Raw genomic sequence first — 72,089 nt, 5'->3', positions numbered from 1 at the left:
TGTCTTTTGTCGCAAACATAAACTAGGGAGACAATATTGAGGCCAAAACTAGTTAGAGGTTTGAGGGCAATTAGCACACACCCGAAGTGGATGTATTTATGTTTTTGTTTGAGCTTATCTATTATTTATTGAGAAAATATCTGAACATTCTCTGCATCTTATGAAATATTTTGTGTTAGTTTTACTGTCTTGATCACATAATCACAAGAGTATTTGATTGAAGAGTGATTATCTTCAAAAATGAACTCTTTTTGTGTTTTTGAAGGATATAGTTTGAATAATGTTTTCTTTCAAAGATTCATCTGGTTTTTTCTTTAACTTTTGTAAAAATTTATTTATCAGTTTTAGAGATCTTTGAAACTTTGTTTTAATTAGTGGCTGGCCAACAACTTACTGCTAGATTTACCTAACAAGAATTAGCCTTACTGTGCGACTAGGAAACCTCAGACGTAATTTTAAAAAGAGTTTGGAAAAAATACTAGAAAATTGGAAAATTTCTACCAAAGCTATTGAGAAAATCAGAAGATATTCTTTGCAAGCAAGCAGTTCAAATAGTGAGTGGTAAATTTGACTTTTGAATGGTGTTTTGTCTAATCAAAGAAAGAAACCATGAGGCTAGATGTCAGACTAACATATAGATAGTCGAAAAAATGCACAACTTCGGTCCTACAGTGAAGGATTCTTGTGTTCTCAATCTTTGACTGCACAAAGTATAGTAAATCATTGTGTGAGTGTGCGTATATAAAAGAAAAATTTATTTATTTGACTGACAATTTATACAATTATACCTTGCAAGACTTTGAACAAAACTTTGGATCCCTTGAGCTATATAGACACAATAATGAAGAAAAAGAAAGAAGTTGAAAGGGATGTGTAAAGATAATGTGAGAGTCTAGAAAAATGCACTAAAACTCTAGTTTATAGAAAAAAAATTTGAGTAGGGAGAAGCATGGAAGAATGCACACACGACATATTTATCCACTTTTTGATCCTTTCCAAGAAAATAAACTAAAGCCGAAACAATGCACCCTAGTTTGGTTCAGTCAAGATCGTAGGAGGAAGTGACGCATTGGAGGTGGATCAATCAGAATCGTTCGATCTCATGTAGGTCATCCCAAAAGTCAAAGCGGATTCAGTATTTAATGAAAAGGGATAATGTGGACACGGGATTTTGAATGTTTTTCAAACATCCCTCCACTTTGGGGTGTTTTGGAGTCGCCACCATTCAAATATGGAATTGGGTGTGAATGGTCACCCGATGTCTCATTTTTTGAAAATTAAATTATTTTTGATGTGATGACTCTCATAGGATAATGCACATGGTCCAACCTTTGATTCAAGGTAAGGGGGTCCATTTATGGAGTAGGGAAGGTGTTAGGCACCCTACTCCATCCACGTAACGTGGTAACCTCGGAATCGGTCATTTTTTAAAATAAAGAAAAATAGAATCGAAGGAAAGTTCGATGTGTGCCCTCAAGTGTGAGGGACTTTCAATGTTGGCTCCAATCATTAAGGGCACCCTTATGTAGAAGGGGCCCTTTGGTGATCTAGCCCATGGTGGTGGGTGCAAATGTGTAAGAAAGGGGAAAGTAGAAGAGGGGATGTGGAGGGGGTATTCCTTTTGTTGAACCCACCTTGTCCTCGAATTGATCTTCAAATGTGCTTCCCTTGAGTTGACTTGGACTTGCTTGAAGTTGTGGAAGATTGAGTGGAGTTGAGAGTAGAGTGTTGAGATGAGATGAGAGAGGGTTGAGTGTAGTGAAGAGAGTAAAGTAGAGAGTTGTAGTGTTTTGAGGATTTTTTTCTCAAATTCTCATTAGGTGTTGTATGGGGAGAATGGAGGGGTTTTTATAGAGATTGAGAGGTTTTTTTAAGGGTATAATGGGGTGAAGGATGAGAGTAGTGGTTAATGGCATGGGTTTGAGAGGAAAGGGTATGAAATTTGAGATGAAAATGAGGGTATTTTTGTAATGAGGGAAATGGGTTATGTTTTAACCCCAATGGTTTGGATCTTACCCAAATCCATTTGGGTAGAGTGTTAGGTGGGTGGATGAGTGATGGTTGATGGGTGTAAGAGAGTTGTTTGGAGAATGAGTGTAGAGATGGTTGAAGCGGTCAGGTGTTAGATTTGAGATGATGTGTAGTGTAAGAGGTTGATTGATTGGATTTTGGGAGAGGTGAAGGGATGAAGACATGTGGCAAATGGGGAGATGATGAGATTGGTTGATTGGTGATGGTGGTTAGATGATTAGAGAGAAGAGTATGGGAGGTATGGGTTGAGGTGATTTTATGGGAGTGTTTTAAGGGAAAGTGATGGATAGATATGGGTTATGATGTGGGTGGTTGATAGTGTTAGAGCCTGGGGAATAGGTTAGGGTATGTCGGGTATGGGTTGTGAGGTGGGTGGTTGATGATGAGAGGATGGGGAATAGGTTAGGTTAGGGTAGGTTATGGGGTGAGTTGTTGGTTGTTGATGATGCGCGGATGGGGATCGGTTAGGTTAGGGTAGGGTTATGGGTTATGATGTTGGTGGTTGATGCTGAGAGGATGGGGAATCGGTTAGGTTAGGGTCGGGTTATGGGTTGAGTTGATTAGATGAGGGAGGTGGAAGGGGCATGACATGTGTCATCTCTTGGTGATTGGTTTGATGTGATGATGGTGGGTTGGATTGGATTTGGGTAGTCCTTGGGCTTAGGTTAGGATTTGGGCTTAGATTGGGTTGGGTTAATGTTGGATAAAGTAGTTTGGGTTTGGGTGTGGGCTTGGATAGGGGATTGACTAGTGATGAGGCTGGCCTTGGGTTTAAAAGGAATGGTTGGGCTTGGGTAGCATAGTATTGGGTTGAGTTGACTGTGGATTGGACTTGGGTAATGAGTTAGGCTTAGGTTGGATTGAATATAGAATGAGGTGGTTTTGGATAGAATAAAGATGGGTTTGGGGCTTATATCGGGTTGGCTTTAAAGATGGGGTGTTTGGGTCCATGGCCCACGTGAGTGGCATTGGGAATGCATCGAGTTTTTGTAAGTTTGGACTTGGGGAGGGCCCATTCCAATTTTTTCGATTTTCGGGGTATTTTGCATCGAGGGCCCGCTCAAATTCGGGTGTCTACAGATAATATAGAGAGAAGAGGTATGATCAACTTCGAAATGGTGCATCTTATTGATAACATCCCAAAAGAATATAAACGGTTCTCCAGATGATGGCAAAAGCTCACATCTTCTTGGGTGGGGGATTTGTCTATGATAGAATTCAGACTAAATCCTAGCCCTACACGTGACAAGATTAATTAAGAGGGGTTGGAAAGATAAAAGGGATTGTAATACTACACAGTTCAATTATGAGGTACACGTGGGGCAGACCAACTCAGATTGGCTAAGCTGAGTTTGTTGCTTTTAGAGTAGAAGAGCAGATGGTTTAGATAAACTCAACTATGCTTTCAGTTTGATTGGGAAAGTATCTAAAATCTTGGCATGGTAAATCACATCGATCTTGTCATTTCCAAAATGGCTGACTTCCCATCTTACAAATGCTTTCCTTGAATTCCTCCAAATATGTAGGGAAGGATCAACTAGAATCCCCTTAGATAAGTAAAGGGGTGACATGTGGAAAAAAGGGGATTAAGGAAAGGGATTAGCTTATAAATAAAGGAGGAGACCATAAAGGAAAGGGACTTTTGCTTTTTTTTTTTTTTCTTCCGGAGGGGGAAGGTGGTTCAAGTCTATATCCATCACTTTCTGCAGCTTTGATTCTAAATTAAGTGTCGGAGGGTACTAAATAGGTACCACACTTTGACGGATGAAAGCAGATTCACTATTAAAAGTAATGTTGAGGTGTTCGAAGTGAGTTCAGGTAAATAAGTCTACATTACTGAAAAGTAATCTTTTACACTCCTTGAACAGCATGGACCAAACAAGCACTAAACCCTTGAGTCTTAGAATAATGTTGTGGAAATCCTCTTTATGTTTGAAAGCCCTTCGATTTTTCCCTTTCTAAAATTTCCAACAAATAGTCAAAGGAAATGAGCCCCATAAAAAATTCCCTTTCATTGAAAATGCCATAACATACATGCCAAATGTTACACATTGATTAATTAGTGTGCTAGCCAACAATGAAGAAACACATGATTTGCAGACTCAAAATTAAACTTACAAAGAAAGTAATAATCAAGCACAATCAACTTCCTAGCTATAAGATTATCAACAGTCAAATCTCTTCCATTTCAGACAATAATTCTTAAAATTAAAAATAAACATAAATAAATTAATAAATTCTTAATTTAGAATAAAATTTTATTTAATTTAATTTATTATTATTATTATTTTTAAAACTTTTAGGAACAATACAACATTTGGGGAAATATTATTGTGTGCTCTTTGTCGATAAAGAGAAGCATCCATCACTTTCATGACGTACAAGAAGAAAACAAATTAAGCCATATTTTGATAAAGCTAGGGTGATTTAGAAACATCTCTCCAAGTTTTGATGAATATTTGAGATGCCCCCTATATTTTTGAATTGAAGTTGACCTCAATCTTCTCTTATGGATTAATGAATGATGGCCTTAGTATCCAACTTCTTTGTTACCTTCAACCTCTATGGTAAATTATATTTGACCTACTCAACCTCACCTAAACTCTTTTTAGAAATCCATGATTTTTCTACTATCTTATTTTTGAGGTTTGTAGGTTGGAGAAAAAGTGAAAAAAAGATGTAAGAGATTAGTGATATATGACTTGACTTTTTGGAAAGAAAAAGTTAGGATTTTTTGTTATAGGTTGAATACGAGGTCATTTAAGTCATTTTTATTCATCTATTGGAGTAGACCAATGTCAAAGGGGGTGTAATCAAAATGAAAACATAAGGGAATATCCAAATATCCATAAAAATGCGGAAGGACATATTTTAATCACCTTAAGTCCTTAAAAAAATATTTTGACTTGTCGCTAACTCTCTATTATTAATGAGAAGGATAACGATGACTAGTACTTCAAGCAAAAACCAAGTGAGTTTGTACATTAGCTGATTCATTTGCGTGTGAGCAAGGGAAGAGAACGGGGGGGACCTAGTACAAGACAAATAGAGGTAGATATTTTCCTAACTCAGCTAGTTGACTCAAAACTTGCCAAATCAACTCCAAAAAATTGAATGGAAGAGTTGGTGAGTTGATTTGTTTCGAAAGGAGTTGAGTTACCGAGATTTTAAAACTATGATTGGTGGGGTGTGGTAGTGACCTTACGAGAACCATCTCACTAAGAACAACAGGGGAGTCCGATACTTGTTCGGTTAGAATGCCCCCTTAGTGTCAGTTTGTTAAGAAAATATTTTGTTAGAAAATTGTTTTCAATGATTCACATATATGTAAAAATAAGATCATCAGCGTTTCATTATACAAAAAAAAAAAAAAAAAAGAAAGATTCCAATAGAAAGTTGATCGAAATTGAGTGGTGGTCATATTAATGAATTGTTAAAATTTTAAAGTAATTTATTGAAGATGTATAAAGAAAATATATTTTCTTGGTAGAAAATGAAAGAAATTAAAATTTATTTTCTTTAGGATTACCTTAAATTCAATTTCCAACCGAAAATTAATTTTCTGGAAGGGAAACGGACACAATATTTTCTTCAAAATTATTCATTCTCTACATATTTTCCTGCAAATAACTATATCCTTCATCATCTAAGAAAGGGATATTGTCAAGTACATCAAACATATTATTCAGAAAAGAAAAGGCAATAAAATAGAACATTCCCCTAATTAGTTCGAGTAAAATTAACTGTCGATTTTTGTGAGTATTATCCTTTTTGTATATAAATAAAGGTAGTTTAAAAAATATATAAACATATTATATTAATAATACCAGAAGGTGGCATGGGCAAATGCACATGTATCGAAAGGGCTTATGTGTAATTTAAAATATGGATTAAAAAAAGGTACTTTTGTAATTTTGAAAACTAAGAAACATGATGGATTGTAATTTTCTTGGTTTTTTAACAAAATGATCTTGATTATATTAAAGTCAAATATAAAACTGGGGTCATGTATTGCATATATTAATTCTACTCAGTCTACAACCCAATTTCTGGTTATTGAAAGTTAATTCATATTTTGTTTCACGGTCTCCATCCACGTTCTTTTGGACCTCCATCTCAAATTTGTAGGACCTTCAACTTGAATAGTTTTTTTAAGAGTCATGATCTAGACCAATGTCTCATTACTAAAGCAAAACAAGCACATTGGGCTACGTGGCATATAGAAAAATGGCTTGGTTAGGACTTAGGAACCCAATGTGTCTCAAATTCCACCAAAACATGTCAAGTAGACACTGTTCTTGATCCTAACTCTTTATAATTAGGGTTTGAAGTGACTTTCATTGAATATGCTGAAACTTATTTCTTCAATGACTTTTTCTTCTTATAGGAATTCTTGCTTATTTTAAAATGTGTAATTTTTTCATGCTATCTTTTCCATTCTTTCTATTCATCAATCTTATAAGCCCAAATTTGGGAAAAAAAATGAAATCTAAAGCATAGAATGATTTGGTATCCATGTTACAACAAAATATCAAGAATTATAGGATAGTGGCATTGGGTGAGTAAATCGGTGCCAATAGTTTGAATATAAAAAATCAAGCCCATGAGACCCAACATTCCTCTAGATAGAAAACTAAGAATCTCAAGGAAAATGAAAATGCCTTGTGACACATCATCTAGGAGTACTTTTCTTTTTTGAAAGTTCAACAGGCTTAATGCAAATCGAGACCAGCTATAACCCTAGGGAGAGGAAACCTCTATCCTAAGCAATAAAAGAAACAAGATTACATGGCAAAGAACCATTTTTTAAAACAACATACCCCATATAAACTTGGAAGGATGCTAGATGATTAGCAAATCAGTTAGCTTGCTTAAAAACATGGGAAAATGAGACAACTGGGAACCTTGGCAAGAGCCTTTTGATAGCGAGAACAAGGTAAAGAACACTCCAAGGGGTACTCCAACGATTGTTTAACTCATTAACCACTATAATGGAGTTAGATAGGAAATGAATGGTGAGACATCCTTTGGCAATGCATAGCTTAAGCCCTTCATGAATAGCCCACATCTCATGAAAGAGGAAAGTGACGGGGTTGACATTGATTAGGGTCTAGAGAGTGGTTTCTAGAGCCCAAATTTCACAGACTTTATGGATAAAATCTATAGTAAATCCTTTAATTAGATATAATTCATTGGTAGTCCATAATAATTATTGATTTCACTCAAGTAATAAATTTTTGAACTAATCACAATTATTTTCGTGTAAAAGGAAAAAAGTTACAAATTTTCGAAAACAAATTAGAAGAATCTGAAGCATTTACTGTGATCAAGGATCCGAACCAAAGTCACTGGCCAAGGCCCATATCTAGTGGGCACACATGGACCGTGGTGTCCAGATTGGGTAAGGCAACACAGTGAATAGAGCAAGAAATTTCTCAAGATTTGTACAGTGTGTTGGCAGCTAAAAATAATCAGAATTAGGTTTAAAGAATTAGGGCTTTTATATATTTTTGTTCTTTTATTAAATTCGATTTTTGTAAGGAGACTCAGCCATATTCAATTTCAAGGTCAATAAAGATAAGTTTTATTTTCTCATCTATCTCCATTTTATTTTATTATGCTATTATTTTTTTTGCAATGTTTTAAGGCTAAACTTTCGTTAGAGAGGTCAATGATACCAAAGTAAAATATAGTGAATGAACTTGCTCCGAATCCATCTTGTTCAATATTCTTAGTGATTTACCTTTTGTTTCTAAGTGTTAAAAATCTATTTTAAATTATCAAGAATTCTGATGGTTTAATTTTAGATAAGGTCAAGTTAAATCATGCTTAGTTTCGATAGTTTGATTTTGATTTTGATATTTGTTTATTTAAAAAGGGAATCATACTTTTTAATTATTATATGTGATAAAACAAATATACTTTCCGATCTATGGGCATTATCTTTGTCTGAGTAGATTGAGACAAAACGATTCGAATCTGTTTCTTTATTATATTTGTTAGGGTGGATTTGACTAATCTAAACTTTTCTCTTATAGTTTTAATCTTTCCTTTCTATTAGTTTGATGGATAAATACTTTTAAATTAATTTTTAATTGGTTGCCCAAAATCCTTACTTGATTTGAGTTAGAAAGATTAGTGGATAGCGTTGTTTTTATGGATCAACTCTTGCTTGTCAAGGTTATTTAATTTTTGTTTTATTATTATTCTTATTGATTCATAATTACAGTAATGAATAAATTGGTGTTGCTGCCGAAGACAATGGTTTGATCTAATACCTTTTTAATAAAATTTCGCTTAGGATTTCTATGAATTGAAATTTTATTTTTTAGAAAAAATCGAATTTTTTTGTTTGATTTCTAAATCAAGTGCAAGCAAAACCCTAAAATCATTTTGATTTTTGTCAGAATTTTGCCGTAATGCCTTGGTAAACTTGGATGGCGTGGTCAAACCTTGAAATTCATATCTCGGATGTTGACAATAACTTTCTGCAGATTCTGAGAATTTAATGAACTATTATTCTTTTGGATTTTTGACTTTGATTTGTCTTCTGTTTTCAGTCGAAGGATTTGACGAAGAGCGATATGGTTGGAGAATTTATTCGACCATCTGAATCTGGTTCTTTGACAAAAAAACAACAACTTTTCTCTTATTTTGTTTTCTGCTTAGATTAAACTTGTAATAGGTTTTTTTTTTACAAAATTCAAAGTTAAGAATTTAAACTTTATTTTATTAATCCAAGAAGGCTCGAAGTGTAATAGATTTAAGGAAGGATGACAATGGAATGTAACTATCTCAGTCCCTCAAGTTCGTACAACGAGATTGGTGTCGGTGGCCCAAGTTGACTAAGCTAGTCCATCCCCCGTCTAGAATAGGAGGCAAGACTTGAACCCCCCACGTAACTCGTATAAGTGGATTTCTGTATTGCTTTTGGGTAAATTATCTACGCACTACGAATTTGCACTTAGTAAACATGATACCCTTACGAGGATGACACTATAAGATAAGAATTGGATTTCATCACCGATTTCTTATCTTATTAGAAAATAGAATTCACAATAAGTCAAAATTAATTAAAATAGATATTTCTAGTTTTCCTATAATACTATACGCAATAAATGATTGAATCTACATACGTAGTCTATAACAGAACATGTTAAACAATAAAGTTATAATCGTACCTCTTGTAACATTCTATAATCATTTGTCTCTTGTTGGATTCTGATTGTATTCCTTTCTTTAGACATTGATACGGGGGTTGTACTATTTCCATTTCCTCTCGAAGTATTCCATGTAGTGGGGGATTTACTTTTAGACCATTTTGGGATTTATTCTTAAAATGATGGTCAAACTTCTCTGATATCCACTCCAATCTCTTTGTCAATTGACCCATTATCATCATTTGAGCTTCAAACATTTCTGATTGTTTCTTTTCCAGACGGGCTGGTTCTGGGATATTTTGAAGATTGCTTCCATCAAAAGTTCTATTTCGATAAGTTTCCTCGACTCAGGTAAATCTCTCCCACAAGCATGACTCCTTATCATAGGTCATGATGAATTCCTATTTCCTTTCATTTCACCTAATCTACAAATTCAATAAGCCTCATAAGCTAATCGATCAAAATAGTCCCACAATTATTTAGGCAGTGCATTTATCCCATATTAAGATTTTCCACAAATGTATAATCTTTAAAAGTTCTACCCAATCTGATAACTTCTTAAGGGGGTAAATAATGAAAGTGTCTCATCGATATCTGCCATCTCATAAGATCTATAATTTAAATGATCCTTGTAAGTTCTCCAAAACCAAAATAAATTTCTTCAAAATCTAGGCAGAGTATTAATTATACTTCAAACATTCATGTAACCAAACGTATTTCATTTAATTCTACTTAATCAGTTAATTCCTCAAATGACCACAATCTCGTACTTAATATTCTTAAGAAATTTCCTATTACTCCTGATCCTATCTCCAATCTAGACTCTAACATACCTCTAGATACAGAAGAGCTCTTATTCCATTCAGAACTAATATTGAGCTCTGATACCACGTTGTCACGCCTCGAAATTCCAACATGGATCCTTATGATTCAACAGTCAAAATCTCGAGGTGTGAAGTGAACAAACATGCAACTTGATAGACCAATCATAGACAATAATGCTATGAAAAGAAACACACGCAGCAGAACCTATATTAGATAATCTCAAATCAGAGTAGCGGAAGCTAAATATTTATAATTTAAGTACATCAAACCCAAAATCCTTAAACAATTACCTGATAAGAATCTCCCAAAATATAACGTCTCAAAATATACATCAAGTCCCACTGTTATACATTACAACACACCCACTAAACTACTACATTAATCCTCAAGCCGACGGAGGCTGTAGGTCCATGACATAACCCTCTACAAAAACCTCCTTGAATGACTCCTCATAAACTAGACAATTTGAAAGGGGAAGGATAGGATGAGTAACATGGAAATGTTATTCAACAAGATGAACATCGTTCTAACAACGAGTCATACATACATGATTAATCAAACTGAATAGTTAAAAAATGCAGGTTTTCATAATGTATCATATAATAAATGTCTAAACATACTCAGTAAACAGTTGTAAATAATTTTAATTTATCATTTCTATCATTTACAGTAACATATACATTTACAAGTAGAAAACATCTATCACTTTACAAAATAAAGAAAATACATAATAAGAACACGGCGGTGTAATCAATAAGAGAACAAAGAAATATGTCAATACAACGACCTCGGCAAACTAGCCCAAGAAACCCCTCGCATCGAAGACTATTAAGAGGAAATACATGTGAACCCCGCCTACCTTTATACTATATAGAGACCGTCTTTACACAGAACGTTTCCTAGGAAAGAAGTAAGAGAAATTCCTGAATCTTAAAAGTTGTAATATGCTTTAAGTTATCGCATACTATCGAAGAGCATATGACATCTAGTACTGATCCTAAATTGACCAGTCGTTTCTGCATATACAGTAACGAATCACTCTTTGTAGATTTTCCCACAACTCTTTTTTAGCAAATAAATTATTTTATTTTGTATAATACAGACAAGGTTTACTAGTATTCTCTAGTGACATCCATCTATCATTCTTTTCCATCAATCATTCCATCCATCTATCTATCTATCATGTATTACATAACATGACCGTCATGTAGAACTGGAGGCATTATCCCATTAATCAGTCGAAAATATACGTTCTCTCTATCCATCTATCAATCAATCGATCAATCCATTATCTAACCTTTTACATATCTATCAAAGTATTTTCTCTTTTATTATTTGAAATCTGTAGAGTATCAACCAATTCCATTTGATAGTTTGGGTTGATTAGAAAGGTTCGAAAAATACGATAAAGTCATAAGACGTAAAAGTTAAAAAAACTATCAAATTTTTGTTTAGTATTGGAAAAAATGATTTTTCAAAGTTGTCGAAATTAAAAACAAGTTTTTGTACATGAAAACCTCGACAACATGAGAAAGACTATATAATTTTTATTGATTAATTCAAAATAATACTAAAGATATCAAATTTTAAAAATTTGATGAAAACGTCAAATTTTTCGTTTTGTTCTTGAAACCAAAAATGACATTTTGATACGATAAGATTGGGACCTTAAAACCATTCCCAACGATCCTAAATGGGGGGGGGGGAGGTGTAAAACCTTAATTTCATTAAAGAACTTAAAGTAAATGTCCTTAAATAATTTTAATGAAATGAAGAGCTGAAAACGGTGTATAAGATGAGTGAAAATGAAAGTTGAAGAAAAAATTCAGTTACTGAAAATTTTCAGGTCTAACGACTGTAGACACCCCATTTTTGCATTTGCATGATTAATCAACTCGTCAACCCGATTGCGACTGTTCCCAATGATGGATGATTATTCTAATACTATATTTTGTTGCTAGATATGTTTCAAAAATTTAGATGAGATATCTCAAATTAATAAAACTATAGAAACCGCGCTACGCAAGAAAAATATAACTCTAAAAACATAGAAATCATCATCTTGCAGACAAAACGAATCTTTACGATAAAAATCACTAAAAAATGATCAAATTACCAAAATACCCCTAACCTCAAAACATCTCTAAAGCCTATATTACGCTTAGGAAAATTCTTTTAAATACATAAAACAACAAATCGAAATCAAATAGATCATTTCGACAATTTTCACAAAATTTGATAAAATTACGAAAATACCCCTCATAAAGATCACGACCATTTCGCACAAAAAATTTCATAAATGACAAAAACCAATATTCCCATTGAATTTCTTAAGAAAATTCGATTCCAAAACATCTTGGAATATTAAAAATGACTTAAAACACAAAAAGTCATCCCCGAAAGTAAAGCGATAATTTTACAATTTTAATAATTAAAAATTCTAAATTTTTTTATTAAAATATTAATATAAAGTGAAATCCTAATTAAAATTAATATAAAGTCAAGTCAATCAAGTAAGACTCAAGTCAAAATCCTAAAGTCAAGTCAATCAAGTAAGACTTAAGTCAAATCCTAATGTCAAGTCAATCAAGTAAGAATTAAGTTAAAATCCTAAACTCAAGTCAATCAAGTAAGACTTACGTAAAAATCCTAAAATCTATTCAACTAAGTAAGACTTAAGTCAAAATCCTAATCAATCTAATAAGACCAAAGTCAAAACCTTAATAGAATTCTAATTAAACTCTAAAACTATCTAATAGAATTTTAATTAAACTCTAAAACTATCTAAAAGAAACCTAATTAAACTCTAAAACTATCTAATAGAATTCTAATTAAACTGTAAAACTATCTAATGTAATTTTAATTAAACACTAACTCTATTTAAAAATAATTCTAATTAAGCACTAACTCTATCTAAAATAATTCTAGTTAAACTCTAACTCTATCTAAAAAGCACTTAAAAAAATCTATAAATAAGGGTCTCTACAACCTATTTTCGTATCCAAGAGAAAATCCTAAAAAAAGAAGGTTAAGGAGCCTCCCCAACCTTTCCAAAATCCTAATTTTGAAGTCTTAACTCTTTACCTAACATCCATACCCCCAACTTTAATTTAAAAAATACATAGAAATCCTTCAAAAACACCTAGAAATTCATAAACAACTTAGAAAAATTCAGATATAAGAAGGAGGTACTTCGTCTTGGAGATCTGAAGTGAATCCGATTACAAAACGAAGCGAGGAGTGCTGCACGAAAAGCTGTTCTATCAGATCTGAGGGAACAAAATCGTTGCATTCGTAAAGGTAAATTTTTTTATTTGTTATTTAGGTCTTTTTAGCAATGTAGTTTTATTTGAAAAAAGTTGAAACCGGCATTTGTTGGGCGGGATTGATGCTTAACACCTTCCAACCCCTTAACATGATCCCCAAACCCATATTTTCTTTCGTAGATTAGTGTTATTTACCTATTAGAATCAAAGTTCGGTTCCTAGACGGTAATAACTAGGTGGCAACTCCCAAACCTTCAAAAATCAAAAGTAGATCCGTGTACCCCGTGGATCAAGGGCGCTTTCAGTGACGACTCCACTGGAGATTATTGAGGATCAAACTTGAAAAGTCCCAAGTATGAGAATATTGCCAAATCGACCAAGTTTTTATTGTATTTTATTTTGGTTTATTTATTAAGTTAGTTTGGTTTGATTGTAGATCATTTGTTTGATTTTTGAGTATTCTAGTTTGTTTGTTTGCTCTATAATCTAATCAAGGGTTACTTGTGATGATCCTAAACAATTCAAGATTTCAAAGATTAATAAAAAAATGATGGAATGATGGTGGTTGGGATGAGAAGAATGTTTTTCTTTAAAAAAAAATAGCACTTAAGCATGGTGCTTAAATAGTGAAAATGTTTTTTTTTCTCTCTTTCTATCTTCTTCTCCATATGTGTGCTGAAAAGGGCAACAAACAGAGACGCTTATCTCTCTCTCTCTCTCTCTCTCTCTCTCTCTTTATCGACTTTCGTCAATAGTGATTTTGAGAATTCTAATTTGGATTTTAATAATCTCAACAATGGCGTCGTAGAATCTCATAAGGTTTATCTAGAATAACAATCTGTAAATCTGGAATTGTTACTGAATGAAGTTTGGGACAGCAATGTTAAAACGTTTTTACAGAATATTCTAGTGAGAATTAGGTCTGGGTACCTACTAATAAAATATAGATCTCATCGAGTAAATTAATTTAGAACCTGAATTCACTCAATTTCAATATCGGGAGCCTTGGATATCATCGATGCAAGTTCTAATTAATCTGTAAATTTGGAATTGTTGCTGAAAGAAGGTTGGGACAGCAATGTGAAAATGTTTTTACAGAATATTTTAGTCAGAATTAGGTATAGGTACTTATTAATAAAACGTAGATCCCATCGAGCAGATTAATTTAGGATATGAATTTACTCGATTTCGTTATCGGGAGCCTTAGATATCATCGATGCAAGTTCGGATTGTATTTTCCTAATTCACAAGAAAATCCGAATTTATCTAGTATTACACAGTTAATGTTCCTGATTTATTTTGTGAGAGCGAGCTCATTTGGCACTAGGATCTTTCTCTTTAATTTTCTTTTGGGATGTGTTTCTAGTTTTTTTTATAATTAAAAAAAGGGTTCATCACACCTTATCCTTACAACCATCATTCTATCATCAATTCAATATTAATCAGAATCTTGATTTATGTTGGATCACCTAAAGTGATCCTTGATGAACCATAGACAAAAAAAAATAAAAATAATAAATAAATAAATACATAAATAAAAATTTTTGTGCAAGTCTCAATATTGGATCTGATTGATTATTCCTTATGCGATACTGATTAATTGCTTATCTGACATGCCATGATCTTGTTTGATATATATTTTTTATGTGGATGCTTTGGTCTTAATTTTTGATGTTATGAGATATCCATATTTTGTGGTTTGATATGGCCCACATACCCATTTATTTGAAAAAACACCCGGGGCACACCCCACCCTGTATTGCACACACCACAAGCACGTTTACTGTTTTGCACACTTGTATATCCCAATCTAGCCCACATGACACTAGTTCGTGGCCCGGTCTCTTCGGAGATGCGACGTCATTCATGAAAATCACAACTCCAATCACATACCTTAGGGTATATCAAACTAGGGTATCAGTACCATCTGATTAGGTGACTCTGAAAAGGTATATCGATGCACCCGGGCTGGAACGACCTGAGCCTTTGACCTATTGTAAGCCACACAGTCACATGTCCCGATTGCCAACGTAGTACTAGTAAGTGGTCGGTCCCCTCATAGGATGCTAAACCATTTATGAAAGTTACAATCTTAGACTCGTACCTATACAGTATATCAAACCAAGTCACTACGTACCATCTGATTGGGTATGCTCGAGATATATAGGTGCACTTGGGAAAGGGTGACCAGATAAATTGCATTGCACATAATAAACCTAGAGTTTAGAAGCCTTCCTATAAGTCACGACTTGAACTGACTATGGGTGTTCTCAGGTTACTCTATTTAATCCAACAAACAGGTAAATGGGTAGACTGATCTAGATTGTTCAAACTAAACCCACTATATCTGTCCGACTCAATCGGTGAAATATATCGATCAATTTGAACCAATTAAACCACTTGGCCCAATTGACAAATGGATCAAACTGATCAATGCCAAATCAGATGGACTAATTGGTATCATTTTTAAATATCTAGACCACTTTATATAAAAAGATTCGATCTTAGGATTAAATTAATTTGTTTGATCAAAGGTTCAATTCCAATTAAGGGTAGACCCTTGTCTAACCTTTCTCACTTTCTTGGTCACTATAGACTTATAGTGCATTTGGATTCGTTATTTCCCATCGGACCTGGGCTACTCTATATCGAAACTTTAATCATGTGGTTAAGAGTCAAACATTTAGAGTCAACGGTCAACCTTGGTTTACTTCCATCAGGTAATAATTGCTCTTAAACGTTTTAAACCACCATCTATACCACTTTGGGTTTGTGAAAAAGTCATCTTTCCATAATATAATTGTCAAGTCCAAGTAGTCAGCCCTCGCCATAAAAAGAAGCAAGTACAATGGATGAAGCAACGCTCCGTCAGATTTTAGAATCTTTTTAAGCAAAAATTATCACTTCTGTCCAGACACAAATTAAAGTCCTAAAGACTGAAAAGGAAAAAGATAAAGAATCTCAGGATGTGTTTGACCTCGTTGAAAATCAAGAAGATAATGAATTACCTATTGACCCTATTTTAGCTCATCAAATAACTCAAGTTGAAACTATTTTGAAGAATATCAAAGACCCCGACGATCTTGCTCTTGGATTAGGGGTAATGAGGTTGTTTCCTACGGTCTGTCTGCTAAAGAAGTTCACAATGCCAGACATGGAGAAGTTTGACAGGATTGGATGCCCTAGGACTCACTTGAAAGTATATGTCGGCATAATGCAATCTCAAGGTCTAAGTGAAGAACAGATGGCTCAACTTTTTCAGATAACCCTTATAGGTCCTGCCCTACGCTGGTTAATATCATTGGACTCATCTCGGGTAAGAACATGGCATGAATTGATAATGGAGTTTATTGGTTGGTATTCATTCAATATAGATATTGAACTCACAAGAAGAGACCTAGAAACTACTAAACAGAAACTCGGGAAAACTTTCACTGAGTTCATTGCTCGATGGAGAGCTAAAGTCGCTCAATTGTAGGACCGACCATAAGAGAAGGAACAAGTCAAGGTCATCCTCAGGAATCTCACTCCAAATTATATGAAGTACTTGATGAATTAGTACCTTCACACTTTTCAATCCCTCCTTGAGGCTGGAAATTTAGTTGAGGATGCCTACTCTTCGAGACATTTTAGTAACTCGTCTGAGTCAAAATCCAAACATTTTAAACCTAATGTCAATTCCTTACAAGTAGCCAAAACCTCTTTCGTACTATTTTCTCAAGCTACTCAGCTCTCACAAGCCAAGCCAAAGAGACAATTTGCCAATCTTGGAATGTCCCTTAGTATTGCTTATAAAAAATTGATAAAAAAGGGATTGCTGACACCTTTACAACCTAAGCCTTTGTCTAATCCTCTTCCTCCAAACATGGATAATAGGCAATTCTGTGAATTCTATCAGATGCGTGGTCATGTTCTTGATAGGTGTATTACTCTCCATCATACTATCCAAGACTTGATTGAACAAGGAAAGGTCACCATACCCGCTCCTACCGCACCCAATGTTAAAACTAATCATTTACCTATCTTTTAAAATCAACCTTCCCCTACTTTGAACTTGATGTCCCTATTCAAATTCGAGTTAGGTGACCCAATTTTTTTCATTTATTCAGTCGGTCTTAACAGTGTATTTCCACCATGCCGAGATGAACATATCTACCCCAAGGTAGTACTAGAACTAAAGAACAGAGAGATTATTGAAGCAACGGGTTGTCCAACATATGACAGGCTTAAATCTGAATATCAAGAGATAGTAAAAGCAAGCAAGTTGAAGTCATCCATCGACGATAACTGAAGTGGCATAGACCTAGAATTGTGTCCCTCTATTCAGAATGATGTCGTCTTTTTAAGTGTTCTTAGATTTTTTAGCTTTAGTTGCGTCAGTCTTTGAGTTCAGTTAGTCATATTTAATTTTGGGCTTTAGTTAGGTTCCTCAGTCTATGTTCCATTTTATTATAATAAATAAAGAAACTTTTGATTATTATGCGTGTAATAATGATTTGAGCATAATATCTAACATGAGGATTGACTTAGAGCTCACTAATCAAACTTAATAAAGATTAGAATTAAAGAGTACACTCAAGAAGTGTAAATTGGTGATTCATTATCCTCAGGGAAACATGAGAGAATAATAAATTTATTTGAGAAATTCAACAATGTTCCTACATGGTCTCATGAGAATAGATCCACTAAAATAAATCAAGACATAAAGTCGAGGGTGAACTTCAAAGTCGAAGTTTATCGATCAAGAATGATGTAGATGAAACCATCGACAAAGGTGCTAAGATCCGTAAGAAGAGATCCATCATATTTTTCACTCGAGAGAGAAAAGTTCTCATTCGTAAAAGAATATGAGATTTTCTTCGAAGTTTGGAAAGGGTTGAACGAGTCAATGTCAAATACAAAGAACTCAATCACACTCAATTTCGTAGAAGAAGACTGAAGATTTTTTCCTTTTTAAAAGAAGATTTACTTGACAGAGCTATCTAGATATTGAGTTCCTAAAACTTGGACCAAGTCAAGTAGCAATACACCAAAGGAGGCCTCCTTTGGTTGAACCATTTCCCTTTCTTTCCAAAAAAAAAGATAACTTTCTTCAGTCCCTCCCAACCTCTAAAAATATTAAATAGCCTGTTTCTTTCTAAACCACACCAACCAACCATGGGAGGAAAGTCTAAGTATGAACTATGTTTTGACCTGTTCCCAAAAGAAAAAAAGAAATATTTGGGGTACGTAAGCAACCTGAGAAGTTACTTCAGGCCCGGTCATACAAAAAAGATTTATTCTCTTAAAGAATAGTGCCATCCAAAAGGAAAATCCTCTATTAAAAGGTTTAAAAGAAAAGAATGTCAAACAAGGGGCATTAGAAAAATTGACAGAAAAGAAAAGAATGCCAAACTAGGGGTATTAGAAAAAAAATCAAATAATTAACAAAAAAGAGAGAATATCAAACTAGGGGGATTTTACGAAGTTGAGCCTTATATCTTTTCTTTCTAAATCATATCCTAAGCCTACCTATTAAGTCTTCTTGAATGCTAATTGGCTCGGTTAAGGTGCAGGAAACCAAGAAGTTGTCGAGTTAGTTTTTCAAGATCATCAAGAAGAAAGGAAGCTCGTTAAGTTGAAAACCCAAAATAATGACTTTGGCAAAAATTAGGGCATAACCATAAAAAAAAAGGCCTGCTAGGTTGAAAAACCTGAAAAGGCGACTAGGCAAAAATCAAGGCATCATTAGAAAAAGAAAAACAAAGCCCACTAAATTGAAAACCTGAAGAGGAGATCTAGGAAAAAATTAGGACATCATCAAATGGGAGAAAAGTCCCATCAAGAAGAAAAATTCAGAAGGAAGCTTGTACAGAAACTAGGAAATGCAGAACCATTCAAACCACAATATTCATTTTTCAACCAAGAACTCACATCCTACGAAGACAATTTTGAAGTCAAAAAAATCAGAAGTCATCTTGAACATTGTAAGATCTTCAAGAGTATGTTTACTTGTTCAAGTGTTTACTAATGGAAGATATAGAATCATCAATCACTTTAAAGAGAAAAATCTTCTATTCTAATATTTATCAAGATTGTTTAAGTCCAGCTCAAGCATTTTTCAAAAGAAATTCGAAAGAAAATGATCAATCCTTTATTGCATATATGATAATCTTAAGAGTCTTAAATTTAAGGGAATGTCAGTTCTTCTATCTGTCATACATCAGAGTCCATATTTTTCAAGCGTAATCCATTCTATCAGTCTCATAGTCAAGTTCCAGTTAAAGCCAATCTTGAAACTAGGAACATTTGTAAAAGTCATTTAATTCCAAAATTTTGTTCTTAATCACATGATAAAAAGGAAAATCTTACTTAAAAGTCTGATGAAGTCCAATGATAATTATGAATCCAGATGCATGATAAGCCAATAAAGGTCCAATCTCCCGATCTTTGAGCTCAATAATACCAAGTTTGTAATTAATCCAAGCCCAAGAAACGTAACTTAGTAAATTCGAGTCCGAGAAATAAGATTCTAACCTTTTTTGAATCATATAATGAATTAACAAGATTGTTTAAGTTCCTGTAAACCTTAGTCCAACAAGCATGGCTTAGTAAGTTCGAGTCCGAGAAAAGAGACTCCAACTTTTTTGAATCATAGAATGAATTAATAGGATTGTTTAAGTTCCTATAAATCTAAGCCCGAGAAACATTACTTAATAAGTTCGAGTCCGAGAAACGAAACTCCAACTTTTTTGAATCATAAAATGAATTAACATGATTTTTTAAGTTCCTGTAAACTTTAGCCCGAGAAACGTGGCTTAGTAAGTTCGAGTCCGAGAAATGAGATTCTAATTTTTTTTAATCATAGAATGAATTAACAGGATTGTTTAAGTTCCTGTAAACCTTAGCCCGAGAAATGTGACTTAATAAGTTCGAGTCCAAAAAATGAGACTTCAACTTTTTTTGAATCATAGAATGAATTAACAGGATTGTTTAAGTTCCTGTAACCTTAGCCCAAGAAGCGTGACTCTAATAAGTTCAAGTCCGAGAAACGAGACTTCAACTTTTTTGAATCATAGAATAAATTAACAGGATTGTTTAAGTTCCTTAGTCGAAAAGCGTGGTTACAATAGGTTCGAGTTCGATAAACGAGACTCAAACTGTTTTGAACGCTAAAAAAGAATTTCAAATCCTAACGAAGTTCCTACAATGTTATGACTCCAATTACTTCATTGTTCAATCTTGCTATGATTACTGTCGTTGCATAAGCACATTTCAATTTTGAATCATTATTGTCAGTGAGAGAAGATCTCTAGGACTTGATACATTTTTACTTAGTAAGCATCACACCATTGCATAAACATGCACAGTTGCACTAGCTCATTTTCTTCCCAATGCTGACAAAGGGTGGTACAAGGACCCCTTGATTGTCTTCGGGAATTGGGAATTTTCCCTTAGCACTCCTTATGAGGGATTTAGAGTCCCTCAGGCCTTTCAAGGTAAGACTGGTTTTTCGATACTTAGTTGTGTCTCACTCTTCAATTTTGTATATAACTCAATTTGATTCTAACTTTTTTGGGTCAGGATCAAGGGACATATGAAAAAACAACGTAACATTAATAAATTTTCAAAATATGGGTTAAAAGTTTCTAATTGAGCTGATTTTTTATGAGGATGATCTCTATGATGGGAAGATCATCCGGAAAAAATCAGTCCAATCTGAAACTTCTAACCCCATTAAAAGTGATTTAGAATGTGGACCGTTGATTTTTTGCTAATTTTTGTCAATAATTTGTAAATAGCTTTTGATGGATTTAGAAGTTTCAGATTGAGCTGATTTTTTGTGAGGATGATCTTCTCATCATAGTGACCATCCACGCAAAAACTCAGCTCAATCCAAAACCTCTAACCCATATTTTGAAAAACCATTGTTTTTACATATGTCCTTTGAATCGCCCCCAACTTTGTTTTCTTTTCTTTCCACAGATTCATGTGCCCTTTGCCCTGTTGAGACTAGGAAAGAACAGCGTAGAGCATCCAGAGATAGAAGGCTAGTGACAGTGGACCTCCAAACCAGAACAGTTATGGGGGTGGTGGAGGAAAATCAGATCTATCTTCCCCCTTCTATTTTTCCTCGGCTACTTGCACAATGGGCCTTATTTGATTAGGCCAACGAGATCTCAAAAGATCTCCCTTCTCCTTTGGCCTATGTTTTTGGTGTTCTTTCACCTCCAATTCCCTTAAGGTCCTTCGATACCTTGAATATTGACTTCTCGAAATTCCTTTTCTCTTTCTTCCTTGCCATTAGGGCTAATCTACCCTTTAAGCAGGATAAGCAGAAGAAAAAAAAGAATCTAGCCCCTCATAGCTCCACTCTCACTAGAGAAGCAGGCTAGCTGACATTGGTACATGAGGAGTAGGTCACCTCTACTTTTATTTTTACTTCTACTGCTACTGTTGAGCTTCTTGAGGAGTTTAGGCTTAGGCAATACTGGGTTCGGATACCATCAGGGAGTACCATCTTATCCCTGATCTTCAGTCACACAAGAGGCGTAGGCTGATCAAAAAAAGTTTGAGGAGTCCTTCCCCTTTAGAGGAGTCTGAGCAAGAGGGTCCCAATCATCGCAAGACTCCTTTGAAGGAAACTGCATTCTATTGGAGGGGTTCGAGTTTTTTTCCAGGATGAAAACGAAAATAATGACTTTCGACCTCATTTTTATGTTTAGAATAAAAACTGCAGGGGGAAGAACCTTGTTGTTGTTGCCTTTCTACTCTCCCAATCTATTTTTTCTAAGGACTAGGATGTTGCAGCCCGGGTCAATGCTGTCATAGGCTTCAGTCGGTTTGTTCATGGCCTCTATCAAGTAATTTTTTGCTCTTCCTACTCTAATATTTACGTTTCAGGTTTTACTTACTTAACTACTTTATTCTTCTCGCAGGCCAATGTCTACGGAACCTTGACCTTCCTGAAATGACGTGAGGTTGAGGACCAAGTGGCTACTCTAACTAGAGAACATGAAGAAAAAATCGCTCTCCTCTAGGCTAAGTGGCTTTTTCTAACAAATTTTACCATGAGGATAGAGAGGAAATGGAGGCTAACTTGTCCCAATTTTCTAAGGCAAACTTAGACTTGGAGGCTACCAATAAGAAGCTAATAGATCTCCAAGGTGTTCTCTGAGTGGAATGGGCCAGCTCTGAGAGAAGTTACAACAGCAAGAGTTTGAACTAGGCTTCCTTAGGGCTGGTATCAAGACGGCTAGGGTAGCTCACGTCGAGGAAGATGAGGCTGAGACCAATAGGTTGTTGGGGCAGCTACAGGCCCAATACTCTCGATTGGTAGAGGAAGCCTCTTCTAAGGCTTATCACGAAGGCTTTGAGGTTGCTCGACTTTAATAAGAGGAAGTGGAAGATGAAGAAGACGAAGAGGATGAATTTCTTACTACTTCTCCTATCAAAGAGATTCATAGCTGGTCTGGGGATTATGGTCGATCCCTATCATTCCAACTTGATGAGGAGGGGAACCTCGTTGCTACCCTGGGCTGAGTCCCTGGTGAGTTCATAGAAGTTGGGAGTACCATAGAATTGGACCAAGTCAGAGCGATCGGTTTACTTGCTCATGCTAGTAATCTACCTCTTGACCAACCTCATATCCCTGTTATCGACTTCAATCAAGACAAGGCGGTCGACCTTCCAAATCCTACTGCCGAGATTTTTTCTTATGCCAACCAATTACCTGCCAACGAATAAAGATCTGCTAATTGGTTTTAGTTGTATTTTGTTTTTGCTGTTGCTATTTTTTTAGTACTATCTCATCTTTGGAACTTCTCTTGTACTCTTCTTGTTGTTAATAAACAAGTTTTTAAACAAATTATTATTTTGCCTTCAATATGAATTCTATTTTTTCGCAATGTTTGTACTACACACCCAACTGCTGTAGATATGTTCCTTTGCACTGCTTGCATTACTTAAGCCAATTGTTAATCTGCCTTCAATGTGAACTTTATTTTTTAGCATTGTTTGCAATGCACATTCAACTACTGAACCTTTTCATAAAATTTTTTTTGGTGGTACCTTTGAATTACTGTCCTTCAAGAAGACTTTAACTCACCTTTATTTTTTTGTTCCACAAATAACTATTCTTCAGCGTTTTTATTATTCTAAGGCAAACTGTAATTTTTCAACAACTTTTATCCTACCCATAGGTAGATATCTTCAAGGATCTGCTCATCTACTAAACAAATCTCTGTTCTCTGTCACTCAGGATAGAGCATGATCATCCAGTTCTTCGCTCTACTGGTTAAAAAGAGGAGATCTGCAAGGATCGAATTCTAGAATGAGTCCAACTCAGTGTTAAATTATTCATGCCAGAGTATGACCCTGACCAGTTTCTTTCTCTGCCAGTTAAGATAGAGAAGACCCATGCAGGCCTAGACCCAAGTGGGGTCCATATTTAATGCTATTATACTCGTGGTAGAGTAGAGTCCCGACCAACTTCTTATTCTGCCAATTAAGGTAGAGAAGAACCACGTAGGCCCAAACCCAGGTGGAATCCACTTTTAGTACTTTTGAACTAGTGATAAAGTAGGATCCCGACCAATTTCTTACTCTACTAATTAAGGCAGAGAAGACCCACGTAGGCCCAGACCTAGGTGTGATCCACTTTAAGTACTATGTTACTCGTGTTAGTGTTGGGCCCAGACCAGTTTTTTACTCTGCCAATTAAGGAAGAGAAGATCCACGTAGGTCCAGATCCAGGTGTAGACACCCCATTTTTGCATCCGCCTGATTAATCAACTCGTCAACCCGATCGCAATGATTCCCAATGATGGATGTGTATTCCATTCCTTTATTTTGTTACCAGATGTGTTTCAGAAATCCGGATGAGGTATCTCAAACTAACAAAACCTTAGAAACCACGCTACGCTAGGAAAATACGACTCTAGAAACATAGAAATCATCATTTTTCTGACAAAAAGAAGTTTCACGATAAAAATCACTAAAAAACTATCAAATTACCAAAATACCCCTAACATCAAAACAACCCTAGAGCCTACATTACGCTTAGGAAAACCCATTCAAACACATAAAATAATAAATCGAAATCAAATAAATCGTTTAGCCAATTTTCACAGAATTCGACAAAATTACGAAAATGCCCCTCATAAAGTTCACAACCATTTCACACAAAAAATTTCATAAATGACACAAACTAATATTTCCATTGAATTTCTTACGAAAAATCGATTCTAAAACATCCTAAAACATTAAAAACCGACTTAAAACGTTAAAAGTCCTCTCCGGGGGCAAAATAGTAATTTCACAATTTTCATAATTAAAAAATTCGAAATTAATAAATAAAACATTAAATAATTAAAGTGAAACATTAATGAAATTAATTTAAAATTTTGAACCTAAAAAATCGATTAATCGGACTCTCAGGCAAAATTGTTGAGGGTTCGTGGGATATTTCTTTAAGGATCCCTCCATTTGGGGGTCCAAAGAATTAAAGAAATAATGGAAGGGGGTTCTCCAAAATTTAAAGTCAATCAAGCAAGACTGTAGTCAAAGTATTAAAGTCAATCAAGTGAGATTAAAGTCAAAATTAAAGTCAATTAAGCAAGACTGAAGTCAAAATATTAAAAGTCAATCAATTAAGACTAAAGTCAAAACATTAAAAGTCAATCAAATAAGACCAAAAGTCATAATAGAATTCTAATTAAATAATAACTCTATCTAATAGAGTTCTAACTTAAAAACAATTCTACCTAAAACAATTCTAATTAAAACACAATTCTACCTAAAACAATTTTAACTAGAACACAACTCTAATTAAAAGATCTCTAATCAAACACTAACTCTATCCAAATCAACCTTAAAAAAATTCTATAAATAGAGGTGCTCACACCCTATTTTCGTATCAAATCATAAACCCTAAGAGAAGTAGGTCTAGAAGCTCCCCTAGCCCCCCATAAACCCTAGTTTTGGAGCCCCAACTCCTTAGCTAACATCCCTCCTTCAATTTTAGTCTAGAAAACACCCAAAAGCCTTCTAAAAACACCCCCAAATCCGCAACGAAATTGAAGAGTTCAGATTCAAAAACAAGGAGATACCTTGCCTCGGAGATCCGAAGTCAAATCCGGAAATAGAACGTAGCAAGGGAGAACGGTACAAGGAGCTCTTTTGTCAGATCTGAGGGAGTAAAGTCCTTGCATCGGAAAGGTATTATTTTTTTATTTTCTATTTTTATCTAGGTTTTAGCAATGTAATTTACTTGGGAATTTAGTAGAGACCGGCTTTGGCCGGGCGGGGTTGGTGCCTAACACCTTCTAATCCCGTAACATGATCCCCAAACTCAGTTTTTTTTGATTTTAGATTAGTTTTTATCCGTTTAGAGTCATTAATCGGTTCCTAGACCATAATAACTAGGTGGCGACTCCCAAACCTCAAGGGTCAAAAGCGGATCCGCGCACCCCGCGGATCGAGGGCGCTTTCACCAGGTAGGATCCATTTTCAGTACTAAATTACTCTCATTAGAGTAGGGCCCCGAGCAACTTTTTACCCTACCAATTAAAGCAAAGAAGACCCACGTAGGCTTGGATCTAGGTGGGATTCATCTTTAGTGCTAAATTACTCTCATCAAGTAGGGTCTCGACCTGCTTTTTACCCTGCTAATTAAGGTAGGGAAGACCCACGTAGGATTGGATCCAGGTGGAATCCATCTTCAGTGCTAAATTAATCTCATTGGAGTAGAGTCCTGACCAACTTCTTACCCTGCCAATTAAGACAGAGAAGACCCATGTAGGCCAAGATCCACGTGGGATCCTACGTTAATGCTAAATCCACGCATAGACTACTAGTGATCATAAAAGATTTATTTATTGATAATTTCTTTTCAGGTTACATGTATTCAACTATCTATGCAGCTCTTGACCAGTCATTGTAATCAAGTAATAAACCCCCTTCTGGCCTACTTTTGCTACCTTGTATGGCCTTTCCCAGTTAGGATCCAACTTGCCATTGTTTTGTTCTTTTGTGTTCTAGAATACTCTACGTAGCACTAGGTCTCCTTTTTTAAACTACATGTGACGGAATCTCTTATTGAAATAGTTTTACAACTTCTTATAATAGCTCTCTAGCCTTATCAAAGTTGTTTCTAGTTTCTCTTCCAACAATTTTAATTATGCGATTATCTACTAGTTGTTTTGGTCAATCTGCACTACTTTTGATCTTATTGTGGGAAAATTATTTTCTGTTAGAATCAGTGCCTCCATTCTATAAGGCATAGAGAATAGAGACATCCCTATGGAGGTTCTAGCAGTTGTTTTGTAAGCCTGTAACATGCCATGCAAGATTGTTGTCCATCTTCCCATTACTTTTCCTAGCCTTTTTTTTATTGTGTTTATTAGAACTTTGTTGGTAGCTTCAGCCTGTCCATTGTCCCACGGATATTGAGGCGTGAAAAATAACCCCATTATCCCATGCCCTCTGTAAAACTCTTTGAGCTGCTCTCTTGTAAATTGTCTCTTATTGTCTGAGACTATAGTACATAACAGGCCAAATCGATAGATTATGTTCTCCCATAGGAACTTATGAACTTCATACTGGCATATTTTGGCAAGGGGAAGTGCTTCCGCCTACTTGGTAAAGTAATCTGTTGCTACCAGCAAGAAAGTTAGGTTACTTGGTACTTTGGATAGCGGGCCTACTAGATCAATTTTTCAGTATGCAAACTACCAAGGGCTGATGAGATAATTGAGCTGCACTGCTGATTGTCGTATTATCCTCCTATATCTTTGACAATTGTCACAATGCTTAACGTGTAGAGTTGCGTCCTTTGCAAATACGGCCAAAAATACCCTTGGCAGAGTACTTTGTGGGCCAAAAACCTTGCCCTTGAGTGATTCCTATAATCCCCTTCATGGACCTCGCTCAGCACGTCATTTTCCTCTTTTAGAGTTAGGCAACGTAGAAGTGGCCCACCTACTAACTTCTTTTATAGTTTCCCATCCTACCTTGCTTTTTACTCATCTTACCTCTTTAGGATCATCGGGCAACTCTCCTAGCTGCAAGAAAGCGAAAATCGGGTTCATCCACCCTTAATTTTCTACTGCAGCTATTACACTAATCAATTTTGGCTCATTTATCGCAAGTCTTTCCTAGTAGTCTAATGGCAGTTCTCTCTTTTCTTATCCTACCAACATTGAGGTTATAAAGGCTAAAACGTCTGCATGCTTGTTGTATGTCCATCGTATGTGTTCTACTCTGACTTTCCCAACTCAAAGTATGGCAAATATGATTTTCTCCAGGTAGAGTTGCATCTTTGGATCTCATGCTTCAATATGCCGTTGATATGGTTAACTACTAGTTGCAAGTCACTGTAGACTATCACCTCAGTTATCCCCAGCCCTGCCAATGAATTGAGGCCGAGTAGCATTGCCTTATATTCCGTTTCGTTATGAAATTGCTCCAAATCCCAATCTGATCGTCTTATTTATCTTGGAACTGTTAAGAGTAATCAGTACCACTCCTATTCCCATCCTCTAGGTTTGAAAATTCATCCACGTACACTCTCCACCCTGGATGGTTGTTTGTTTTTTGTCATTCTTCAACATGTTCTAGCTATTTTACTAACAGATCTAGTTTTTCTTTCATTGGAAAATCTGCCATTGCTTGGCTTTTTAATTGAAACTTTGGGCTTGTAATCAAGTCCAAATTTAGCTAACTTAATAACCCACTTTTCCATTCTACTCGATCCATTTGTCTTTGCCAAAATAGACTTCAAAGGGTACTCTGTGATGATCTATACTCGGTGCACCTGAATATAGGGTCTTAGGCGCAACACTGTGTAAACTAGAACTAATCCCATCTGTTCAAGTCTAGAATAACTTATCTCGGCATTGGTGAAAGTCTTGCTCAAGAACTAGATCGACTGCTCAGCCGTTGTTCTAGTCCTGACTAAGACTAAACTGAGTGCGCATTTTGAAATTGCTAGGTACAGTCTTAATTCCTCTTCTATTTATGGTTTGGATAGTATAGGCGGTCTGCCTAGATATTTCTTTAGCTTTATGAAGGCTTCTCACACTCTTTGTCCCCTTGAACTTGGTATTCTTCCGTAATAATTGGTACGGTGGCCTGCATTTATTTGAAGACTTAGAAATGAATCTGTTAAATGCTGCTACATTTCCTGTTAACTTTTAGACTTGTTTCTACATTTTCGGGAAGGGCATTTCTATTAGTGTTTTGATATGGTATGGGTTGGATTCTATACCTCTTTTCGTGATTAGGTAGCCCAAGAACTTCCCCAAAGATAATGTAAAAGTGCACTTTTTCAGGTTGAGCTTTATCCCAACCTTTCTCACTCACTCGTGAAAAGACCTCTTCTAGATCAGCAATATGATATTTCTTCTTCTTACTCTTCACCAATAGATCATTAAGATAGACTTCTGTAGTCTTCCCTACCAGATCTCTAAAGAGTTTAGTTACCAATCTTTGATAAGTTGTTCTTGCGTTTTTCAACCCTAAAGGCATAACTTTGTAACAATAGAGCCCTTACTCAGTGATGAAGACCGTCTTCTCTTGATTTGTCAGGTTAGGCTTACTATAATAGTCATCCATGAAAAATAACCTTTCGTGGCCTGAAGTTGCATTCACCAGCTGGTCTATCCTCGGCATAGGAAAGCTATCCTTAAGGCAGGCCTTGTTTAGATTGGTAATGTCAATTAGGAAACTGTACTTCCTTGACAAATCCCGCTCTGATCAGTTTGCTCTCCTCATCGTTTACTACTTTTCTGAACCATGGTACTAATTTCCTTGGCTTTTTTTTTACTGGCTTGATTTTTGATTTCATGTTTAAGTGATGACAGATCACTTCTAGGTTGATCCCCAGTATCTCTTTTATGGACCAGGCAAAACTATCCATGTTCCTTCTTAAGCAATTTGTTAGCTCTTTCAGTTTTTTCAATGCCAACTCTGTTCCTATCTTGATCTGCATACCTTCCCCTATATCTACTATTTGAATGCTCTCTAGGCATGGGGGTTTTCCAGGCTCGGTTTTCCCTTACTATAACTACTATTGCTAGACCTTTTCTTCGAAGAGCTCTTCCTTGTCCAACGTACACACCTGGGCAGTCACTTGATCCCCTCGTATTTCCCATATCCCTTACGGTATTGGGAACCTCAAGACCGGGCAGTACGTTAAGGGAACGACCCTCATCTCATGTGTCCACCATCTGCCTAAGATGGCATTGTATGGAGAACTTACTTCGATGATCATGAACCTGGTCATCAAGGTCATTGGCCCTACCTACATGGGTAAGACTATTTCCCCTCAAGGTTGGTTTCTTCTCCTATCAAATCCAATCCAGCGTGATCTTGCTGGAGTCAGCACATTTTTGCCAAGACCCATCTTCAGAAAGGTTGAAGCACAGAGAATGTCGACAAAACTATCATTTTTGACACCCTCTTGAGAGTGAAGGTGTCCACCTAGAAGGTTACCACCATTGCATCGTAATGGGGTTTCACTACCCCCTCCAGGTCCTTATCCGTGATAGCTATGGTCTACTCTCCGTAGGGTTCTATTTACTTTATAGGCCGGCTTCTTACTGTATAGACGTGAGCAAGGTGTTCTGTTCGCCATCTCTTGATATTTTTCATCAGTCCTACTCTAGCCTGACCTTCTACTTTTCTACTTTAGGACAACATGTATCACTACTGTCCTTCCATCCTGTCCTTCAATAGGTGGCTGATCAGGCCTCTGATTCTTATCTCAATGTAGATTTTCCATCTATCTTCTGGGTATGTCTTTTAGTTTGTCATACTCTGCCAACCTTTGTAGAAACCTTCTTAAGGCTTGGCACCTGTTGGTGGTGTGTGCCTGTACCTTGTGATACTCGCAAGATCGTTCATCTCGATTTATCTAATCTCGAGGAAGTGGCGTTGGCCACTTAATGTAAGGCTTATTCGCAATGAACGGTAAAATCTCATTAAGGGCATAGAAAAATATGTTCCCTCTCTCTTCCGTTCTCTATGTTGCTCGAGTGGTCTTTTTCTACTTTATTGTTGTGGTTGATGTTGCTTACTAGGTTTCACCACAACATGTATTACCTTGCTCTTTCCAATCTCATTTCAGGGATCATCTTCCAATTGAATATATTTTTCTACTATTTCAAATAGTTCGCTTAATGTTTTTGGTCTTTTCTTCATACAAGACCAATACAACCCTGAGCTAGATGTCAAAGATGTTCTAAATGCCACCATTATCGTTATCTCTTTGTAGCTCTTTAGGGACATCGGTTCTTTCCTGAATCTTCTTGTAAACTCTAAAAGGTTTTTCCTAGACTGCATCCTCATGCTGAACAGAGTGTTTATGTCTCCGCCACTCTTCCTGTTGCCAATGTACTGTGTTACAAAGGTTGTACAAAACTCCTTTAAAGAAGTTAGTGATCCACATGACAACTTGTGGAACCACATTAATTCGTTCCCCTACAAACTAGAAGTAACAATCTGCACATCAATCCTTCATTTCCTTCACACAAGGCAAGCATCTGGTGGTAGTAAAAAAGATGGCCCACGAGGTCTTTCATCCCTGAGTAAGGGATGAAGCGTGGCAACATAAATTTTTTTGAAATTTATTCTGCCAAGATCACTATTGTAAAGCGAAACTTCTGAATTCTCTTGACAGCTTGCGTTGTCGCTATGCCAATATTTGCACCCCTCATCATCTCCTTTTCCTTCTAGATCATCTCGCTGATGTCCTCTCAAGTCAAACCATTAGGGGTTTTACCTGATCAGTTATAGTAGCAACTTTTGTCTCTCTTTCTCTTGTTGGGATCAGCGGTTGAACACTTCTTTTCGTATTTGAAGTGCGATCATCTCTAACAGGAGGCTGAGGATCTCTTATTGGGAGATCTTGTCTTGCTAGCTACTGGTTCTCAAAACGCTGACTCAGGTTCTGATTCTATTCAACTAAGTCATCCATTTTCTTTTGCACATCTTCCTGTTATTTTCTCATGGCTTCAAATATTGCCAAAAGTTGAACATTAGCGGCTGGTACCACGGGTGGGGGTGCATTGACTTTGGTGGTTCTTGTGGATCTCATCATTGTTTTGACTGAAATCAACATGCTATTGGTTTCTCACGGATGACATTAGTTTTGTGTGGTTAGAATCTGGTGAACAGTGCTAATGGACTCTGCCTCACGGATCTGAAGTTACTCCTGTCACCTCCCTCCTTGTACCGTCATGGTACCTTCCAAAAACTTTCCAACGTTCAAGTTAGAAAAGTAGAAAAATATTCTAAAAAATTGGTTAGACCTCTAATCCGCCAAAAAATCTCTTCTTTTGCGCCAATCGTGTTATCTATGGATCCTTACTGTGAGTCAGGGTTTCCCCCTCTTACGGGAGATGATTTTGAGGAATCTCCTGATCTCTAGATCCCTGCAACGAAATGGGGATCTTCTGGATTGGATATACTATACTGAAAAGATCTCAGATCTCTGGGCTTGATGTGCACATATCAGGATTACGGGTATTTTTTAACCAAGTCTACCCTGCTCGGCAGACCAGGTCTTATTCGATGTTGTGTTGCCCTTCTAGCTAGATTAGGGAGATTTCTACTTTGACCTGCCCTACTGCTGGGTAGCGCTTGCATGCTGATTTTCACATGGAACCATTCAACTGACCTGGACACGTGTACGGCTTAGATAATTGAGTGGTTATTTCCCTCTACAGTAATGCTTTCATTGAGGATCCCAATGGGTAACTTAGATGCACATGTTTTTCTAAGATCCAATGTATGGAGATTTTGAAGCTTTTCAATTGAAATAGGAAGCATTTTGATTTTTCGTTTTTCTCAAGCTTAAATATCTTAAAAGCCACAAATTGGTAAACTCACTTGGAAATATCTCAAGAGGTACACCTTCCAGATAAAATACTCTTAGTAGCATACTGCCATAATGAAACGAATTAGACAACTTTTTCATCCCATGTAGCCTTGTGGAGGTGATGGTTTTGTGGTTTCTATTTTTCAGTTTAATTCCATTTGGTTCTCTTTGTTTACCTTTAGGGTTTTAGGTCTCCTCGACCGCCCTGGTTAATAAAAGCATTTTTATAACTAAAAAATAATAATTGCAGTTATGATATACCCTATATGTATCTTTTCTGGTGGTATGATTAGATTGGGAACATAATTTATATCTGGTTCAGGCCTCATTGAATTGTAAGTTACATTTTTCTGCCTTAAAGTATGAATATATCATTGAGAAGTTATTTTGAAAGTGGAAACTGTTTGTTTTAATTACATGCAAGTAATTCACACTAATTTTTTGCTTTATTTTTCAAGACTTGATATTTGATTTTAATATAAACCCAATTTTGTCCCAGTTCTGTGTCAATATTGTCCAGTTTTACCATTCGGCTGAACTATGACATCTGTATAGTATGTCACTGTTCATATACCGAACAATGGAGTCTCTCACGGAAAATCCTTCCAGACTAACATTATATTTTGAACCTTTGGCTAAAAAATTTTATGTTGTTATTGCTCTCACGAACATGCCTCTACTGCTTTTTGTAGCCTTCTTATATGCTCAACTGTTGGAATTAAAGTATTTTCACCATCACAATGGCCTTTGTTATTCCTGAACCATGGACATCTTCCCTCTATTTTCATTCATGTACTACAATCAATTGTCTCAAATCTAATTCATGGTTTGAGTTATTTATAAAGGAGTACGATTACTTTATTTGTTTGTAAACATGTTGTGCCTTTGTATTGGAAAAATCATGTTTGGAATTATTGCACTCTATGAATCCTGTCTGGAGCTACAATAAATTAAACTATTGCACTCTATGAAATGATTAGATCATCCTTCTTAACTGATAAAGAGTCTTGGTGGTGTAAAGTTGATGACTCGCTAATTTTGAAATGAACATATCTCTCATGAAGACAAAGTCAAACTTGAAAAAATTGACCATCACTTGAACCCTTACCCAAGATAAGATTATCCCTATAAAGTCAAACGAGCAGCTTTTAACTCTCGAATCTTACAAAATGACCTTTCATTTTGTGAATCATAGGAAAGGGAACACTACTAAAATTCAACTCAATCGACTGATTTTCAAGTCAACTTAACTAGTAGGATGTTCGATTTGGAATCTAGATTTCGATTCTTGCCTTAATTCAATTCTAGAATCTGATGTTACTTAGGTTCATATTATAAAATGATTCTTCTATATTTAGAAATAAGAAGTTTTTTTTTTCTTTTTCTAATTTTATTCAAATGGGTTTCTCTCCTGATTCTTGATTGTAGGAGGAGCAGAGGTGGTAATGGTTGACATCTAGGCTTGCTGTTGAGTCGTGGGGTTTGAAAAATTTTACTGAAAAGTAGGAATGGTTTAGTGACACTATCACTGCAGTGGTTGTTCCATCTTATATCGACAGTTCAAAAATTGTCAGAAGGGCATGGAAGAGGTATTTGAGTTTAGGTCTTGGCTTGAATAAAGCTGCTGTTATATTTTATATTCCCAAAATATAATATATAAATTTATTTTGAGCAGATTTACTATAAATCGAATGTAATTCCCTAAATGGAAACCACTCCATTAATGTGGTTATTTAGAGAAATTTAAAAATAGATTTACTATTTTCTTTTTTTCTTTTCCATTTGGATTTAAGAAAGCTTTGGGTTTATTGTTTCTATGTATGCCTTTTCTCTTTTTCTAGGGAATATTAGTAAGTGTGACTGGATGGGCAAATGTTGTAACGATAGATGTGATCTATGATGTTCTTCATAGGATGGGACGTGCTGACATTCCAGTTGGTCTAGATGCTATTGAGTAAGCAAATCCATCTTTTACTTCTGTTGGAGAATGCACGTACGTCAAGGCTATCCCGTATGGTATTGGTGGATTTTTGGACTCTACTACACTTTATGGTTTTATTCGTAATTTTCCTAGAAGCGCTAGAAGGTACCAATCAAAACTTCTATAGTTTCTTTTAACTATGAAGTTGAAATGATGCTTATATATATAGTTATTTTTGGTTTGGTTGATGTTATCTTTCACTGTCCACGAAGTTATGTTTGATGTATGTTTCATATAATTGAGTTACAAATTCGTATATACTGGCTTTGTATCTCAGTTACACAGCCGAAAATTCTGTGAAATTTTGGGCTCCTAAAGATACTGATCACCCTGAACTTAGACAAACCTTTGATTACTATATTGACCAATGGATCTCTAACTAACTTAGCCATGATTATTATTTCAGAGAAAAACACGAGGTCTGTGATTGAGGTTAGTTTCCTTTTTATAAAGTTTTATTGATAATATAAATTACAGTTATAAAACTATTTGACATTCTTCAAAATAACATTGTTTTTATTGTGTTTTGAATCCTATTGCAGAATGTATATATAGTTGGGGGACATACCTGTTATTGTGACATGAACAAAGGAAATGTTTTCACTGTTCTTTCATTTAATATTAGAGTCCTAAATCCATGCCTAGCTATACCAAGCAATGCCATAACTTTAGCAATATGTGTGGTTGCTTGCCTTCCCTAGTTAGAATAACTACTACTTCATATCTTAACAATATTCTCAAGCTTCCACATCCTACCTCTCAATAAATTTTATTTATATAAAAGAAAAATTCTACATCCATCAATAGCTGCATTTGTACTCTGTTTTTAGACTTCTGTCCACAATCTAGAAGTTTACTATTAAATGACATGATTGTTATAGGTTCCGATGAAGGAATTTTTGCTTGGGTTGTGGCAAACTACGCCCCTTGGCACCCTTGGATAATTGAACTTTCTTTCTTTTGTTTGCCACGATAGATTTTCTTATTCTTATTACTATTGGTGGTATTGTTAACGTGACTACTTCATTTTTCAAGGATCTGTTTAACTCATTTTAGTTGTTCATTATAGATGAGTGTTTGGAACATTTGCATGTCATTCAAGGCATCTCACAAGTAATATTTGCATTGTCACCTGTAATTCTTGTTTCAATTAATTTTGTGTGGGTTATTATTACATCTTGTTATCTTATAAACCACTACTACAAATAGACATCTATCTATTTTTATGATTTTAAGTTCGTTACTACTTCTGGATAATTGATGTATCTTTTCTTTCAAATGCATTCATTGCCTTTGTTTGGTGAGGTGGGATCAGATTTGTTGTATTGCGTCTCCTTAATTTGGTCATTATTGTTTCTTTTAGCTGGTCAACTCAAACCCTTTAATGAAATTATATTTTACCTATTAAAAAAAATTAATGTATCCTTTCCCATGAAATTGCAGGTTCATGGAAATTAGTTTGAAAAGAAGATTGTATTGCTCTTTGGGATGTCAAATTCTTCAGAGGTAAATGTTTGATTTGATTAATTATTCCCCTCATTGTACATTAAAAAAAAGGCTGCTAACTATTTTGGTATAAAATATTATCACTCTGAACCATCATCCCTCTTAAGGGCAAGTGGATTGTAAATAAATTCAGGATGATAAGTATTTTTATATTAACTCATCATGGCTTTTTCTTTTTAGTAAACTTATGAAAAGACCATCAGTTAACAATGAAACAACGTCGTGTTGTCTCCACCCAATAACGAGTTTTAGGAATTTGAAGGAGTGGCTGTGATTATGTTATCACTCACCTAGGATAAGTCTAGTAAGTCAAATCAGGGAGGGCCAACTCAAAGGGCTTCAACTTTAGCTGCCTTATCCTCCGTACTTAATTAATCCATCTTTTGAAACCAAAAATGTGGCTCTAAAGCTAGGGATCACAAAGAGCGGCTGCTGTAACTGCTTTTTCAGGAGTTCCTGACTGCTGAAAAGAAAAAGTGGTAACCTGATGATGCCTCTCCTTGACGAATCAATCTAAAAGAAGATGCAGATCTGATCACTTGCACCATGTTTCTCATTTAGAGCTTGAAAATGAGAAAGAACACAATTTGAGAATGGCTAGCCTTATTGGGGTTCTGTTTCAACCCTAGACGTGAAATTAGCGAAGTGGTAATATGATTTTTTTTCTATTGATTTACTTTTCATGCTACATGCTATATAATACAGTTTATTATTCATCCCGACACAATATTGTTTTTCCAGCTTTCTCGGTCATCACTTCTCTCGGAACTGGTAGGATTTGGAGAATCAAATGTCATGTTTTATACTTTGGGAGTGTTAGTTCTACTTATTTTGTTTTATGTTCGAGAACTAAATAGCTAACGCTTACTTATCTCATTGCCCTTAGCTCTATTTGCATATGTTAGATCTATGACCAACGATTATTTTGAGATTGAATAAATTATTTTATTCCAATATGTATTAGAATATTATCCCCCTCACCATTTATTAACCTAGGTACCATCTGCAGGCCTCTAAGGGTGTGATGACCTGTGTATCTCGGGAAGTAAAAGATTTGTTCTTTTAGATCTAACTTATCTAACTTCCAAGATTCGGCCTTTGTTAACTAAGATCTCCAAGCATGGGGCAAGCTATCTTCAGCTTTCTTTGGTCCCAGAAGTGCAAACATCACATTATGTACCTGCCCTGGAAAAGCTTGCTTACCTTGAGATTGTTACAGCAGGTCCATACAATTATGTTTGGTTTCATTTCTAATGTTTTGCCCCTTGTTAACTTTATTGGTTTTTGATTTCCTGTAAGTTGTATTCTTCTTTTCCAGGTTTCTTGTGTATGAGACAATGAAGATTAAGATGCTATGAAGAGTGATTCCATTAGTTCATGTCTACAACTATATGCTTGGATGTTCATGTTCAAGGAATTTTCCATTTTATTTTGTACTGCTAGGTAATTTTGCAAATTATGACTCAATGCAAGTCTTTTTGTGTATAAATTAATTAATTGACAAGAACCTCGATGTTCTGTGTTTAGGTCTATTTCGGTTGCAGGTGGCAAGTGCGCAGAAAGGCAATTATTCAAAAAATGTCAGACATCGAAAGTTGTATGATAACCGATCTCTAAAGTTTCAACTTAAGACATCAGTCACATAGACCTTGAATTTTAAATCGATGTCTATTGTTTTACACATCAATTAAAAATCGATGTAAAAAGTCTTTTTTGTACTAGTGAAAGTCAATTCACTGATTTGGTGTTCAATTTTGCCCCTTTTATCTATATGACCTATACATTTGAACATGTGTGTAATCAGTTTCTCGACAAATGCGTTATGTCATTCAATTATGTCTAATTAACATGATGGAACATGTACCAAGATAATATGAGGCATAACATGATTATTTGCTAATATTGGTAAAACATGGACTTAAACTAAGATAAATGTCTACGAAATGTGGATAAATAAATGTTTTGAGACAATGATCACACTTTCAAACTTACACTTTTTTAGTCCCTAGAAAATAACATACTATTTTTGCAGGTCTCTCGATTTCATTTAACCAATGCTACAAGCCCTTAAAATACTATGTTACCCCTAGTGAACAAGTTTCCCTCGTGAAAGTTTGTAGAGAATGTACCAATAAAATTTAAACAATTTTGAAGTAAGAATAAATAAAGTCAAAACTAATATTTAAAAACACATGTCAATTTAGATTTGTCAGTCATTTAAATGTAATATTAGTATAAAGTCTCAACTCTTATTTCTTTATGAATAAAACTTAGACTTAAATTGATCCTTATAAAATAATATGTTCAATTTGAAAATTTTAGAGATTTGATTTCCTAGAATAAATTCTAACATTTTATCTAACTAGGAATAGTTGGATTAACTTATGGTCTAGCTCCAAACTTAGCATCCTGTCTAAAGTAGTGAGAAGTGTGGATGTTCACTTTAATACCTCTAAGGGACTTTATTTGTGATATTTTAGTGCACTCACATTTTTATTATTGATGACTTTCACCTTATTGAAATTCTTAACATTTTATACTTTTTTTTTCTTTTACTTCGAGTGATCTTTTTCTTTTATTTCATTTTTTTGCTTTTTCTTTTCTCATTCTTTTTCACTCTAAAGAAAAATATGTAGTCATTTTCAAAGTATCTAGTTTAATTCAATGGTTGTTATCCAAGATTTACTTACAACAGTTATGTTTTTCTTCTAATCAACCAACCAAAAGAACAAGGAAGTAAAAGTTCTTCAAACTTGATTTTTCCTAATACTCTACGTGGAAAGAAGGTAAAAGTTCACTCAAATCAACCTAGACTCTTTGTAACCTTATCAAAACTAACTCATAACTTAAGCTAACTTTGTTCTAATATTTTCCTAAGGTAAACACCAATGGGGACTAGTTCAAAGCTTCCAACAAAGACTGATTTAAGATTTTTAACCCAAGTGCTTAAAGATATACGCTAAGATCTTGAAAATAATACAACAAAGTTACCAAAATAAATTTTTTTCTTAAAAATTTTGTGATTTTTGAAAATATAAGGAAAAAAAAAACATAGGTGAAAATCTGACCTTATACCCCCAAACATAAACATGATATTGTCTTCAATACTTCAGTAAGTAGAGATATAAATCCAAAAACTAATGTTAACAAAAGAAAATGAAGTGGATTGGATAGTACTTAAAAAAGATCCTATAGACTTGTTATTACCAATACAATGTTCCCTGAAATGAGACCACACAACACTTACTACTGTCGCAACGTCGATTGAAGCTGCTATAATAATCGTGATCATGTTGTATGAAGTCAGAAGCACTATGAAACGTATTGTGCTCATAACTTGGGTGAATGGTTCTTAGGCTTTGTTAAAAATACACACACTAGTAGTTATTTCATTGAATTAGACTAGGTACTTTGAAAAGGACTACCTATTTTCTTTATAGTGAAAACTAAATCCTGAGTATTAGATGGAGTGGTAGTTAAAATTACCGCTTAACATTCAAGCTTAGTTCGTCACTTTTTAGTAAATAGAGCTTTGGTGCATAGGGTATGTTGTTTTGATTCATCGATAACTATTTGTAGGGAGCAGCATGGTGGAAACCTATCAACAAGTAGACCATTCCTTTCTATTAAGTTTTTTCAACCCCAAACATATGATACCAATTATGATTTTTATTTTAGAACTTACCACTTTGGTTTCGAATCAGTAACTTACCTCGATGAGGGAAATGGGCCAAGTTCTTAGGTCAATAGAAGCAAAAAACTACATTACTTATCCTAATTTTAAAGGTACTAATTAAAAATAAAAACTAAAAAGTGGGTTGCTTCCCAAAATTATTAAGTTTAACGTCTTCGATGAGATGAAAGCTAGTTAATCTTGACAAACGGGCTCATCGAGGGAAAATACCTCATCTGGTGTTGTACACTTGAGAAAAGGCTTAAGAAGTTGGTCGTTCACTTTGAAAGTGGATCCGTCCTTAAGATTAAAAACTTCAATAGCACCTTGGGGATAAACTATTTGGATAATATATGGGCTAGTCCAGATAAACTTAAGTTTTCATAAAAGGAAGTGGAGTCCTTTATCATACAACAAAACTCTTTGTCTTAGAAAAAAATTCCTTCTAGGAATATGCTTATTGTGGAAGAATTTGGTATGCTTTTTGTATTGCTCGACATAATTGTAAGAGTCATTTATGATCTCTTCTAACTCATTGAGTTGTAACTTATGATTCTCACTGGCTTTATTAAAATCAAAGTTGAGGCTCTTGATCGCTCAATATGCTCAATATTCTAACTCAACAAGGAGATGACATGCTTTATCAAATACTAATTCATAGGGAAATATACCTTTATCTGTTTTGAATGCGGTCTTATAAGTCCAAAGAGAATCACTCAATTGCAAAGACTAATATTTCCTCTAGGGATTGACAGTTTTTTCTTAGATGGTCTTGATTTCCTTGATAGAAATCTCTACTTGGTCATTGTTTTGTAGGTGGTAAGGCGTAACAACTTTATTTTTGATGAGGTATTTTCTCATCAATGAAGTGGAATTTTTATTGTAAAAATACGAGTCACCATCACTTATGATAACATACAAAATACAAAATCTTGAAAAGATTGTATCGTTATTGAATTTGGATCACAATTTTGTGATCGTTAGTCTTATACACAACTTTTACCCTTTTCGAGATATAATCTTGAGAGACGAGAAAGGGTTTCATAAATCTATACACCAAATATAAAAAATTTTGATAATAAGGATAGGATTCTGTGGCATTTTATTCTTCTTGAAAATTTGACATAACTTTTGACATCGATCACATGATTTACTAAATTCATGGGCATCACAAAATAAGATAGGCCAAAAGAAACCACACTGCAAGATTTTTGTAGTAGTTTTCTTTCCACTAAAGTGCTCTCTATAAATATGACTATAGAAAAACTCAAGTATCTTAACTTACTCGTAGATTGGAACACAACGTCTAATGATTTGTTCAAGACAATACTTAAATAAGTACGACACATCCCAAAAATACCATTTGATTTTTGAAAGGAGACGAAGGTTTTCTTGCCTAGTCCATGAGATTAGTGATTGACATGTAACTAGGTAGTTGACAATGTCAACATAACACAGATCATTGGAATGAGAGATTTGCAAAGTTGATCATTTGGAAAGGTTTCAGAATAGTTAAGGATTCCTCTGATGACTCGGTAACCAGCTTAGACAAAATGATAGACGACAACATTTTTACACTCTTTTGTCTCATATCTCGAGATCAAACTCCTGCATAAGCAAAGTCCAATAGATTAGATCTGCTTTAGCATCCTTCTTAAAAGATACTTCAATGTAGCGTAGTTTGTGTAGAACACGAATTTCAATCCTATGGCGTAGGGGTGAAACTTATCAATGGCATAGACCACTGCCACCATTTCCTTCTCTGCAATAGAGTAGTTAAGTTGAGCATTGTTAAGATTTTGCTCACATATTGAATGAAATGAGGAAGTTTATTGATTCGCTGACTGAAAGACAATGCCTATCACATAGTCCAATGCATCGTACATGACCTCAAATGGAATGTCTTACTTTGGAGGTTGAATGATGGGAGTCAAGGTTAATTCGGACTTGAGTTTGTTGAATGTGAAAATACATGAATTTGAGAAGTCAAAAAGAACATCCTTGACTAACAATTCACATAAAAGACTTCGAGATCTTTCTGAAATCTTTTATGAATCGATGATAAAATCAAATATAATTTAGGAATGACCTATCTTTTTTAATAGCTCTAGGAGGTGGTAATTTTTTAATTAAGTTGACGTACATTCTGTTTACATAAAATGACATTATTTCCAATTGAGGACTAGGTTAACCTCTTTAAAGTGCACTAAGACCAAAGTTAAGTGATGAAAATATTTTTCAAAACTTATTCTGAAGATCAAGAAATCATCCATGAACACTTCTAGAAATCCTTTTAATATGTCTGAGAAGATACTCATAATGCATAATTGGAAAGTAGTGGGTATATTGCACAACCCAAAGGACATGCGACGATATACAAAAATTTTGAAGGGGTAGGTTGAAAGTGCCCACGATCCATAGGTACGGATCCAACTTTTTGAGGAGTCGCCACCTAATTTTATGGTTTAGCAACCAAAGATGACTCCAAATAGATAAGAAGCATAAAACTACAAAACAATTATAGGTACAGGGATCAGGTTATAGGATTGGAAGGTGTTAGGCATTAATCCCGCTCAACGAAAGTCGATCACTACTATTCTAAAAGATTTACATTGCAAAACAACCTAACTCTAGAATAAATATAAGAAAATTTATTTTTTTACTGGGTGATCATAACGATTAATTTCTCAAAAACTGGTGATGAGCATTCCTCGTGTAAATCTTCTTGATTTGTATTCACTTTTAGATTTACTCATAAACTCTGAGATGAGACTTTCTTCTTCTAGATCTAATTTTCTTTTTTGGCTTTTTGAAGTATTTTGTATGATTTTGGGGTGTTTTTAGGTTGAAAATCAGGAGCCATTATCTTGCTCTTGATCCTTGGGATCCTTCTAGACTGCTCCCACAATCTCTTTGCCATTAACATTAATGGCTGGAATTCTTGCCTTCCATGCTGTAATTACTTTCTTCCCCTTTCCATCTTAGGACATTGCTCAATAGAATGATTAAAAGTCGAACAAGTCTTGCAAGGACTCGACCACCATTCATATAAGATTCTTTGGAGAACCATACTTCTATCATCTCTTTCTAGAGAAATAAACTTTAAAACTATGCAAGATGTATCAATTTCCGCACAAATTCTAGCAAAACCCAATCTCGACTACTTGGATGTAGCCTCATCCATGTGCAACGGAGTTCCATCATGATACCTTAGATAAATTTTAGTCTAAATTTAACTTGGTCAAATTTTATCATAATTCGAAATTGGTAAAACATTGATTGGAAAATAAATAAATAAACACAGATTTTTCTACTAAATAAGGGATTACTATTAGCCATTTTCTTTTTCGGTTCAATGTTTGGATCTTAAAGAGTGGTGGGTTAGGCTAAAGATATTGGAAAGAAACCAGTTAAAGTAAAGTTAATGCTTGTAGGGCCTACATGTGAAGACGTGAGTAAAGCTAGGAATCCCAACTTGTAAATGATATAGGAGATTTGTTGGAAGAAAAGGAAAAAAAAAAATATAGATGAGGGCACAAAGTGAAAATAGTTAACTCAAGTTGGGTATTTAGTGGGGAACAGAATCCTTTTAGAGTCAAATTAGCAGTTGGAGAGTAAGAAGGGGACGTACTTGACTTTGAGGTGGGTGGATAAATTGCCATCTAGACTATTATCTCACTAGCCAGTAGTATTTTAAAGTTTAAAAGATGTTGGAGACTTTAAGATTCTAAGATTCTCTTGATCATTATTAGTTGAATGGGATCTAACCATCTGTTAAATTGTTGTTATAAATCTGTTTCGAAGAAAAATTGAATGAGATACTACTCCAAATACTAAGGAAACATGGGAGAAAATGGAAACATCTTAGGACGTTGGGTTGACTATGGCAACCCTCTAAAAAGTTGTGACCAGCTTATTCTGGCATTACAATCACATTTCTTCATCCTCATACTCCATCGTCTTCATTTTTTTTAATTTGTAAAAAAGAAATAGGAAATTCTGGAAAATTTTCCATCAACTCACTTTATACTTCCTCATGCTTGTGGATCATGGCTAGTGGAAGAGAAATGTGAATAGGAAGGAATTGCTTGAAGAATTAGTAGTTTTTTTCATCGAAATAACAAGTAGGTGGCTTCTTTCTCTCTGAAAATTGTGATTTGAATATGTGATGGTTGTGAATCAGACAATATAATGTTGGATTTCCTCCGATTTTCTTAATGGCATGCGAATGTTTTTAATTATATTTTTTTACATTTGTTTTATATGTGTTTTACAAATGCATTTGATTTTTTAAGAGATTGAGAATCTTAGGGAGGAAATGTTCTCCCTAAATGGAACATGTGGAATGAAATGTTATTAGATAAAATGAAATACCCTTTAGGAATATCCCGTGTTTTAGGATTAAGAGTCTAGCTGACCTAGTGTGAAAATAAAGCCTTATACATTTCATTATATGTATGTTTGTTTGAAGAACAAAAATAATTTTGACTTGTGCATATTGATATTCCTATAGATGTATTTTATTGATTTCGATATATGTGTTTGAAGCATGCCATATTTGCTTATTATTTTTATAATCTTTCGATAGAAAGGAAGATCCTATAGAGTTCCAGGACTCATGGTTGTTTACCAATTTTTTTTTTCATATTTGAGAAGAAGACTGTTAGAAGAAATTTATTTTCCTAGTTTTAATGTAGTTTTTTCATTCATTTAATTCTCTTAGAACTATTTCGTTGTAATAAGTTTCAAACTTGATTCGTGAAGGAATAATGTTCAGATTCATGGTTGGGTGGTACCATTAATAAATATATAGATAAAATTTGTTAATTTCATTGTTATTATCATTTTTAGTATTTCAATTAATGTTATGAAAATTTGTCAAAACCCACTTTTTAGTGTTTATTGCTTACATTGATGGAACATGAATATCTGTTGGATTAAAAAATTTGCAGAAAAATCTATAAAATTGAAAAAACTGATGAAATCAGTTGGAATGTTTCACGGACCTCCATGGGTTTCCACAAAAAAATTCAAGAAAACAAAGCTATTTAAATATTTTTTTGAGAATTATTTTCAAAGAAACGTTTAGCTGAAATTATAACAGAAAACATTTTCTTCTGTTTTGTGTAGAGCTTTAACCAAGCAAATAATTGAATTTTTCTGAGTTTCAATAGTCTATATTCAATTAATTTACTTCTATTTTTGTAGAAAATTAATATCAGTTAATTTTGATATATGCTAATTGATCTAAATTTTTTTTGTCAAGGATGCATGAGTGGGACCACAGGAAATTGTTTTTGTACCATGCTGGGTTTTCTGACAAATTTATAAAATAAAACTTTTGAAATAATTTCTTTCTATATTTTTATTAAAAATATAACTTTTGGGCTTTCCACAAATATAAGATTCATCACAGGTGAATGGAAATAAAAAAGTTATTCATGGCTTTACATAAATGCATATGCAAATAATGGTTTTACCGAAAAATATAAACTTAGCGAATTGTTTTGGCAAAGAAAACATATCCAGGACTTTCTATTGAAGACACATTTTCCAAATATTAAAAATACAAAAAAATAAAAAATCAAAACACTCATTAATTAAGATAGATTTATAAGATTTCTAGTGATAGATTTAGGTTAGCAAAAGGGGATGCAAGAAACGAACCTTATAATACAGATTTGGACAACTTAATTCAAAAATCAGCAACTACAATTTTGGCCTCAACAGTTGGTGTAATATGAGATCTGGATGGTGCTGATGATGGCTCTCCTTGTCTTCCACCATCTCTCTCTAATTCCAGCGATGTTGGGTTTATCTTTTTTTTATTTTTTTATTGATAAGTTGGGGTTAAAGGGACCCCACCCTGAAACACTACTAACGAGTGTAGGTACAGATTAAGTCTTCCTCAACAATTGTCAAAACTTCTTGAGGAACATTACATATATCTTCAATAACGAAAAAACCATCTGAATAAGTACCCAATTTCGCTAGATAATCCGCTGCTCGATTTGTTTCTCTCCACATAAATTCAAACAAACAACTAACAAAATTTTGGCTCTGTTCTGCAATTTCCAACAATATTTCCTCATATTTCCATGATGAAACGATTTCATTCTTTATGCATTTAATTGAGTATAACGAATCAGAGGAAATTAGAATACGATTCAATCCCTTTGCTCTTGCATATCTCATAGCTTCTAATATTGCTTGCAACTCAATTTGGATAATGTCAACTGCAGAAATATTGCTCCAGCCTACAAAAAGTACTGTACCATCGCTATTTCTGCCAATAAACCCCAAACCTGAGCCTTGCATTGATCGAGCTCCATCAGTATTAATTTTTACCACGTCCTCCTCTGGTTTTGACCAAGAAATGAGCGTTAAATCTGAATTAACAATGGAGTAACAGCAACTCCAATTGTTTAAAATCTGCCCATATACATGGCTAAATCTTTCCTCAATCGATAAGCCATCAAACCGATTTTGTATCACCTCTCCAACCTGTTTCAAAACAACTTCCTTTGGGGAATTAATTTCTACAAAAACTCTCTGATTTCTTTCCTTCCAACAATAGTAAACCACTACACAAAAAGAAGCATAAAGCAATTGCTTTATCTGTTTACACTGAAATCGCACACTCTTAATCACTTGAATTTCCGCCTCTATTGAGTCCACTCCTACTCGCAAAATTCCGAACTTCTTTAAACACTGAATCCAGATCCATCTAGTATATGAACATTGAAAGAACAAATGGTCATTTGTCTCTTGATGGTTATAACACAAAGAGCATCGAGACACCCATTTGAAGCCCCTCTTATTTAGATTTTCCACAGTAGAAAGTCTCTTCTGTACCGCTAACCACGCAATAAAAGAAAACCTTGGAATACAATTACTCCAAATAATTTTCTTCCAACCCATTGACTCTTGCCTTCCACATAGCGCCTCGTGAGCCGATTTAGACGAGAATTGACCATTTGATGTAAGTTTCCAAATTATTCTATCTCTCATCAGCATCTTAGGGATTGGTCTCTCTGAAATGATATCAATAATTGTTTGCATGCGATCATTATATGGTCTTGGAAACACCCACATTCTGTCCACAATAAAATTTTGGATAACTGCATTCGAGTGACTATCGAACTGATTTATAACTCGGTTGCCAAATCTGGAAATAATACTCCCTTCTTGTAACCAAGGATCTTTCCATATGTACGTGTTTTCCCCATTTCCAATTAAAAATCGGACGTGCTTTCTAACAAATTCTCTTTCATTTAAAATACCTCGCCATGCCCAAGACGCATTATTTGGGGGTTGGCATCCCCAGATATTCGCATCCCCCACATATCGCTTCCTCATCCATTCTGCCCAAAGGGATTTATTTTCCACCAGTCTCCAGAATAATTTAGCCATACCAATTTTGTTTATATCCCTAAGACGTCGAATGCCAAGTCCTCCTTTTTCAAACGAACTACAAACTGTAGCCCAACTGATTGGATGAATAGAACGCTCAAGTAAGGGACCACTCCACAAAAAATTGTTAAGAATTTTCTCAATCTTTTTCAACACACTCACCGGGATATTGAAAGAAGCAGACCAATAGATTTGAAAACTTGATAATACAGATTTAATTAATTCAAGTCTTCCCGCATACGACAAAAGATTTGATTTCCACCCCTCTACCCTTTTGGATACTCTATCAATCAAAGGTTGACAAAGAGTATGAGTAAGTCTAGAAGAGAATAAAGGGAGACCCAAATATCTGATAGGGAGATTTCCTTTCGTGAATCCAAGAATAGCAAGAATATCATTCTGATTTTTACAAGATTCACTAAAAAAAATCTGACTCTTTGCTTCATTAACTTGAAGACCAGAAGCCTTGAAAAAAAATTAAGAACATCTCGAATAGATCTTACTGATGATTCATCATTATTAGAAAATATTAGAACATCGTCGGCAAAGATCAAATGGGAAATGCCCGGACTACCCATAACTCTAGGAATACTCAATTGATTTGAAGAAACAAACTGATTAAGGATACAAGAAAAAGCTTCCATAATCATCGTAAATAAATAAGGAGAAAGAGGGTCTCCTTGTCTCAGACCTCTTTCACTTCTGAAAAATCCATGAGAAGAACCATTGATAAGAATTGAAAAACTGGGTGTAGACACAGATTCCATAACGCGTTCTATCCAAATTGAAGGACATCCTAATTGAAAGAGAATTGATTTCAAAAAGCCCCAATTAACACAATCGTAGGCTTTCCTAATATCAATCTTGGCACAAAAGGTTTCTGGAGATTTAGAATTGTGAAAATTGTGTACCATTTCATGAGCAAGAAGAATATTGTCTTGGATATTTCTTCCTTTAACAAAAGCCGATTGATTAGGAGAAATAATATCAGGAAGACAGACGGCTAACCTATTTGCAAGTAATTTGGAAATGATCTTGTAGATAAAGTTGTAAAGGGCAATAGGTCTATATTTTTCAAGGCGATTGGCATTCTCTTCCTTTGGGATTAAACAAATTAATGTGGCATTAATTTCCCTCAGCATCTTCCCCTTTTTAAAAAAGTCCAACACTGCTACACACACATCTTCACCCACAATATCCCAGAAATTACTGAAAAATTCCCCCCCAAATCCATCCGGTTCCTGAGATTTATTCCTTGGGGAAGCAAATATAACAGATTTTATCTCCTCCTTTGTAATAGGATTTGATAATATTTGCACATGTTCCGCGGAGAATTTTAAATTAAAAGGCACTTGCGTACTTACAGTAGTGTTCGGGTTGCGAAACATTTCTGAAAAATATTGAGTAGCCCATGCTCCAATCTTCCCTTCGTCTTTGAGTAATTCTCCTTGATCCGTGACCAACTCCATAATTCCATTCCTTGCAATATTCGCGGCTACTGAAGTGTAAAAAAAATGAGTATTTCTGTCCCCTTCCCGAAGCCACTGTATCCTTGACTTTTGCCTGTACATACTTTCTTCATTGTCTAGCTCAGAATTATACACTCTCAGAGCCTCCACTTCCTGGCCTTGAAGATTATTATTCATCGGCTCCCTTCGAATTTGGTTTTGGATTCTAAACAAATTATCTTTGGCTTCGTTTTTCCGCCTGTGAATAGACCCAAAAAAATTCCTATTCCATTCTCTTATGGAATTTTTCACCGCCCGAATTTTTTTTGTGAGTCTAAACATAGGAGTACCTATGATTTCTTGGTTCCAAGCATTGAATACCACTTCTTTCAAACCTGGTTTGCCTATCCACAAAGAAAAAAAATTTAAAACTTTTGGGCCACCTGTAGAATTCCTTGGAAATTCCCATTTTAATGGAGCATGATCGGAAACTCCACAAGGTAAGTAACTCAAACTCATCTGAGGAAATTTAACTACCCACGTCATATTAATTAAAGCCTTATCCAATCTGCATAGAATCCGTCTACCTCCTGTAGATTTATTGCTCCAAGAGAACCAGTCAGAATTTGTTCTCAAATCATGAAAACCAATCGAATTAATGAGCTCATTAAAGTCACGCATAGAACGACTAGAAGTAGGCCGTCCTCCAACCTTTTCTTCTTGGAAACGAACCGTATTGAAATCGCCCAACACGATCCAAGGTTCTGGCGTGGCTAAATTCCTTAGATCTGTCCACAGTAATCTTCTATCGTTTTCAAAATTTTCAGCATATACAAACGACATAAAGCTAATGAATCCATCCCGAATTCGAGTAATTTTACAATGGATCACTTGACTTGATTCGAAAATCTTTTGCACAAAAAAACACATTGGATTCCATCCCACCCATATCCGACCATAAAAATGAGAATCATAATTATCAATGAACTTCCAATTTTTACATAGCTTTTTTTGAAACTTCGCTGCTTCTTCTATCTGTACTTTTGTCTCACAAAACCCCATCAACTCAGCTTTCTCCTCTTTAATAAAATCACGAATAGCTTGTCTCTTTCGTGCATAATTCATACCTCGAACATTCCACATTATCACTGACATTAATACAAATTGATTGTGTTTCCCTCGCTAGGGACAGCTTTAGATCTCGTGGTTCTATTTGTGATCTCCCCCACATTCTTCTTCTTTATGTTTCTCATACTCTGTTTTTTAACCATTTTTGCGTTAACAGCGCTAGTAGCCTCAGCCTCTTCCAGATTTGTTCCTGTTCCTTCCTTGCTACTGCTACCAGACACTTGCACAGGCTCTGTTTCAAGATTTTCAGCTTCATTTTCCAAAGCTTGGAAAGCATTTTCCATTCTCATTGGTTGAACATTTAGAACCACCTCGAGATTTGAAACCAAATCCGGATTGTCCACTTCCTGCTCCGCTCCAGCTGGTATACCCATATCCGCTCCAGATTTTTTTGAAGAAGACCCACGTCTACTAACAGCCATTAATTTCAATCAACGGCCAATACTCGTCTTCCTTATGCAATCCAATCTTCAAAGAAGGGAAGTGAAATGTTGCATCCCATTAGACAATGAAATCAAGTCTACAATGGTCAATTCTTAAAGGGAAATAAGGTACCTCAGCTCGCTAGGTAAGGACTTGAGCTTGCCATAGTACAAAAAGGACATAAGGTACCTCAGCTCACTAGATAAGGACTTGGCAACTAGCAAGACTCATTAATTGCCAACACATAAGAAAGGTTATTAGTGTATCATTCATGTGCTTTTTTCAGGCTGAAATCAGTGTATGTTTTTCTAGATGACAGGTTCTGTTGTTTTACGAGTAAAGGTTTCTTCATTCTTACTTTATCTACAACAGGAACTAGGGCTACAAGGGGCAGTTGAATAAATATATATATAAAACTTTTGAAGTATCTTGAGATTCTGCACTACAACCTTTCAATTCTTTTACAAAGCTTTTGAAGTATCTTGAGATTGTACACACTACAAAGTTTCAACTCTTTTATACAAATTGTGCAGTTCATGTATGCTTTGTTAGTAACCTTATGTTGGAGCCATAGTCCATTTGATTTGGATGGAAAAGTAACAGTTGGTTTGTGTATTAAGGTTCTAATATAATAATAAAAGGTTTCTTCACCCATTGTCTCTTTTACTAGCGTTCATTTTTCCCTTTTTAATATATTTTTTTTTTCTCGGATTTGCTTTATTAGAGTGAATAAAGCAATCCAGTTCATTTTTCCCCTCAGCATTGGTACGGACACTGTCCCACATCTGACGAGCCACAGAAAGAAGATGCTGATCCTCCTTTGGTCTACACACAAAAAGCTTTTCTGCATACTGAAAGCAGGGAACAGACTTCAATTCTAGATCACTAAATTAATAAACAAGGCGATTAAAAGCTAAAAGAAATTGTTTCTCATGTATATCGATGAACATCAAAATAGAATACAAAGCATATGTAAAATAATGAAGATTTTTAAAGCAGGTGCTGATAGAAAGTAGCAAGATTTAAATAACCATAGGAACGACAAATAACATGTCTATTATGAGTTTGCCATATTGCCACCTTTTGATGTACCTACCCACTGTTCCCATCAATGTTTTGCAGACATTTAGACGGATGTACACACCAAAAATGAACCTGATTTATGATTCTACCTGATGGTTATGAGCATTTTTCATTAGGGACTTGAAACCCTAGTTTATTTTTACTCGTTGTTCCAGTTTATAATGACATGCTCAAAGCCAACGACTAGAAATCACCAATATGGTGATTTTTGGTGCCTGGGTCCAAGAGGTGGGTCAAAACTAAAGGTCTTTGGGTCAGTGGGCCTGAAATAGCGTGCCACATGGAACTTTTGGATGTCCAATAACTCAAAAGATCATGACATAGACAACTAACAATGACACGTGTGTATGTCTCAGTGCATTGATTGTGTCAGGCACACAAAATTGATAATTTGACACGTCCATAAAATTTAGTCTATGTGTTGAGCACATCATCTATACCTTATCCACAATATTGGGGTGTACAAAATGACTTTAGTTCATATAAAAATGTAAGATAAGCTAATATAAATTCAAACCACAGCTTAGAAATTTAGTGTTTATCCACCTAAAGAGAATAACACCTAAATACTAAAAAATTTAAAAATAATTGTTCTGAATAAATTTAGATTTGTTAAAAAAGCGAAGTGTTTGCATATTAAAACTTCCAACCAAAACAGACCTAACAGATGTATAGATTTTTCTTAGGACAGTACCTTCACATGAATGAACTTCTCTTTTATTAATATATGATCAGAAGGACTAGGCTTACTGATAGGAATTAATTGGTGTTTATCAGACTTAGAGAATCTGTATTGCAATAATAACGTGTCAGTTTCAGTAATATCTTGTTAAATACTAAATTTGGAGGCTAACATGTTATCTATTATTCACCTAGTAGGTACATCATCCAAAAATGTACCACACAAGTCTAATAATTCTTCCTAGACTGAGTAAGTATATGTATTACCCAGTGATTGAAACAAACTTACAACAGAAGGCTCCCAGACTTTAACATCAAGTGTCAGCGACCTTACCTACAAGCATAAGTCATAATGTAAGCACTACTACTGACCAAAATAAATAAATAATACTGTAACTATTACTTTGCAAAGGTCAACTACAAGGGAGAGCATATCACTCATACTGAAAAATACCACGTTTGAATATATTTGTGTATGGGATGTATGTGTAAGATCACACACATACCTCTTATCGTCCTTAATACTTATTCAATGGTCCTACAGAGCTTATTTTGCTTAAGACATATCTGTTGAGAGAAATTTGTTTCAATGGGTAAACAAGCACGATAGTGGTTAGCAACTAGTAGATGAAGGTGGGTTTTGGACCCAGGTCTTTGTATCAACTCTCAGAGACTTTAACCAACTTAGCAAACTGAGGCCTTCTTTGGATTGACCATGCAGAAGCTTGCATGGTCTTTGGATCATATATAGTTCCAACAAGGTTAAATGTAGTGCTAAATGTGCTTAGAAGTAGGTGCATGGTTATCCGCACTGAGCACAAAATTAACCAATATATTATTGCGAGCATTCCTAAATTGCAAGAAAATCACTAATACTACTATAAATGCATCAGGTAAGACTAATCATGACTTGCAATTTTGTTTCCTTTACATGAAATTCCTAAATCATTTAAGAAAAGTTTTTTAAAAAAGAAACGATTCACAAATACCTATAACATTATTCACAATCAATAGAGATAGTTGGAGTCAATAAGATTTTGAAAAATGATGTAGCTGAAGGTAGCCCTTTCTAACTTCCAATCAATGCAAATAACAAAAACTACATGGCTGAAAGTGTAAACTTAAATATGGAACAGAAACAACAATAGTTGGTGACTATTTGGCAACTATGTAATATTGAAAATTTTCAACAAATACCATTCACCATTCTTATTTTGGAACCTTAATTAAAATAAAGCAATTTGATGAAACTTAGTTTACCTTTGAAATATGTACACCACGATTACGATGAACACCTTAACATTCAATGCATACAAGAACATAAGAAATCCTAAATCAGGGAAAAGCCATAGAGCCACATCGATTTCAATGTAAATAATTCTAAATAATTTAAGTTAGCATCTTACAAACACAAAAACAACAAATTACAGTTTGGGAGTTGTCAGGTATTGCAAGGTTGAAAATAGGAAAATAAAAGTAATAAATCAAATAATATTTCACATACCCAGGAAGTGTAGTACAACATAACTGAAATGAGTAGCAGTCACATTTCAATATCTCCCAGTCCAAAGAATTTGGTTAAGAACCTACGAAAAAAAATTTACTAAGATATGAACTGGGATATGCATTCTGTGAATTAATCACAATAAACAAATCAATGTGAATCACACCACAAGTCCTACAAATCTCCCCTTGTTCATCACATCTTCCATAAATCAAATTCCCTCCAAACAAATCCTTGATAATTTTAGTTATAATCATTTTCTCTTCAAATAATATTAAATTAATAATAATAATTAAAAAAAATCCAGATTAAATCAAATTTTGGACGTAAAATGAGGAAGTATTTTCTCAATTACACAACACTGAATTTAGATCTCAACTCAATAATTACTGTATTAAGATGATTAATTCAAGTCGAATGCGAAAAAATTAATTTCAAATGTTCAAATTCAGAATTAGAAATCACAAAATAAATTGAAGTGAAGCACGATTCGATTACATAGTTGCTTCGTGTTCAATTCGACGTGATCCATGTAAATCTAGCTCCAAGAAGAAAGATTAGAAACAATTATCTTCAAATCTCTACAACTAATCATAGATTAGAAATTATCAAAATTATCGAAGAGAATATCAAAATGTAAAAAGCAATAAAACGAAAATCTTACCTGTGAGAGCGAGATGTGCCTTCTTAGGGTTTGATAGTTGACATTGTGGCACTCTGAGATTTGGGCTACATCTCTCTATAAAGAGCTACGATGTAATATTCCGTGGAGATAAAGATCGAGAGGTCGATCGAGGGAGTGACTAAGAGAGAGAGAGAGAGATGAGATCGAGAGGTCAATCGAGGGAGAGATTGAGAAAGTGACTGAAAGGTCAATCGAAGGAACGACTGAAAGAGAGAGATGAGATTGAGAGGTCGATCGAAGGAGCGATGGAGAGAGAAATATGAGACCAAGAGGTCACTCGAGAGAGATACTGAGATAGAAGATAGAGAGAGACAGAGAGAGTGGTTCGTTCCCATATAATGAGAAGGCAAATGAGATTTTTAAAACACGATTAAAAGGACTTTAATAGGTAAAATGGTTTAAACCTGTTTTTAATTATAAACGGATAAAGTCCATTTTATAATTTGGTTACTTATTCACTGCTTTCTTGTCGTGACCTTACACTAAAAAATAAGTGTTTTAAAAATACGTAAACTTGACCCAACATATTTGTCAATTTGAAATCCAAGTTAACAAACCGTGACTTAAAAGATCCGTATAAAATAAATAAATAAATCATAAAATATTTTTACATTTTTATTTGTTATATAATTGAACCATAGGAATATAGAAAAAAAGAATTCAACCTGTTTGATGTATAGTTTTTTAGTTATGGATTTTAGAGTGACCGGAGGTCAAGTATTGAAATTTTGTCTTATGTTTAAAAAGTCCATAAATTTTGGATTGTAGTTCAGACCATGGGTGTCGGCACACAAGTTTCCAGAATTTGGGGTGTGGCAAAGTGGTATCAGAGAATCAGTTAGTAGGCCCACAGGATCAATAAAATATCGTAATTGATTGGGCCATTGATGAGTCTTTTTCTTTTAAAAAAAAAAAAAAAAAAAGGATCCCTTTTAGAATTTTTAATAATTGTGATTGATGTTTTATCAGCATGATTAGAACAACTTAGACAACCTCCATGTTTCGAACCCAACAATTTTAGTTTGTTCATGGGTGGACTCTAAATGTGTTTGCCCTTTGTATAGTTTATGGCCTGACTCAGAGGAGGTGCGATCAGGAGTTTTCCTACTCAAAGACAGCAGTCCACAGCTGCACACCGTGCTCCAGAAGTACCTACAACAAGACACCGGGTTCCGAGGACTCCATCTAGAAACGAGGAAAATACTAGAGTAGCAATGATAAAGGACTTCAAAGGGTTAAACCCATCTATCTTTATTGGGATAGCCCGACCAAACAGATGAAAAAAAATGGCTGAAGTAGATTAGGAAGATTTTAGATTGGCTAGCGACTGATGAGTATCAACGAGTACCATTGGCGGCATTTATGTTGGAGGGTGATGCATATATTGGTGGGATTTAATGAAAAGGATTAGAAATGTAGTTCAAATGACTTGGACTCGATATGAGGACTTATTATTCGAGAAATACGTTTTAGAGTGGATAATAGATCAACGGATGAGGGAATTTATGGATCTTATTCAACGGACTTTATCGATTAGCCAATATGAAGGCAAATTCGATGAATTATCACATTTTGCGCCATACTTAGTAACCACCGAAGAGCTAAAATCAAATAAATTTCTCCTGGGACTTTGACAAGCTATTTGGGAGAAGTTAGCAGGTATGAAGGTTAACACCTACACTAAGATGGTAGAAAACGCTTTATTGGTAGGAGGTGAGTTGCAAGATATTAAGAGGATTGAAGACAATATGTGGAAGGACTGAGGGAAAAAGTCGAGGGAGAGTAAGTAGAGTTTTGAACCAAATAAGAGGCAGAGGACAATTCCGCAACAACAATCATCTTGAAGATAGAAGGCTTGTTAGAGAGTACCCTCTAGGAGTTGCTCCGTAGATCCAACCAATCCAAGGGCAAAAAACTTGTTATAAGTGTGGCCAACCTAGCTACCTTCAGTAAGAGTGTCCTCAAGGAGGCAGGCAAAGAATTCTTCAATACCCACCTCGTCAGCAACAATAATATCCTATGTGCCAGCAACAATCACAATCTCCTCATCCACAACAATACAAGCAGCCACAACAACAAAAATAGCAATGAAAAGATCACGGTGGAAATCAAAGGCCTAGAGCTCAAGGTCAAGCATTTTCAATAGTACAGCCGTATACCAGAGCTACCAATAATGTGGTAGAAGGTACACTTCTTATATATAATTCTTGGGTGAGAATTTTATTTGGCTCTGGTTCATCACATTTTTTTACTGCCACCTCATTCATATCTATTTTGGATTTGGAGTATGTATCATTTGGAGTTTCCTTATGGGTTGCCACTCTAATGGGTAGTTGTGTAGAGACTAATCAGGTGTGTCGATTGTATGTGATTTGTATTGTAGATAATGAATTAGTGGTTGACTTTATTCAGTTAGGGATGTCAGAGTATGATGCCATTTTATGTATGGATTGGTTGGCAGCTTACCACACTACTGAAGACTACTTTAAGAAGAAAATCTCATTTCGTGATCTTAGTAGTTCGATGTTCCATTTTGTTGGTGAAAAAACATTCCTTTGTCTGCACCCTTATTTGACCAACGAACTTATCGATCGAAGGTTGGAGGATATTTGAATTTGTAAGCCTGTATAGTGGGTGAAGAAGGCAATGAGCAACCATTCAAATATGTAGCCACTGTTCAAGATTTTTCAGATGTATTTCCAGGTAAATTGCCTTGGTTACCTCCAAGAAGAGAGGTAGATTTTGCGATTGAAGTCTATCCCTCCACAATGCCTATATCCATTGCCCCTTACCATATGGTACCATTTGAACTTCGAGAGTTTGAAGGTGCAACTTCTAGACCTACAAGATAGGGGCTTTATACGTTTCAGTACCTCTCCTTGGGGTGCACCGGTACTTTTTGTGAATAAGAAGGACAATACCTGGAGGCTCTGCATAGATTATCAACAATTGAACAAGGTAACAATTAAGAATAGATATCCCTTACCCCGGATAAACGATTTATTTTCTTAGATGAAGGGATCTAAATACTTCTCGAAGATTGACTTACGATCAAGATATCACTAGTTGAGGGTGAAAGATGAAGTTATTGCAAAGATAACTTTCCGTACTCGTTACGGTCCTTATAAATTCTTAGTGATACCTTTCAAATTGACGAATGCACCAACCACTTTTATGAACTCGATAAACTGGGTATTTAAGGAAGATCTAGATCATTTCATCGTAGTATTTGTGGGTGACATTTTAATTTATTGAAAGAGTCGAGAGGAGCATGAGTTACATCTTAGGATTTCCTTATAAATTTTGAGGGCAAACAAACTTTAAGCGAAGTGGATAAAATGTGACTTTTGATTATTGAAGTCCAATTCTTAGGGCATGTAATTTTTGTAGACAGAATTTCTATAGATCCTACGAAATTTGAGGAAGTTTTGAATAGGGAAAGACCGAAGAGTGTTTTTCACATCCGCAACTTTCTATGTCTAACTGGATAATACCGACAATTTGTTGAGGGTTTATCTCGTCTAATGGTACTGATGACATAGTTGACCAAGAATGAAGTGAAGTTCAAATGGATGAAGGGTATGAAATGTCCTTTCAGGAATTGAAGAAGAGATTAATCTTAGCACCTATATTGATTATCTCAGCAAGTGGAGAAGGGTATACCCTCTATAGTAATGTGTCACTAAGGTTTAGGATGTGCCTTGATTCAACAAGGTCAAGTGGTTGCCTATGTGTCTCATCAATTGAAGAACCAAGAACAAAATTATCTTAAAAACAATTTATAATTGACCACGATTTTTTTTCGCCCTGAAGATTTGGCGAAATTACTTGTATGGAGAGAAATTTGAAGTTTACTTAGATCACAAAATTTTGAAGTATGTATTCACCTAGAACGAATTGAATTTGAGAAAAAGGCGGTGGATGAAATTTTTAAAAGACTGACTTTAGTCTCAACTATCATCCTGGGAAGGCGAACGTTGTAGCAAATGCCTTAAGACAAAAATGTCGGGGAATAATAGTTGGTTTAACTTTGCATAGGTGGAAAATGCTTGATGCGATCGAAGACTTTAATCTTTTTGTTGGAAGACAAGAATTTCAAACTTATGTTTATAGCTAGGTAGCTCGACCAACCCTTGTCCAGAGGTTGATCGAATCATAGAGAGATGATAAGGAATTGAAAGGAATTTGAGCTTAGGTTTTAGTGCTCAACCAAAATTATAGATCAAAATAATAAAAAATTCTTTTGGCAAGATAAATTGAATTTATGTGTTTGAGGAATTTTCAGGCATAATTACTAGATTGGAGCTTTGATACAGTGGACAAAACAAATGTATTTAATGATAGTACACTTGTAGTATATTGAGTAGTTAACAAAAAAATAATTGTACACTATGATTATTATTTTGGAAGAACTATATGTGAGCATTCTTATTTTAGATTAATTTGTGATTTAAAGTGTTGTTGGTGGTTTGAATATTCGATTAGTACATAAGAATTTCATGATGATGTTAATCCAACTAGAATATGTTATATGTGTTTGAAGTTTAAGTTTCAGACAAATGGAAGATGTATGTTGTATGTTTTTATCGGTACTTAGTTTAAATTTCGATGGAAATTGAATCTCAATTTAATAGTGGAATTCAATGAATTATTAAGTTTTTCTGGAATGTCTTTAATTTCTAGGAAGAAATTCTTTTAATGGAGATAGATTGTAATATCTTAGATAAATTTTAGTCTAAATTTAACTTGGTCAAATTTTATCATAGTTTGAAATTGGTAAAATATTGGGTTGGAAAATAAATAAATAAAAACAATGATTTTTCTTCTAAACAACGGATTACTATCATCTATTTTCTTTTTGGGTTCAATGTTTGGATCTAAAAGAGTACTAAGTTAAGCCCAAGATATCAGAAAGAAATTAAGTAAAGTAAAGCTAATGCTTGTATGGGTCTCTATAGCAAAGATAATAATAAAAAAAAAAAGATAAAATAGAAAATGTGTTTTAGCAATACAGCTTACGTGAACACACAGAGGAGCTGTTCATATATATTGTTTTTCTATTTTATTACATATTTAGAATACAACCAGAGTTATATATATATGTATATTACAATTAGATTTCTTAAGAGATAGGAACCTAACCAAATTTACTCCCCCTCAAGTTGGTGCAAAGAAATCAAGAATGCCCAACTTGTCAATGATGTCTTGAAATGAAGTAGTTGGAAGCCCCTTGGTAAAAATGTCAGCTAATTGTTTATGACTTCGAACAAAAGGAGTACATATAGTGTTAGCTTGAACTTTTTCTCAAACATAGTGGCAATCAACTTCGATGTGTTTTGTTCGCTCATGGAACACCGGGTTAGAAGCGATATAAATTGCAGCCTGATTATAACAAAACATTTTTGATAGTTGGGATGATTCAAAACCCAAATCCTGTAACAATGCAAAGAGCCAAACAATTTCACTAGTAGTCGCAACCATGGCTTTATACTCTACTTCAGTACTTGAGTGTATAAAAACAGTTTGCTTCTTACTTTTCCAGGTTACCAAATTACCTCCAAAAAATGTGTAGTATCCAACTGGAAACCGTTGATCAATCAGACATCTTGCCCAATCTACATCAGTGTAAGCCATAATATAACTATGACCATTTTTTTCATCCATATTCCTCTTCCAGGAGATCCCTTCAAGTACTACAAAATTCTTGTAACTACATTTATGTGATTAGTTCTAGGCACATGTATAAAACGACTAACCAAGCTAACTGCATAGGAAATATCAGGGCGAGTAATTGTAAGATAAATCAACCTTCCTACTACTTGTTGGAATTGACCAAAATCACACAACAATTCACCATCCAAGTTAGTTTTTCCTGCACTCTCAATAGGAGTAATTGTAGGTTTTACACCCATTTTTCCTGTCGCATGTAACAAGGCTAGCACATATTTTCTTTGATTAAGAAATATACCTTTTTTTGAATAAGTAATCTCTAAAAAAAACTTTAGAATCTCCAAATTCTTAATAACAAAATCTTGAGTCTTGAGATTTCAGTTTGATCATCACCTGTAATTACTATGTCATCAACATAGGCTAGAACTATTGTAGTTCCTGAAGTAGTCCTTTTGATGAACAATAAAGAATCGATGCCGCTTCGTAAGAACCCATTGCTTTCAAGCACGTAACTGAGCTTGGCATACCATGCACGAAGTGATTGTTTAAGGCCATAGATGGCCTTGTGTAACTTGCAAACTAGTCCTACATGAGATTCTTGAGGGTGTCCAGGTGGAATACTCATATGCACTTCTTCTTCTAAGTCTCCATGCAAAAAGGCATTTTTAACATCTAACTGGAATAATTTCCAATCATTATTCACAGCTAGTGACAATAAAACTCTAAAGGTATTCATTTTTGCGACTAGCACGAATGTTTACTTGTAATCTTCTCCATAAGTTTGGGTAAACCCTCTTGCAACCAACCTGGCCTTATATCATTTAAGACTGCCATCACAATTGTACTTTATCTTGTAAATCCAATGACATCTCACAGTCTTCTTCCTAGGAGGTGACAATACCATAGACCAAGTTTTGTTCTCATCCAATGCTCACAACTCTTTTTTCATGGCATGTTTCCATACCGGTTCAAGATTAGCTTCTCGAAAAATTTTTAGGCCCTTCATAACTCAATATAACTCTTAGAAAGGCTATATGAGATTGAGTTACATGATCATAAGTTACACGGTCCTATATAGGATAGGCCACAGTATGATACGTAAGATGGTTAGGAAGACAAGTTTCCCTCTGAAATTTCCTCTGAACTACTTCAATGGATGGGATCAGATCAATGACTGCAACTTTAGTAGGGGCTGAGTTAGAAAGATTAGCCACCATAAGATCATGTTCTTTAATGTTATTAATCTCATTGACAGAGCTAATAGCCGAAAGAGGTACCAAATCTGCCAAATACTCGCATGGGACCAATTCCCCGACTTAAGTTAAAAATAAGGTTCAACTTCATTAAAATGGACATCACGAGAAATGATCAACTTCCTAGGCATTTGTACCATTTTTGTATGGAAGAGTATCCAACAAACACATACTTGATTACTCGAGTGTCAAACTTATCACGATGAGTAGCCTAGCGATGGGCAAAACATACAAATCCAAAAATCCGCATGTGGGAGGTAGCTGGCTTACTAGTCAACAAGATCTCCAAAAGATATTTGAAACGTAAAATTCGACTAGGGAGCCTATTAATGAGATAAGTTACCGTTAACACCCCATGAGACTAATATGGCTTCAGAATGGTCATCTGAAACATTAAGGCCCTTGTACTTTCCAAAACATGTTGACTTTTTCTCTTTGCAACCCCATTCTGTTGTGGAGTTCCACACAGCTAGTCTATTGAATAATTATGTGGCTATGAAAAAAGATAGGCAATGGACCTTTTGCAAATTCAAACCCATTGTCAAAGTAAAAAATTTTAATTTTCGCATTAAATTGAGTAGTCACCATATTGTGAAAATCTTGAAAAACAGAGCACACCTCATATTTAGATTTTAAGAGATATATCCAAGTAGCACGAAACTTATCATCAATAAATAACACAAAAAATTTATAACCATCATAAGAAGTGATTGGGGTAGGTCCCCACAAGTCATAATGAATCAACTCAAAAGGTTCAATAGTAACTGACTCAAAATAACAAATGACAAACGAGTTTGTTTTGAAAATTGACTAGCATCACAAGTACTAGATTTAATAGAAAAAAAAAGGAAATAAATATGATAAAAGATGATAAAATGTGGTTGGATGGATATCCAAGCCGTTGATGAAAGAGACGATTCTTGAACATATCACTAGTATGACAGGCTTTATTGATAGGTTTAAGTAGATGGATACCATTCGAATAAACTTCTTCATCAATCTTCTTCCCCAACACTTGATCTTGAAAAATAACAGTTATGGGAGAAAAAATGACATCACGGTTTAATGAGTTAGTTATCTTCCCAACTGACAACAATTGGGTAGGAAATGATGGCACAAGAAGGGATTTAGAACTGGATGAGCCAGAGAAAAAAATTATTTTCCCAGTGCCTTGAACAGGCACCATGGTCCCATTAGCTACGAATGCACCAACCACATGAGTACAAAAAGAAGGATCAAATTCTAAGGGAAGATTCTTACTGAGTTGTTGTAGAAGACGAGTGAGATGATTTAATGAGATAGAGGTCTCAGCGACTGCTGCTCGCTCTATTTTATCAGTACTTTTGTCAAAAGTTTGAGGAAGATGAGGATGAAGCTGCCAACAATGATCCTTGGTATGACTTATCTTTTCACAATGATCACAGCTATAGGTATCTCACTTAGGCTTGTGCTGATTATTTCCTTCTTATTAAAAAATTTCTTCTTGTCATCTTTTCCAACAAAAAGAGTGCTTGCTTTAGCTTTATTAGTATGAGAATTTAATTCATTGGTCATAGCCTTTTTTCTAGTTTTTTCTCCCTGAATAGTAGAGCAAACACTAGACAAATAAGGAAGAGTTGCATTCATGAAAATATTACTTCTAAGATTCTCATAATCAAGCTTGAGACTATTAAGTAAGGAGAAAATCGTATCTTCTTTAGCCTTCTTCAAGAGAGTCTTAGCATCAACAGTATGCGGATGATACATCTCCAACTCGTCCCATAATTTTTTTAGATGCCCAAGATGTTCTATAAAGGTTTTTTCCCCTTGATTTACAACAACGATTTCACTATTTAATTCAAAAATGCGGGCTACATTATTTTGATTGCTATACAGCTTCGCCACAGAGTCCCACAACTATTTTGGAGAATCTGAGAAAGTGAAGTTCTCTACTATCTTTGGCTGCATTGAGTTGAGAAGCCACAATCTCACAAGTTGATCATTGTAGATCCATTCTTCAAGCTTTGGATCTGCAGTAGTTAGATGAATGATCTTGTTGTTAATATACCCAAGTTTTTTCTTGCTGTCCAAAGACAAGGACATAGCTCTGGACCACAAAATGTAGTTGGGATCATTCAATACACAGATGATAGTCTCCAACTATGATTTCCATCTGAGTTCGCCATTGTTGACTAAAAAAAAATCTCAACAAGAAAAAAAGTAAATCACTAAGAGTGAAAGGATTTAAAAAACCTGCTTTGATACCATGTAGCAAAAATAGAAAACAAAACGATAAGATAGAAAACGTGTTTCAGTAATACAACCTACATGCATAGAGAGAAATGTTCATATATATTGTTTTTCTGATTTGTTACAGATTTAGAATACAACCAGAGTTATATATATATGTTACAATTAGGATTCCTAAGAGATAGGAACCTAACCAAGTTTCCTAAGAGATAGGAAACTATTGTGTTTCCTAAGGTTTACTAAGAGAGATGGGAAGCAAATCGAGTTTCTTAAGAGATAGGAAACTACCGTGTTTCCTAAGAGATCTCAACTCCAACAGTCTCCATGTGGAGACATGAGTAAAGCTACTATGCCCAACTTGTAAATGGTATATAAGGAGATTTGTTAGAAAAAAAAAGAAAAACATATATAGATGAGGGCACAAAGTGAAAATAGTTAGACTCAACTTGGGTATTTAGTGTAGACACCCCATTTTTGCATCCGCCTGACTTGGCAATCCGTCACCCAATTGCCATGGATTCTAATGATGAGCGCAAAGAACTCGAAAGCTTGTGAAAGGCATCCATCAAATTCCCTCTCTCTTCTAATTCTATTCTTTTCTTTCTCCTAGCCCAGTGACATAAAATTACGCAAACTTAGGATCGCTACACTTTTCACCCGACTTAGCAAGCATGTACGCTTAGGTTTGCTATACATTTGGATAAATTAGAGACCTCGCTACGCTTGAAAAATATGACATTAATACTTTGAAATAATTAAGTTGGGACTAAAAGAAACGTCACTCCAAAATTCGTTAAAATGGACAAAAATTATTAAAATGAAAAAAATACCCCTCACGAATTTCGGACACCCGAAAAGTATTGAAAGTACCTTCATTGTCTTTAGAATATGATTTCGAGTCTAACGGGATGCAAACCGACAAAAACAAAGAAATTTATGAAAAAATTACAAAATGATCAAAATGCCCCTCAATGTCCAACTTGTACATTGAGACGTTGACTTTTAGGAAAATTGAAATAAAACAACAAACTTAAAATAAATAAAAAAATTAAATAGAAATGAAAATTAAAATTCAAACGATCAACTTGAAAATTTTAAATCAATATTCAATCCAAAAGTTAATCAATCCCTCAACATTCAAATTAAAATCCAAATCAACAAATTAACATTCAAATTAAAATTCGATCAACCAATAAAAAAATAAAAAATACAATTAACCAATTAACATTCAAAGTAAAATTCGATCAACCAATCACAAAAATAAAAAAATGCAATCAACCAATCAACATTTAAATTAAAATCCAATTGACCAGTTAAATCGTAATTAAAATTTAATCGACCCATTAACATTCAAATTAAGGTTCAATCGACCAACCTCAAGTAAAATCGAACAATCCAATAACCAATCGGATCAAATTTCCAACCCTTCAACCAATCAACGAATCTAACTAACATTGAGCTTGGAAGCGGCGTGAGTTACGAAGCATGGGATCATGGTCCCTTTCCTTCTAAACTCAAATAGAGAGAGTGTCTCTCTTTGGTTTAGTCATAGAAGAAACAAACAAAAAGTAAAAAAAAAAAAAACAAGTAAAAGAAAGAAAGAGAAAGTTACTAAAAAAGAAATCCTAAAAAACACCTATAGAAAGGCTACCTCTCATCCTTACAAAGGGAGAGGGGCTTCTATTTTTTAAATTCTTGTTCTCACAACCCACATACGACAGTAAGCAGAAAAAATGAAAAATTTTGAAAAGTAAGAAAAATAAAAAGAAAAGAGGAGGATTTTATCACGTTTTGGACAGAACTAAGAGGAAAGAGGAGAAAGAAGAAGCTATCTCTCTTTCCCTCTCTAACAGACATTCTCCATCGATCTTTTTTCTCAGACTTTTACCCGTTTCACTGACTTTTCTTTCATCCTTCTTTCTTCTTCACTCTAAGAACCATCTATCTACATATTCTCCATGTAATCCGTAGGTCACACTCCCTCACCCAACGTCACCACCATCGTCTCCATCCAAGGTATAAAAGCCCCATTCCTCTTTTTTTCGATTCAGCCTCCATAGCCATACCATCGTCTTCTTCCTCTTATTCTCCTCTTTCTGTTGTTTGCCTCTTCGATCCACTTGAAACCCCATCCTCCTCACCAAGTATAGCAGTCCCAACTCTGTCAATGCTTATAACAACTTCATTGGGCCACCTTCTTCTCATCTCATTCGAGCAATCACAATCCTCACAATAACAGCTGCTCACGACCATCATCCCCAATCCCTCTCCCTTACTTTTTAATTATTCCCATAACCCGCTCTTTTAACATCTCTCTCAAGATTTCTTAATCATCTGCTATTCTGAAGAATCGAGTACAACAACCACGTTCTTCTCGTGTCCATTTTAGTGTAAACGAATCTCTAGTGCATCCTTCGAACGATCGGTGAGTTAGGTGGGTTGTTTTCTTTCTTATTTAATACCTCTCCATAGTTTTAATGTATATGGAATGCAGGGAAGAGTCTCTAATGGATCCTTTAATGGCCGGAGGGATTTAGGTCTTGTTTTGAGCATTAATTGTTATTTTATGTGAATTAGCATGTGATACCGATAAAAACAAATTGAGACATCGGCTTGTCCATATAGATCATTGATTTCCTTTCGAACAAGGTCATTCGTTGTTTGAAGATCAATGCCCCATAAAATAGATAGGTGTGTACGCACATAATTGATCCAATCTAGTACTTTTGAATTTTAATATGAAAATTTTTAGAAGATTTGAGTCGAGGTAAGTCACTGATTTTTGTATGAAGGAAGTTTAAAAATTGAGTTTTTTCAATAAAATAGGCTTGAGTCAACTCACTGATTTCTGTGTATATGGGAATTAATTCACCAATCAATTTATTAACGTTTTCCATGTGTCCCTTTTTAAAAAAATTTGTATATATGTGTGAACGGTTGATTCACTAATTTTCCCCATGTCCCTAATGTTTTTATGTGAAATTTTACACATGTGGGTTGTTGATTCGCCAATTGGTTGAGCTACCATGTGTTCGTAATTTAAAATTTTTCATGTTCACAATTCTCATTTTTGCAAGGTTCACTTTTAGAACGTTCTAATTTTAGAATTTTATGATTTTGTAATTTGAGAAATTTTATAATCATAATTTTCTACTTCGAAAAATTCATATTTGCCAATTTCTAATTTAAAAATTCATCATATTCATGATTTTTTTATTTGGATAATTTCATATTTCTGATTTAAAAATCTCATAAAGTGCCAATTTAGAAGTTCCAATTCATAACTTTTCAATTTAGAAAATTTTTACAAATTTCTATTTTAGTCGATTTAGAAAATCTTTGTGTAGATAGTGATCCTCGATTACAAGTACCATATCTATGAAATATTGGAGTCGCCACTATTCATATTGTAAGAGGGTGTGAATGGTCACCCGATGTACATTTTTTTGAAAAAATGACATTTTGACGTTTAGTAACTCATGATGGATAATATACTAATCAAACCTTGAGATCGGGGTAAGCGGCTCGTTTGGAGAAAAGGAAAGGTGTTAGGCACCATTTTCTCCTCGCCAAGTAGCGGTAATTTCAACACAACTCTGTCATTTTTTTAATAAAATTGCAAACAAAATAAAGTGCCATGTGTTAGGGGCTTGTTCCCTAAGTAGGGACTTGCTTTTGGCTTTACCTTGTAAGGTTCACCTCATTGAAAAAGATGATCCCAAAAGGCATTAGCCTTGGATATAATCAATATTAAAAAGTGTTGGCTAAGGTCACGGAGCCATTCTCATGAATTGAGGAGGGTCCGTATTCTAATTGCCTCAAAATAATTTTAGAATTAAAATCGATTTTTATTTTTGAAAGAGATTCCAACCCCTATACTTTCAACCGAACTGAAGTCCAATCTACAGGAGATAGGGGAGGGGAAGCATTACATCCTAAATTCTTCTAAAAATAAAATAAAGAGAGAAGGGGGATTACAAAAAAGGGATGAGGAGAGGGTAGAGAGAGAGAGGGGGGAGGTATTGCTCTTTTGACCCACCTTGAAGCTTCAAAGTTGTTTTCTTTCTTCTTCTTCCCCTTTGTATTTTCTTGAGTTCTAAGTGGAATATAAAAGTATTGATTTTAGAAGATTAGTGTGAGAGTAGAGAAGGGATGAGTGAAGAGTAGATTTTTTAATGTGAGACTTGGTAGGGGAATTGGTAACCATTTTTAGAAGAGGATGAGGGGTATTTATAGGTTTTGGGGGGATATTTTAGGGGTATAATAGGATGGATTCTTGAGAAAGTGGAGAATATCATAGGTTTTAAAGGTAAGGAGTATGAAATTTATGGTTGGAATGAGGGTAAATGGGTAGTGTTTGGATCCAAATAATTTGGATCTTACCCAATCCATTTGGGTAGAGTACTTGTGAGATGAGGTGAGTAATGTGAGATGGAAAGAATGGGGGTGAAAAGTGTTAGGTATTTGATTGGAGATAAGGAGTGTTGGTTAGGTTTGTGAGAATGATTTTGTAAGAAATGATGAGGGGAGGTGTGGGTTGTGATGTGAGTTGGTGGAGTGTTTAGAAGAAGATGATGGGTTAGGGTGTAGGGGATATGGGTTGTGATGTACGTGGTTGATGGTATTAAAAAATGTGAGGTGGGTAGGTTAGGGAAGGGTATAGGTTGAAATGATTTTTGGAGAAAAATGATGTGGATAGATGAATGTTAGAGAAAAGTGATGGAGGTAGGTGATTAGATGAGGGAGGTGAGAGGGGGTGATGACATGTGTCATCTTTGATGATCAAATGGTGATAGGTTGATGTGGGTAGTGGTTTTTGGGTTAGGGTTATAGGTTAGATATGAATTGGATATGGATAAGGGTTTGTGGGCTTTTTAGTGTATTAGACTTGGGTTATGAAAGGTTTAGGTATTGGATAGGATTGTTTTAGGAATGGGTTTTTGAAGGTGGGTATGTTTTAGGGTTTAGGTGATATGGGATTGAATTTGGGTTACGGGTAAGGTGAGAAATTAATTTTGGAAAGTTAAGGGTTTGTGGGCTTTGAATGGGTTTAGGCTTTTTTCCAGATTTGAAGGTGGAGCGGTGGAGGGTAGTGGGTATCCCAAGTCTCATTTTATATATATATATATATATATATATTTATCTTTTTAGGGATTTTGGAATCATTGGATTGATCAAAATGCCACGTGTTGGCAACTTTAATTTTTTAGGCCTGTTGGTGACTTTTATTGAAATCCGGTATTTTTTATTTCGGCAATAGAGCGGTGAAGGTGGGGGTATACCAAATCCTTTTTGGTGGACCCACTAGACCCTCAAGGGGTCTTAGAGACCTTAGATCAATCAAAATGTCACTTTTTAATGATTTGAGCCTTTGAGGCCCGTTGGTAACTTTTTTTGAAAAATCTGTATTTTTGGGCCCTTTCGAGTAGGGGCTTGTTTAAATTGGGTATTTACATTTTGTACATATGGATTTTTTAATTGAAATATTGCCACGTAAACTTTGAAGCATAAGCTAGAATTAAGGCTTTTTCAAATATTTTCATTTTTGTGCAAAATTCGAGAAATTATGTGATATTTGAGAAAATATTTGTCGTAAAATTCATTTAGCACATTTGATATAATTTGATGATGATGGGACCCTAGCTTGGCTTTAGTCTTTACCCATTGACTACAGGATAGTTTGGATCGTAGTAAAGATTGATCATCTCGATTAGGCGGGTTCGGTGTATAACAGCTTTCGAAACCCGTAATATGATCCCTTACCCATTTCTTTTCGTGGATCCACCTAATCCATTTTAGAATTGTCTATGTTTCCTAAACTTAAACTAAGTGGCGACTCTCTATTCTTTAAAAATCCCCATCTACCAGTCGGATCCTTATTTGTTATTTAGTGGAAAAAGGGTCGAGGCAATTTTATTTAATGGGGAGTAAAATCCTTCTAGAGTCAAATTAACAGTTGGAAAATAGGAAGGAGAAGTACTTGACTCTGTGGTGGGTGGATAAGTTTCACCTAGACCACTATCCTATTAGTCAATAGTATTTTAACGGTTAAAATGTGTTAGAGACTTTATCTTGGACGCTTGTCACTCTAAGATTCTCTTGATCATTATCGGTTGAATGAGATCTAACCACATGTTAAATTGTTATCCTAAATCTATTTCAAAGAGAAATTGAGAGAGATACTATTCCAAATACTAACGAAACATGTGAGTGAAAGGAAAAAACTTGGGACGTTGGATTGACTATGGCGACTCTTTAAAGGATGGGACCATCTTATTTTGGCATCACAATCACATATCTTCATCCTCTCACTTCATCTTCTTTCATTCATTTTATTTGTACACAAAAAAAAAGTTATGAAAAATCCATCATAACCTCACTTTATATTCGCTCGTGTTTGTGGATCATTGCTGGTAGCAGAGAAACGTGAATCGAAAGGAAACGCTTGTAGACTTAGGCTCTGCTTATTTGCCCCCGCAAAAAGTCACAAACAGAAATTTTTATAATGATTTGCAGAATGCGGCTGCTTGTATGTAAATATTTTTATGGGCCCCACTATAAACAGTCGTGACATTTCACAAAAATAATCCAAAAACACCTTAAAACTTTATTGAGCAAAAACCTCCACAAAACTATGTTTATATTTTCCTCTTTTCCACATGATCAAAGAACAATCCAAGCTGACCTCTCTCACTCTCTCCGCCCCTTTCTTGTATCCTTCTCCAACATGATTGTTTATGTTTTGGTATTTAAAATGAAAAGTGGATGAAATTGTATATAACTCATTTTCAATTCAAGAAATAATAATTCACCCTATATTTTTGTTTTGCTTTGACGAGCCACACATACCAACCACCTTAGCATGTGTTAACAGTTAAATATAGCCACTTTGTAAGTGGAGGGACTTATAGAGATTCGAAGGTGTGACCTGGGAGCATACCCAATCGCCCTTACCATCTCAACTATGACGATATAATTCACCCTATATGAATATATTAGTTAGTTGACAATGAAGGTGTCACTTAGCTAAGTGGTAAGGCTTGAGGAGAGTTTAGCCCATTACCTAAGGTTCAAATCCCCATTAACCAACGATCCCTTGCTTGCTTAGCCAAAAAAAAGAAAACTTAGTTAGTTGACACATTACTTATCAACCCACTAATATGAATTACGTTAAATATAGGCTCATTTGCTCATGTTAAAATTCTTTTTGTATTTGATTTCTACTAATGACAATGGTAGGTTTGAGATTTGTTTTATTTTATTTTATTTATTAATTTAGCTTTTTGGTTGATTCAAATTGGAAGATCTTTCAAATGTTGGTTCAAATGGGTAATCATCTTTCAAATATTAATCCCTTATGGAAATGAATATTGGTTTGTAGTTTTTCAATTTGTTTAAAAATGATAGAACCAAATGTCAATTTCTTTAAATTTTAAATTAGATTTTACAAGAAAAATTGGATTTTTCAAAAAAAACATAAATTGCATTCTTTTTTTTGTGTTTTCAGAATAACTAAGCAAGCACAAAATTCTGCATTGGACACAACCAAGTACTCCAATTGCAAAATTACGTAAAATCCAATAAATGTAAAACTCTATAACTACAAAGTTTTGCGTTTACGGTGATTTGCGATGCAAACAAGCATGGCCTTAGTAACTTCTTTTCACCCATATTTCAAGTAGATGACTTCTTTCTCTCTAAAAATTATGATTTTAATATGAGATGGGTGTGAATCAGACAATACAATGTAAGATTTTTTATTTTTATTTTCTTAAAGGCATGAGAATGCTTTTGTTTTATTTTTTTACATATGCTTTGTGTGTGATTTGCAAATGTGTTTGACTATTTAAGAGATTGAGGATCTTAGAAAGGAAATATTCGTCCTAAAGGGAACAAATGGAGTGAAATGTCCAAGTGGAATGAAATTTTATTAGATAAAATAACATATCGTCGAGGAAGACTCCTTGTTTTGGGAGTGAGGTATTAGCCGAACTGGTGTGAAAATCAACGGGGATAGGTTGGTGAAAGCGCCCTCGATCTGCGGGGTACGCGGATCCGCTTTTGACCCTTGAGGTTTGGGAGTCGCCACCTAGTTATTGTGGTCTAGGAACCAAAATGACTCTAAAATGGATAAAAAACTAATCTACTATAGAAATCTGAATCCGGGGATCATGTTACGGGGTTGGAAGGTGTTAGGCACCAACCCCGCCCGACCAATGCCGGTTTCTACTTATCCCAAATAAATCTACATCGCTAATGACAAACCTAGATTAAAAAATAATAAAAAAACTTACCTTTGATCTGCAAAAGTGTTATTCCCTCAGATCTGGTGAAAATGACTCCTTGTATCGTATTCCTTACTTCGTTCTATCTCCCGATCTGATTTCTGATCTCCGAGGTAAGGTATCTCCTTCTTGGATCTGGGTGCTTCAAATTTATTGTGGATTTTTGGGATATTTTTGAGAGGTTTTTGGGTGTTTTTTAGGCTAAAATCGGAGTAGGGGTGTTAGGGAAGGAGTTGGGGCTCCAAAATTAGGGTTTTGGGGAGGTTATGGAGGCTTCTTCACCTACTTTTTCTAAGATTTTTTCTTTGATACGAAAATAGGGTGTGGAGGCTCCTATTTATAAAAATTTTAGAAGCATTAGGGTTTGATTAGGGTTTCTTTTTAGGGTTTCAATTAGGGTTTAGACTTTGGTCTCATGAGATGGACTTAATCATTAGGGTTTTGACTTAGGGTTTTGACTTTAGTCTTATGAGATTGACTTGATTAGATTAGGGTTTTGATTTAGGATTTGACTTTAGTCTTATGAGATTGACTTGATTAGTTGAGATTAAGGTTTTGATTTAGGGTTTTGACTTTAGTCTTATGAGATTGATTTTAATACTTGACTTTTAGTCTTACTTAATTAACTTTAATTTTGACTTTAGTCTTATTTGATTGACTTTAATATCTTGACTTTAGTCTTGCTTGATTGACTTTAAATTTTTGGAGAACCCCTCTCTATTATATCTTTAATTCTTTGGACCCCCAAATGGAAAGGTCCTTAAAGAAATATCTTACGAACCCTCAACAATTTTGCCTGAAAGCCTGATTGATCGATTTTTTTGTTCATATTTTAAAATTAATTTTATTAATATTTCACTTTAATTATTTAATATTTTATTTATTAATTTCGAATTTTTTAATTATGAAAATTATGAAATTACTATTTTGCCCCCAGAGAGGAATTTTCACGTTTTAAGTCGGTTTTTAATGTTTTAGGATGTTTT

The 72,089-nt window shown here is 34.9% G+C and overlaps 1 protein-coding gene and 1 long non-coding RNA gene across 2 annotated transcripts; one reads left to right on the top strand and one right to left on the bottom strand.

The window, feature by feature from the left end:
- The first annotated feature begins 36,000 nt into the window (after positions 1-36,000).
- LOC147406225 (uncharacterized) lies at positions 36,001-37,395 on the top strand. The gene is made up of 4 exons (XR_015175782.1): positions 36,001-36,276; positions 36,638-36,850; positions 36,947-37,071; positions 37,156-37,395. It is a non-coding gene; the product is annotated as an uncharacterized LOC147406225 (long non-coding RNA).
- Positions 37,396-45,178: 7,783 nt separating this feature from the next.
- Positions 45,179-49,305, bottom strand: LOC147406224 (uncharacterized). The gene is made up of 3 exons (XM_086432521.1): positions 48,704-49,305; positions 47,626-48,421; positions 45,179-46,012 (listed from the first exon to the last, which is right to left on the bottom strand). Exons 1-3 carry the CDS (start codon positions 49,303-49,305, stop codon positions 45,179-45,181), a joined length of 2,232 nt encoding a protein of 743 aa, XP_086288647.1.
- Positions 49,306-72,089: the final 22,784 nt, after the last annotated feature.

The sequence above is a fragment of the Akebia trifoliata genome, chromosome 3 (genome assembly GCF_017979445.1).
Source record: "Akebia trifoliata isolate Shusen 1 chromosome 3, ASM1797944v1, whole genome shotgun sequence".
In the NCBI taxonomy this organism is placed as follows: Eukaryota; Viridiplantae; Streptophyta; class Magnoliopsida; order Ranunculales; family Lardizabalaceae; genus Akebia; species Akebia trifoliata.
The sequence above is the reverse complement of the archived record's forward strand: the minus strand, read 5'-3'. Positions and strand labels throughout refer to the sequence as shown.

Bases quoted from the DNA above. Each gene is read 5' to 3' on its own strand.
- LOC147406224 (XM_086432521.1), bottom strand. From the start codon at position 49,305: ATGTGGAATGTTCGAGGTATGAATTATGCACGAAAGAGACAAGCTATT. The intron at 48,422-48,703 runs GTGGGTAGTTAA...GTCTATTCACAG, and splicing joins AAGGCTTTAATTAATATGAC to GCGGAAAAACGAAGCCAAAG. The intron at 46,013-47,625 runs GTACACAATTTT...ATCTGGATTCAG, and splicing joins TTCTTCTTGCTCATGAAATG to TGTTTAAAGAAGTTCGGAAT.